Raw genomic sequence first — 72,089 nt, forward strand, 5'->3', positions numbered from 1 at the left:
TTAGCAGATGGCTGTTCCATCATGAGCCCGGGTCTGCTGAAGATTTCTGCCTGTTAAAGGAAGTTTTTTCTTGCCACGCTATGACGGATTAAGCTGGGCTCTTGTAATATAGCCATAAGTAAGGTCCTTTACCTGCTTTTGTAAAGTGTCTCGAGATAACGCCTGTTATGAATTGACGCTATATAAATAAAGATTGATTGATTGATAGATAGATAGATAGATAGATAGATAGATAGATAGATAGATAGATAGATAGATAGATAGATAGATAGATAGATAGATAGATAGATAGATAGATAGATAGATAGATAGAATTAGTGTCTGCACAAAAGCTTAATGGTATAACGAGAAAACAAACAAAAGTATTTCAGGTTCTTATTGGTTTGGGTGTCTCATGGACAGTTTTTGTGCTTTTAAGCACCATGGACAGTAAACTTGGACAGTCCCTGTTTTAGGACTCTAAGGGACATGGGGGAGAAGGGTGAACTTTTTTTTTCTAAATAAACAGTATCTTTGTGGGAGGGGCCAATGCACTTCCAATAAGAACATTGTCTTTTATTGGAGTAGAGAAACGATTTGCAATTCTTACAATGTGAGTTTAAAAATAAAGCTTTATCTTGTTCGAGTGCTTAAGTTCTATGATGACTGAATTTTAAACAAGGATTTCTAAAAGTCATTGAAGGAACAACAATATTAACTAATAAAACCAGAGCGACAGACTTTTAGTGGAAGAATTACGTGGTCAACCTGAGATATTATGATAGAAACGGTTCTAGACAGATGTGAAAAAGAAACACAACACCTGTCTTAGTTGTGCCTTAGTTGTTCATTAACAATTATTTGTGTTGTTTCTTAAAAAAATGAAGGAAAACATCAGGGAAAAAACATATTGCTAGTTCATTTATGCCATCTAAGCAATTATTAGATTTTTTAAAAGCTCCAAAAAGGACAATTTCTTCAAAATGCACAAGCATAAAATGAATCTATAACCGAATATATGATCAAGAGATTTATTATCCAAATAATTTTTTGCTTGGTATGTTCATACAATTTAGTTGTTTGAAGGATGATGGGAATGCATCTATAGGTAATATAGATGCATTCTTTATATGATTTGAGAACCCATAAAAGAGGGGGTGTGATCAGGAAGAAGGAGGTTAGACAGACCTATTTAAACAAGCCCATTCATTTCTGTATTTCATAATCATATTCAACAAAGGCATGCATAAATACAAACTGGATTCAAGTTTCTTCACAAGTATTCCTATTGGCGTTAAATTTGAGGTAAATGGGGTTAACTGCATACAGACAATGTCTATTTTATTGTTACAAAAAAGAGCCGCTATGCCAAAAATACATTTTTGTTTTAGCATCACATTTAGAAAATAACACCAAAACCCTGTTGAAATGCTTGTGCATTTTTTAAAGCACTTCTCTGATAATCCCCATGAATTCAGTATCAAGGCTAGTTTGGGAACTCCTAACTCTTATCTAAGGTCTTTCAATAAAGGGCTGTAATGAATAGATGGGAGGTTAGACGAATAAAGATGAGACAATGGTCTGAATTGGGCTTGATTGCCTTTTGAAGTGCTTTGACGATCAATCCCAGTAATGTAGCACCTTGAACATTGGACTAAGAGAAAAGGTAAACCTGCTGTATGTTATCATTTAGTACCATGGAGTATAACAGGAGTGAAATTGTATGAAATACTGACCAATAAAAGAAGAGAACTCTTTGAAACTTGTCAATATATTAAAGTTGGGAGACACATCTTTATTCCAGAAATCTGGCTCTGGCCTTCACTCTAAACAAGGTTTCGTGTGATTGGCCTGTTGGGTCATAGCAGTAAACCTGTCAAGCCTTTCAGCACCATGGACAGCGACTTGTCCATGCATGACCCTACTGGTGGTAAAATGTGAGTGAGGCCATGATGGAGGTGCATACTGTAATGAGATAGTATCTCATGCATTTTTCTTTATCTAAATAGTTTATTGTAAGAAAAAAAAACGGTCCATTTGTCCCCTATGACATTATGTTCTCAGCATGGCCAATGGAAGGCTTTCTGACCTCTAGTGAAGGACACACAACTCCTGACGGGGAGAGAAAAGCAAAGCTTGTGAATGGCTCGATTTAGATGGATCTGGGGCTAGTTTGCATGAGCATATTGTGGAAAAACTATAAATTAATGTGAAGGTTTTTAAAGTGAAAATTGATTTATAAGCTGTGGTTGAACAGGATTGGCCACATATTTGGGGTTTTCTTCTCAGTATATAATACACACGGGTTAGGATAACTGGTTTTCCAGTCGTTATGGTGTCCAAGTAAATTGTCATGAATTAAAATGTGGATAATTTTAGCATTTGGATCTCTTACAGCGGGCTGACGGCAAAAGACTGAAGTGTTAAAACTTCATACTCGCCTTGCCTAGTAACCAATCCGCTGAAAGAAATTCGCAGCGTTAGTCATCGCAACAACTATCCGCAGTGTGTGTGGTCGCTTATAGCCCCCCTTGCACCTCTCGCACTGGAGATCCTCAGTGGGTGTTGTGCAGGGCTTGGCTACAGGCGCACTCCACGCTGGGTGTCTGTACTCTGCCTGTGTTCAATCTCTTGCCCCCACCCGCAGACTGTCAACTGAAATGTTCACATGCGGGTTGGGTCTGTGGCTGTGCCGGAGGGTGCCGGGTTATTAGGGTGTTTGCGCAGGACGTGGCGATCCGACGCCAATGACCGGGCAGGTGATGTTTGCTCACGTAAGCCGCTCGCGTTTGATGAGGGGCGTAGGGGACGCGGCAGGAGGGTGCGCGCTACTGTTGCATCGCCTCACCGGACAAGCGCTGCTATCTTATCCTGTCTGTTCCAACCTCGGTTTTCTGTTCGCCTTTTTGTAAATTCGATTTTTAACTAACAGATTTGAAGTTGTGGGACCCTTTTTGACGATCGAAATGAGTGGACAAAGGACCCGACCTTGCGTGTGAGTGGAGTGCGTATTGTTTCTTGTGATTTTTCAGTACGCGCAAACTGCTTTTTTGCCTTCCAGAGAGGCAATGCGCCCACCCATGCGATGCTAGCCTATTAGCTAGAGAGAGAGAGAGAGAGAGAGAGAGAGAGAGAGAGAGAGAGAGAGAGAGAGAGAGAGAGAGAGAGAAGCAGGTAGAGAGAATGGGGGAGAGATAGCTGTTTAGAGCTTGGTTCGAGGAGAGGCTAATTTATGAGTCCTTTTTTATCCTTTCAGGAAAAGAGGATATAAGAGGGGGGTGGTTGGTTGAGGAGAATGGAGAATGCAGCAAACACATTTTTAAGCATGCAGAAACGGGCCCTTTCCGGTTCTTAGGCTGGTGTGTCCCTCCATCCGAGGCCAGCAGCCGTATGGGGAAAGCAGCGACAGACACAGATGGCATGGACACTTCCACAAGGTCTGCCGCCCTGCCCTGCCTGCTCTGCCGGAGCCCGTTCGCCGCCGTCTCTCTCTTCCAGCTCGCTCCGCCACCCAGCAGCACTGCAGCACAGCACAGACTGACGGCATGAGGCTTGATCCAGTGCATTTCTCCATGCTGGTCATCGGGGTTTCCTTTGCCTGTTACGCCCCGAGTCTTAACTCCCTCCAGGACCAGGCGTACCGATCAGCCGTGGTCATCGAAGGCGAGGTGCGCTCCTCCACGGAGAACATCTCCTCCCGGGAGCCCTACAGTGTGAATGTCAAAGTGCTGGACGTGTGGCCCGTCAACAGCGGCGGCCTTGAGAGGGAGCAGCTCGTGACCGTCGGTGACTTCGGCTCCGAGGCCCCCTGCACCACGGTGGAGAAGGACCATAGATATATTTTTTTCATGGACCCGACTGCCGAGCCATTGGTATTTAAGGCATCTTACGCCCCTGTTGACGCAAGTGAGCCGGAGCTGAAGAAGGATGTAGAGAGAGTGCTGTGCGAGGACTGCGGTAAGTTTAAGGCTTTTTCGTTATACCTGCCATACTCTCACACTCACAAGGGACACTGTAACTGCCATGGTGATGTAAGGAGACGGCCACTGTTCCCTGGTGTGGTCAATACAATGTTTTTAGCATAAAACATACATGCGCTTCCTGAAACTTCCTCCTCCGTAACCCGGTCACCTATAATGCAATAAGAAGCCTAACAGAAAATGGATGTGTGTGTGTGTGTGTGTGTGTGTGTGTGTGTGTGTGTGTGTGTGTGTGTGTGTGTGTGTGTGTGTGTGTGAGAGAGAGAGAGAGAGAGAGAGAGAGAGTGTGTGTGTGTTTGTGCGTGTATGTGTGTGTGTGTGTGTGTGTGTGTGTGAGAGAGAGAGAGAGAGAGAGAGTGCAAGTGATGGAGTGTCAGAGACAGTTTTAATATTTTAAATAAACCATTATACCTCATTCGACATTATACCTGTAAGTGGTTTATTCTGACGAATAGACAATATTGCAACTTAAGTAAGATCTGCATGAAGTAGCCTGCTTGTGCAATACAAAAGCAGAGAGAAAGGGGGTACAGCATGAAAGCGCAGGTACAGCAGTCTTTTACCTCCTTTTCTTAACTTTGTAGAATTTTCTACCAGTATAACATGATAGCAAGTAATGTTAACAATAATAATCTCTCAACCTGTTGCAAGATATCTGAAATTGAATGGTTTCCGTGAAACGACATCATCTCCTGTAGCACTTACGGTCGTTTTTTTAACTCATGTTTGAAGAGTTTGTTGAAACTGTGTGCAGCATCTGAGATCTCAACTTAACTCAATGTCATCAGAATAGTTGTCCACTTCACTATTTTAATTTTTCACATTTCCTCCCTTGATTTATCATTGATGGGGCTTAAAGGATAAAAGTTGAACCCTTTTTTCACTACAGGCTTGATGAACCAGCTTTGCATGGCATTGCTAGCAATGCATTTCTATTTTTACCTCAGCAACATCATGCTAAAATTATCAAGTCATTTATTTATGACAGTGCTGTAGCATTACAGCACCTGTCTGAAACACATTTCCAAGGCAAGATTAAGTTCAGGAGAGAAGATATTCACTGATGAGCTCATTCACCCAGTGGACAGGTACACATGCACAAGGGCGCGCACACAATGAAGATGCAACTGCTGATTTACAAGGAGAAACTCAACATAATTAGACACTGCAGAGCCTGTTTTAACATAACATCTGTTTAATTTGTATTTAACCTTTGTTTTGAGTATTGCTTTGATTTACCTGCCATAATTACTATGACAGATTCTACATATAAATGTAGAAATTTACATAGAAGTGTAGAATCTGTAAACAGGTGTCTGGCTATTGACTTTATTAATAGTGAATAGCTTTGGAATTTGTAAATTTGGAATCCGGGCTGTATTTGACCCATTGCATATCAGCCGACTTCGGTGTGTGCAGGAAAAACAGTCCTTGTGGACTGCGAAATACAGGCGAAGCGTCATTTGCACTCATGACATGCTCCTGTTGATGGTTTCCTAATAAGTATTTATATGGCCTATAAGCATCAGTATGATGGATACAGCCTCCATTCAACATCATTTTAAGAGCTGTTTTCTCCTCCTCTTGAGGTCAGAGTCATCAAATCTTTGCTGTTTACTTTTTACAAATCTGTATCATGAAGTTAATTCATTTTAAGTGTATCACGAGAAAATTTTTGTTTTTTACTGCTGACAGGAGCCAGAGTGAAGCCGGGGTAAATTTAAAGCCTCGAACTTGAACTGAAGCTTATCTCGGGTGACCAAGAAATTACTGTTTACGTTGCACTTAACAACTTTGACATGTGGCTGTGTAACACAAGTGTTATAGGGCTGTCAGCATTAACTAGTTAAGTTACTTAATAAAAGTCAGAAATCGATGCATTTCTTTTCACAATTAATCACATGCTATATTTTGTCTATTCATAAGATATATATATATATATATAGATATAGATAGATAGATAGATAGATAGATAGATAGATAGATAGATAGATAGATAGATAGATAAGCCTCCACAGCATCTCCCTATAGTCACAGTGATGGAAAAGAATACTGCATCTTTGAATGTCTTGTTTCTCAATAAAAACTCTTAAACAGCTCAACTGACAAGACAAAAGTATTATCCACCTCATGACATAAAACATATTGTTTCTTTGAGCTGTACCAGATGACCCTTTTTTATTTCAAAATAAAAGCAGTGTTGAATTTAAGCACTCAGTACCCCCAGTTTAAGAAAGTTCAAACATTCGAAATAAAAGCCAGAAGAGGTTTTTATTTTTAAATGAAATGAATGACATTTTAAACATGTGATTGACAATGCAAGTAAAGTATTGAAATTTAACGAAAAACTGCAAGTAATTTTTTTTTTATTATGTTACTAAATAAATATATTTCTGTGGCACAAATGCAGTTGAAAGTGCCTACTTCAATTTCAAACTTTTAGTGATATAAAAAAAAAAATTTGCAAATTGCCTAAAAATACGTTTGGCAAGGACACAAAGTCATCGTAGCAAACTGGCTGCAATGTCGCTCACTGTTGGGCGGATACAGGTATGTCATTGTACTAAATGTTGAGCGACAACTAAGCGCTAATGAACTTCTCCAGCTTGCAATGGGCTGGCTTGAGATGTTCATTGGGGGCCAATTTTAGACATAGGTAAGTGCCACTTATAAAGGGTGCATGCCAGCAGACAACACACCCTCAGCCTAACCAATCCCAAATCTGAAGTCTATACAAAGCTCGCCAACCTAAGGCAAAGTTTTCAAATACTCCCCCTTTTATAATATCTTGTCTTATTTCTATCCATATATTTGCATTTTTTCATACATTTTAATCAGTTTGTGTAGTTGTTGGAAGGACGCAGCTCAGCAAATATGTCAAATCTTTATTCCACTGTACTAAGTGTCTTGTTGGGCATATATATTTATCAAAACCTAAAGCAAGTATTATCAACAGACATACCAACGTATCAAACGTAAATGAACAGCACAATACAGTTACCAATTATTGTTTATTAAAAACGTCCAACTTTACTAGCATGATTCTATTCTGAAAAAGTGTTTAATATGGTATTCTTTGTTTAGCTATATTGCTTCTTGACTATCAGCCCAGGATATTTTAATCAGGAGAGACTTAAGTAAGAGTTTACCATTATTTATTTAACACTTTAGGAAAAGATAAATATTTAATGTCTTTGGTGATTAGACTCTGCCATGATGACTTCATGCACTCAGATGGACCTCGAGGCCGACAGCAGGGTAGGACACTCCCCTGAAGGAGTCTAGACACTGGTGGTGGAGGTGATAAAAGAATGCAGGATGTGATGAGTAGTGGGTTTCTGAGGCTGTGTCTGAATTCTGCACTAAAATGGAGATGACTGGAGCCGAGGAGGGTTGCAGCTATCCCACTGAAATTAAAAACTGACTGCATATGAGAAGAACAGGTTTCAACATTTGGCAAAAGGATGAGTGGATGAGAGAGGCTGTGGTAGATTCTGGCTCGATTATTACTTAAAGAGTTAACGCCCATAGTCAGCTGGTCACTAGAGCAGGGAGATGGTGAGAGGGGTAAAGAGGGAGTGGCTAAATTGATTGAAGAAAACTGGATGAAAGTGTGACAGATTATAACCAGTCTTCCTGCTTCAGCATAAGCAGAGCTCCATATGAATGTTTTTATTATAATATAAACCATAAATGAATACTTTACTAATATATGGTTGTTGGTTTTTGTCACAAGGTTTCTTTAAAACCTCGGGGAGATACACAAACTACTTATCACAACTCAGACTTCATGAGGACAATTTGCAGATCACATACTTTTATTTTGGACCAAGGCTACAAGACTGATTACAAAAACCACTAACATGTCCTCACAGAATTGAACAGACCTGAATGCTTCTCCTTCACTACCATCACCTGCTGCAGACAGTGAATAATTTGTTGTTTGAACTTCTAACACCCTCTGTTTTAAAACGTAAAAAACAAATCCTGATACATCCCAGACAGTATTTGGCATAATGTAGGTCTTCTCTGATCAATTCTGTAGGCATGCCTTTTAAGATGCATTGCCGGTTCTTCCTAAGCTTTATCTGATGCCCAAACATTCTCCTGTCACTGATGCTGTATCTGGTGTTGCATACCTCAATTTCTCTCCCCTTTCACGGTTCTAAGTTAAAAAATATGCCAACAATCTTCTTTTAAGCGCCCCAAACGACAGACTGTATCTCCTTTATCTAACTCAGATAGAAAGGTCTACAGAGAACAACACTGGTGTAAGGTTGTCCTTTAAGTCCTGTAGTCAAGTTTGATAACTTGTTCCTGAATAGAAACCAGCAACTTTTTTTGCACATGTTCTATGGTTGGAGACACTGTGCCAATCTAGGATAACCTGTATAACTTTTTATTGATCTACATATTACACAGGCACTACAGTTTCTGTCAATAAGTCAGATTAACTATCTGTTCCTTTTTGGCATTTTATCATGAACACATGACGACTTTAGCCCTGTTTTTACATGAGATTGGTGTGGCTTCAGATCTCATCCTTCAAAGCAAAGTACATAAGCACATTTTCTTCTATAGATTAAACTGTTGAGCTGATTTGAAGCAGCATGTATCAAACCATTCTTGCAATAGGAAATGTATCTATGGCCACAGCCTTCAACAAACTGTGAAATTTCATTATGGCTTTATTTTGTGCCAACACCTTTAGGTCAGGGTATGAGAGAGAAAAGTACATGGTGCTGTAAAAGAACCTGAGTCACACATTTTCTGGTCCTTAGTGCATGTGAACACATGCTCACACTGCTGTTTGTGCTCGGAACAGTACTTGGTGAATTGTCAACAGGTATCACACCTTATAACACAGTAAATATGGTGCTTAATTTAACAAACATGCATACTGTATGCACAGCCAGGGAGATGCCCTGACTGTGTGTGTGTGTGTGTGTGTGTGTGTGTGTGTGTGTGTGTGTGTGTGTGTGTGTTGCAATAGGTCTTTTGTCTGCCTCTTTCTTTTTCCTTTCTTGCATTATCTGTCTACTTCAGACAGTCTCTGTGTGGTCTCCCTCTCTTCTGTTTCAATTACTGTCCATGCATTGTCCTTGATAAACACACAAACCAACACACAATACACACTTATACACAAATCCTTAAACACAGCCCTAGAAACCAGACAAAGCTATGCTGGTTAGTTGTTGCAGTAGCAGAGATGCAGCAGATGCCCCATAGTGCTGTCATTTGCAGGAAGATCTGGGGCTGCTATAAATTATGCACACTGAATTACAGAAGGCTGAAGATTTCTCCGCTCTGATGCCTGTGTGTGAGTCCGTCATGGTATGAAAGTCACAGTTGGTTTCATGCAGTCTTAAACAAATACTTCCTAGAATATAAAGTGCAATCTCTCATAATTTTATGCACACCCAAATTCATTTCGGTATTTCTGTTAAATTTTTGCAAACTGCTATGATGCAAAAAAAAAAAAAAATAAATCACAGGAAAAAGAAAACGTAACAAAAAACAAGGAGAAGAAGAGTAAAATAGCAAGACGACATGGCAGAGCTAGAAGACCTGCATCCTTAAATAAGCGTTGTGGGAAATTTCAGGTTCTCAGTGCAGTGCAGTATGGTATTGGAAACAAGTTTAACACAAAAATTTAATATTAGATAGCATCAACCATCTGTACCAATCACCGGAGCTAGGCAATAGAAAACAGGTTTCCAACAACAACAAGCCTTCGGATGTGAAAGCACAGAGGGTCCAATAACTTACTATAAAGCTAAGCTTTTGGGGGGTTTTTTATGATATATTTTTGGGCCATTTTGCATTTATTGTTAGGACAGCTGGAGCCATACATGATGCGCTAAACATAATCGCTAGGCTATCTGGTGCCCCCTAATAACATTTGTTTAGTTTATGCAGTTGTACAGGTCTGGGGTATTTCTGACTCACATGTTAAACATAATATGTATGTGTATATATATACTGTATTACCCAAGGCATGTATTTTATTATTTATTTTACATTATTTATTTTTGAATTGTTGCTTGCTTATGCTGCAAATTTAGGACCACTTTTGTTACCCCTAATAGTCACATTAAGAGTAATGGCTGTTGGGATCCGGACCGTCTTGTTGCCCTCCACCTGTTTGTCCAAGTGCCTCTTCACTCTCTATAGATGTGGTGTCTAACCGGATGCCCCAGTTGATATCCAATTTTGGAAGGGCTTGACAGTCAGTCTAACTAATGGACAAATAGTACGCCTCATTCAGGACTCTGGATGTAGGACATTGCTGCCTTTCTGCTCTGAACCCTGCATCATGGAGAAGTATCTCATTTCAGTTAGTATGCTCATAGTACAAGCTCTTGCTCATCTCTGGTATTTCCTCTCTTTAATGCGCCAATGGCTATCATCCTTCTCTCGTTCTTGAAGTTCAGAAAGAGTTCACTGCCCAAGACCTCATCTGTCATTGCCGCAGAGTCTGGGGAGGAGCCTGGCAGATGCTTCATGTAACTCAGCCCACTACAAGAGGGTGGCCAATGCTTGGATGCTAATGGACAGAAAAAGCTTCATTGTGTAAAAGATAGGCTACTACTTAAGATCCTCGATTTGTGATGTTCACAGCAATACGTGATAAAGTCCTTAATTACCTACAAGAAGGAAACCAAGGTGTAGTGAATTCTAAGGAGCATGTTTGTCAGTCATTGTCGTGGCCTGGTCTTAACCAAAATGTGAATAAAGTGGACTTTAAATGTGGAACCTGCATGCAAGAGCAACAAAATCACAAAGAACCTCTTTTACAATCTGACCACTCTGAAACACCAGGGCAAAGCTGGAACCAGCTGGAAATAAATGTTATTGTATTAGCTAAATATGCAAAAATATAAATAACTGAGCATTGTTGAGTTGAGATCCGTTATCAACTCATGTCTTTGACTTGCCCTCTAAATAGCATTTTAGACTTCTGAGTGATCTAAGGCTAAGTCGATAGCTGCGTCCTCAAGAAAGGAACGTGCCTCCCGTGTGTCTGACTACACCTCATTTTAAATCCAACACACCCACAGGCACTCACATCGACGTAAGTTTGCTTGTTATTTTTGTCACAACGCGGGCGCTGGGCTTGAAAGTACCAACTGTATAGGGTCAAAAATAGGAAAGACACCTGCATTGCAGACCATGATGTTTTTCCAGATCTGTAGCCGATCGCCCTTATTTTTTGGCAGAAGAAAAAAACATTTTTTAAACCTGTGGTTAGGATTGAGGTTTCAAAATGTCTCAATGTGTTTTACAGAAATTGTAGGTGCTAAATATATATAGCAGTTGTCTACCACAGGGGGGAGTGTAGCTTGGTGTGGCAGGGGAAGTTTTATATTGCACAGGTGTTAGGGGCCAGGTAATGATGCATGGGTGACGGGGAGATCAGAAACCATAATGTTGTATGAGATCCGAGTTTAAGTTAAATGGGAACCTCACCCAACAGCAGACAGTGTTTGGACATTGATTCATTCAGCGCGTCAAACCCCAAGATCTGTTCCCGCACCCAGCTGAGTGGCCGATCAGCTGATCGTCACTACACAAATATTAAAACAAAAATTCTGTTTATTTGCACAGGAACATACTTAAAAATAATTAATGTACTAATTCCAGAAACTGTGGCTGATAGTTATATTTTATTCATCTTCATCTGAAGCAAAAAAAGGATACATATTAATTTTCATGCATGAAAAAGGATGGTAAAAAAAACTGCTCCTGCAGAAACATGTCTGATGTATTCTTGGACAAGACACTGATAGACACTTTACATATAAACCTCTACTGTACCATCAGTGTGTGAATGTGTAAGTGTGACACTGTGGTGTGAAAGCACTTTGCGCAGTCAGAAGACGAGAAAAGATCTGTACAAGCTCTGTACATCTATTTGTTGGCCAATGCATTTCCCTGGAAAGATTACAGTTGAATGTAATGTTGAGGATCCTGGTGATTTAAAGGCATCGTAGATCACAAGTATCCACCATCAGAGTCATCAACACATTATGTGTTGCTATCATCATTTTATAAAGGTAAAGGCTATGCATTTGAATCACATTTTAAATTAGCTGCAAATTGAAGCATGCTTAGAGCATTCATGGCTTTCTTTACTTATTTGAACACATTCGAACATTTAGACTCTGGACTTTTTACATTTTGCAGCCTTTATCACATCACCCTTATTTTTATTCCATAGATTTACAAAGCTATTACAAAGACAAATAAATCTGATTGACAAGAGCTGTGACATCGTTTACAGAAAAATGTTTTCGTAAACTGTTCAGGTTTACAAATGTCTTCTGGTGCTTGATTCATGTTATATTTTGACCAAAGCAGAGCACATATGTTTCACTTAGACCAGAGGGGACTGATTGAAAAGGTGGAAAATGGGCATAATGTGTCCTCTTTTAAAACTTAGGGTTTTGCCCTTAAGATATGCCAAGCTGGCAAATATATATCAATCTTTATTTGTGACAAATGCAAGTAAAACGCCTTACTCTTACAGTTTTGTGTTACTAAGACCCAACATTTATCTATCACAGAAGTTAGCAGCATTTAGTTGAGGCAAAAACCTTGAACAAAACCAGACTTAAGGGCTGCTCTGCCTCTTGGTCTGAAATCTTTGTTGTCACGGTTTTGGACTAATAAACTCATGTTACCCTTCCAGCGAAACAGTCTTTCATTTGAGTTGGTATCAGGCAGGCAACACTTAACACATCAGTGAAACTTTTTTAAATATAATAGTTGAACATTATGCAGTGCTTATAAAGTAAAGCTGCCTCATTTAGATCTTTTATGTTAATGATTTCGTTTTTTGATGTTACAAAAACAGATAACACTGTAGTCCTGATTGCCACTGCTGAAACAACAACAACCTTCAAACCTTGAGGATATGTTATCTTGTCTGCTTCTTTCTCAGTGTGACATGAATTCAGTGATATTTTGCAACTTTATGAGTCCACAGGCCCTTGAATCATTTATTTAATTTACAGCCAAATGTAGATAAGTGTACACCATTTGTGTACTTACTTTGGTGTTCTAGCATTAGAGTTTATGGTAAGAAAAGAAACGAGATGAATGTTTCAAAAGTTTCATCATCCCCTTTTTTGTTTAAACTAAAAATTCTTGTGCAAACCCCTCAATCATATCATCAAAGTGGAAGGTTATAGTCTGTTTCTTGATTTTAGGCTTAAGGAGAAATTTGGAAAGTGTGATACCAGTTTAAACAGAAAAATTACAGTTTATATGGCCAGTAAAAAATGGGACCAAGGAAAGATCCCTGTTGTGCAATAGGGGATTTTAATCCATCACACTCCTAGAGAATATTTAGCTTTTCCTGGAGGACAGATGTGATCAATGTTTTAATCTCCTTCTTCTATTTTTCCTTCGCAGATCATAGTCAATGATTTGTGTGCATGTTAAGGGACAAAGGTTGAAAGAAGAGATGAGTGGTAAAAAGGATATGTTATCTTGTCTGTGTGAAGGATAAGATATTATAATTGGGGAAAGGGAGGCATGGGAGCAGGTGAGAGGGGTGGGAAGACGGGTGAAAATGAGAGAGGAGAGAATGGACAGAAAGGGTCAAGGCTTGGGATGGTGTGTGTGGGGGTAGCAGGAAAAGACACATTAAACAAATGCACGCCTGATTATTCCTCAGAAGTTCCCAACACGTTTGTACATTCATGTGTCTGTAAGTAGTGCATGCAGCTGAAGTTACAGATGAACATAAGTGATTTTTAATTGCAGTGTCTCTGTTGTCAATGTATGGGGGATATTTTCCTTTCATACTGCACACTAGGGTCATCAGTACACATGCAATGTGCATGGATGGCACACGTGCAAATGCGGTTGGATTGTACTTTTCTCAAGCTTTTACATTTATCTTTTTTTTTTTTCATGCATCTGAAGGACATTTTAAAAATACTGAAACGATTTTACACACAAAATGCGATGTGTGAGCCCCTGTTTTATTTAATTCAGTGTACTTTGGCTAAGAAATCCTCCAAACCACAGACATCTTTATGGATTGTTGGTCACAGTTCCTACGTCATTGTACAATAATGACCCTCATTGTCAAATATTGTAAGTAGGCTTGTCAAGCCGTGGGATAGTGTTGGGCATAATCCAATCAAAGTAATCCTCTCCACTGTGAGAACAGCTGTCCAGACCTGGCCCCTTTGTAATTTTGTTTCCTGTAAATACATCTTTATTTGGTTTCTATAATCAAATGTTGCATTTTTAGAAGTCATTTACGGAAATGTTTGTAATCTTTTACTGCAGGTTTAGAATGAGTTATGTTCAAGTAAAAAGATAGAAATTACGACATAGCAAAGCTTATAAACAATATTTCAGCATAAGCCAAAGCTATTCTGGTGGGCCATAAATATTTCCAGAATCTATTATGTAATCTTAAGTGGTCATTTTAAAATTTGTGGACTATGCATGTATCGAGGATTACTGAACGCAAGGTAGAAGGAAACTCCACAAATTGAGATTGACCTTAGATGTTCAAATGATAATTCAATAGACTCATTCTCTCAGGCAGAATCCAGAGAAAGTACTTGAGCACATGTGGTGTATTAATGTTATTATTTGTGGCTGTTTGACCTTTCAATCTCACTATAGTTTTGATACTGTCTACTGCACATGTGTATGTGGTTGCCGAGGACCCATGTTACCTTTCATGCACGTTGTGATGTTGCTCTCCGCAAGTACGCTACATTAAGTGTTGAAACGTGTGCATCGCCTCGTTATTTAGGCTAAGTACGCCACATAATTGGCGATGAGTAAATCGTTTTTTATGAGTGAAAATTGCATACTTTTTCCAAAGACCGGACGAGTTTAAGCCGGAACAAGAACAGTGGTCAGCCTACGTGGAGCGCATGGAGTTGCTGTTTGAAGCACATGATGTTGACGATGATAAAAAGGTCCCTATCTTGTTAAGTTCAGTCGGAGCGGCTACGTATGGACTTCTGCGCAACCTGGTTCAACCGGACAAGCCAAAGGACAAAACTTTTGATGAAGTTGTGACCATTCTGACGAACTACTATGAGCCAAAGCCATTGGTCATACCCGAGCGTTTCAGGTACCGCAAGTGTGTTCAGAAGAGTAACCAGACGGCTACAGAATATGCCGCTGAGCTGCGTCACCTCGCTGCAAAGTGCGATTTCGGAGACAGGCTTGATGAAGCTCTGCGTGATAGTTTTGTCAGCGGTGTCAACTCTGACGCGTGCCAACGCAAATTGCTCTCAGAGGACAGACTGACTTTTGCGAGAGCTGTGGAGCTTGCTGTCAACATGGAGACGGAGCACCGAGATGCACAGCAGTTGAGGAAGGGTGAGGATGTCACCGCTTCTGTTCACCAGGTAACTGAGAAGCACAGACGCTCGAATTCAAAACAAGATGAATGCTATAGATGTAAAGGGACAAATCATAACGCCAATGACTGTTACTACAAAAATGCAAAGTGCCATAAATGTGCAAAAGTTGGGCATATTCAGAAAGCATGCAGGACTGGGGGACCATCACAAGGAAAGCACGTAAAAAGGGGGAAGAAAAAGAGTGAACGAAAAGAGGGGAAAGTGACTGGCTATGTGCAGGCTGATGAAATAGAAGATGAGGTTCTCATGTATTCCGTGTTCAATGCAAGTGGTGCTGGCCAACGGCCATACAATGCCATTTTTGATGTAAATGGAAAGAAGCCCTCAAAGGCTACTCAGGGGAGACGGAGAAGGTCCATCACTCTGTGGGCGGGAATGGCTGGACCAGATCAGACTAAATTGGAAGATGATCAAAAAAGTCACAGAAAGCAAAGTGCAACTGACAACAAAGCCCAAGTCAATTAAAGATGTGTTGGCTAAATATGACGATGTTTTCAAAAATGAGTTCGGAACATTAAAGGACATTAAAGCAACAATATCAGTAAAGCCTGACGCCGTCCCAAAATTCCACAAAGCACATGTCCTACCATTTGCCATGAAGGAAAAGGTAGAAAAAGAACTGGAGAGCATGGAGAAAGATGGCCTCATCAGCCCTGTGAAGCACAGCGAGTGGGCTGCTCCAGTGGTCCCAGTACTAACGGGATGGCGGGCTCCGCTTGTGTGGCGATTATAAGGTAACCGTAAACAGAGCTACAAACACTGAGACTTACCCACTGCCGCGAATTGAAGAGGTGCTGGCTGCATTATGTGGGGGGAAGATATAGTGAAGAAGTCAAAGTGTGACTTTGGGAAAACTCAGATTGAGTATCTGTACCCTTCCAAGAGCAAGGTCAGAGCCATTCATGACGCTCCGGCACCCACAAACATCAAAGAGCTCAGAGCTTTTCTAGGGCTGGTGAACTATTATGGACGTTTTGTGCCACAGCAAAGTACTGTTTTAGCACCTCTCTATAAGCTGCTGAAGGACCAAACCACATGGAGATAGAGCAAGGCGGAGCAGTGCGCTTTCAACAAATGTAAGGAACTTTTAACGAGTGATAAGGTGTTAATTCACTATGATCCGTGCCTGCCACTGTCCCTCGCATGTGATGCTTCGGCGTATGGAATTGGAGCTGTGACACACAACACCTGATGGACAGGAGCATCCAATAGCCTACGCTTCTCGAACACTCTCGCCAGCTGAGAAAAACTACTCACAGATAGAGAAGGAGGCGTTAAGCCTGGGTATGGAGTAAAGAAATTCCATCAATACCTGTGGGGGCGGAGGTTCAACATGGTCACCGACCACAAGCCTCTACTCACGCTGTTTGGAGAACACAAGGGACTTCCAACAATGGCAGCAGCGCGTATCCAGAGGTGGGCCATCATACTGTCCACGTATGATTACTGCATAACCTACCGTCAGTCGGAGGAGCACGGCAACGCAGATGGATTGTCTCGTGTCCCGTTGCCTGAAACCACAGACGCAGGAACCGGGCCAATGACAGCATGCCTGAATGCACTGATATGTGAGCCCCTGGATGAGGCACCGGTGTGTGCGAAACAGATTTCCAAAGCATCATGAAAGGATCCTGAACTCTCAAGGCTGCATGGGTATATTATGGAAGGATGGCCAAAAGAAATACCAGAAGACCTCAAAGTTTACCATAAAAAGAGGGAGGAGTTATCTGTCGAGCAGGGGTGTGTCCTTTGGGGAACTAGAGTTGTGGTGCCTTCAAAACTGAGAAGAGTACTAAATGAGATCCACAGTGGACACCCTGGCATTTTGAAAACGAAAATGATTGCACGGAAATATGTCTGGTGGCCGAATGTAGACATGGACGTCGAGATGGTCGGCAAACAATGCGAAACGTGCCAGCTGGAACAGCGCACACCACGCCAAGTCCCTTTGCACCCCTGGGAGTTCCTTGGAGAAGTGTGGAAAAGGCTTCACATGGACTTTGCAGGCCCGTTCATGGGTCACATGTTCTTGATAGTGGTCGACGCCTATTCAAAGTGGCTAGAGGTGTCTCAAATAACATCCACAGTGACCATTTCAAGGCTTAAGAGACTTTTTGCATCATATGGGATACCAGAGCAAATCGTCACAGACAATGCCACGACTTTCATGTCAGATGAGTTCCAACAGTTTGTGAAAAGAAATGGTATTCTTCACACAACTGGGGCACCCAGGCACCCAGCTACTAATGGCCTGGCTGAGAGGTACGTCGCCATGTTCAAAGCAGGCATGAAGAAGCTTGCCGGACAAGATTTGAGTGTGGAGGACATGGTTTCGCATTTGATTCAGAGATATCGCACAACTCCCAACAGTGCTACTGGTGAGTCTCCAGCAGACTTGCACCTCAAGAGACATGTGCGTACGAGATTGGACTTCCTGAAGCCAAGTATCTCAGAGAAGGTGAGGAGGAGGCAGTATCGACAGAAAGAAGAGCATGATAGTTGGGCTGCTGTGAGAGAGTTTGATGTGGATGACCCTGTGTATCTGCGCAACACTGCAGGAGGAAAACATAAATGGATTCCAGGAGTAGTGACCCAACAGACTGGCCCAGTATCGTACCGAGTACAAGGTGAGTCAACTGACCAAGTGTACAGACGCCATGGGGACCAGCTGAGACCTCGCTACACTCAGGACCTTCCTGATCCTAAACCTGAAGGAGAGTGACTTTGACCAGAATCAGCAGCACCTTTGCCACCAGGTTCCGAGCTGGACCAACCTGCGCCACCTGACACAGAGACACAGGTCAGCTAGCTTATACTGCACGAATGCCTCTCTTCTTCAGTCTACATGTGTCTCACTGCTAGTCTTTCACAATCTGGTTCTCCCCTTTCTTTTTGCCTTACATCCTGTCTTTCTGTATCTCCTGCACCCTTTCTGGTTTCCATGGAGACTGCTGTGGCTTCAGAAATCACACTGATCAGAGAGTAAGACAGAGGGTGCTTTTCTCTGTTATACATAAGCACATATGCAGGCCTGTTCTCTCTCTCTCTCTCTCTCTCTCTCTCTCTCTCTCTCTCTCTCTCGCTCTCTCTCTCTCACTCACTCACTCACACTTCAAATAAAAGGATGGCACATACAGTTGTCAGAATTCTTTTGATGGGAACTATGAACAGATCTGTTCCTCTCCTGGTGTCTTTGTTCATTTTTATGAATGTACTCTCACGTTTCTCTCTTACTGGCTCACAGACACTAGCTGACACACATCCTGCTCGTGTGTGCAGGCGTGCTGCTGATCAGGCCCTCTGAAGGAGCCATCGCTGTCTGTTAACAAAGGGGTTCTCAAACATTATCATCTTTTTCTTTTCTTCTTTTTCCTTTTCATTTTTGTCTTACCACCAATAATCTACAGCCATAGATGATAATACGAGTGAAAGTGTTCTCTCTTTCGTTATTGATTCATTACATTCAATGTCTCTCTTTTACCTGAACAGTCTGTTATTATTTCTAAACAATGACTTTTTGAATCTTATTTCATTTAATACGTCTCACTAAAATACATTCCGGTGCTGGAAAATGGGAATTACACGCAAAAAGTTGTGTGAAATACACGCAAAAAGTTTAAAGACAATAAAATTGGGTTGCACTTACGGTTAAACTCTAAATTCTTGTCAGGGAATGCTCCCAATATACTTCCACATAAAGTTAGGTAGTCACGTCCGAGGTGAGACTTTAAAATCATTAAGGACTATAATATCTTAAGGACATGGAAAAAATGTGTTACCCTAATTTGAGTTAACTTCACTGGTTTGATTTAAAGGCCCAACGGAAGGTAGACCAAGACTGTGACCTGCTCTTTACTTTTTGAGTTACCTGTAAACCACTTTGTAAAGTCTTGTTTTTAAAGATGCTTTATAAGTAAAATTATGCAGTGATTATTATTAGCGTATGGATAAACAGATCAAGCAACAACAAAGAAGTCAGTGACTAACAATACATAATACACACACATACCATATATATTGTATGCCATAATTCTAAAATTCACTCAGCAGACACTTTTATTCGAAGCAACGTACATCAGAGAGTATGAACAACACAAGCAAGGATTGAAAATGTCAGTGAGTGCATATGAACAGCTTCCAATCAGACACACAGGTGCTGACAGGCAGTGTCAACATCAAACCCCATCCTAACCATATGTCATCATAGTTATAAAACTATCCTCATCATCCTCATCATTAAGTAGATATTCATGAAAGAGCTGAGTCTTTAGGTTTTTCTTAAAGGTGCAAAGAGACTGCAGATCAAATGGGCTTTGGTCGACAAAGATGAAGAGTCTAGTTTGAGACTTAGGGCCCTGTTCCTATTTTTGTTGCTGTTTGTAAGCAAACAGAGGAGTTTTAACTTTGATGAGCAGTAACTGGGAGCCACTGGAAGGAAATGAACAGCAGAGTGACATGTCCTCTTTTGGGTAGGTTGAAGTGCATGTAGGAAGACCTGCCTAAGGGAGTTGCAATTGTCAATGCGTGATATCAGAAGAGCCTGTACCAAAAACTGTGTCGCATGATCTGACAGGTAAAGACTGATCTTCCTGATATTGTACAACATAAATTGACGTGACTGGGCAATGGAGTCCACTTAAACCTTTAATGTTAGCTTGTTATCAATCATGACACCAAGGGCACGGGCAGACCTTGAGGAAATTATTTGTACCAAGCTGGATATTGATCTATGGCTGGGATGGACGCTCTTTGAAAAACACTGTGCGAACACACCAAGTTGGTTTGGCTTGCATATCACTCTCTGTTATTGAATCAGGCTTAGCAAAAATGTGATTAATTTTGTTGATGTCTACTTAGCTAGAAAGAGAAGGGGGGTAGAGGGAGAGAGTCACAGGGAGAGAGGGAGGAGTTAAAAGAGGGAGCATCAGCTGACCTTGAAAGAAAGACCTCTTGATGTACGACTGATGGGAATGCTGGTCATGTGGGATTGGCTGTTGGAGCAGGGCCGGTCACGGGCTATTCATTAAATGCTGCTGTACATTTGTGGCTCACCTACCACTTACCAACCATCCCCATCCCCCTCCTCTGAGGTCTGACTGAGGAATTCTCCCATCTGTCAGTGATACAGAAGGCTTGGATCAGCAATTTACAGTGTGCATGCCTGCTCACGCAAACACACACACACACAACCACACTCGCACGCACACATAATAATGGATAAATGATCACATAGATATCTGTGTATACCACCTTTATGCTCACTCCCAATGCTGTGGAAACGTCTCTGTTTGAATTGCGGCTGCAGAAATAGACTATGTGTGGGGTTTGTGAATCTGCTGTAATTGTTTTCTTGCAAGCATACTTCAGTTTTTCCTGGTCTCTTGCACTAACGTTATGCATGGAGGAAGATGGTTGTGCAGGCTTTTAGTTTTTAAACGTCGTCCTCCTTCCTCATCAGACTAACTCTCACTTGGTAAACCTAATGATGTCCCTTATGTACTAGAGAATGTGCATATAATGATTTGCAGTAGCTTGCCCTGTAGTTCAGGTTCTGGTGCTTCTCAACATATACTTTTGCTCATTATTATAAAAAAAAGTTTTAGGCATTGAGTTGAGATTCAAAAAATTCTAAATTATCTTTTTTTTAATCACCTTTTATAACAGCCTTCTGTACTTTAAGTGTTTTTCTGGCATTGGAGGATTAAGTCCCAGATGTAGAACCCCAACAGTTTCTTCTTCTTCTTCTTCTTCTTCTTCTTCTTGGGTTTTAAAACATCAAGCAGAAACAGAGTGTACAGCAAGGTTAGGGCTGGGAAATGTGACCTCAAATCAATATGATTATTTGAACATTTTACTTTGAATTTTATTTTATTTTTTTGTCCTCACTGACAGTCTCTACTTTAAATATGCTCAAATATTGAAGCTGCAATAACAAGTTACTTTGTCTTTCTGAGGGTGAGTTGTGGTTCATTTGGTGCTTGTTTCGACGTTATTTTGATAAAGTGATGGAAAATACGATATTTGTATATATCTTGTTTTATTTTGAAATTCACAGGACACTCTGAGCGTTTCCTTGTCTGTCTTCCTGTCCGGCTCGATCTATTCTGTTCATCTTTGACACATTTTTGGAACAAGCTCTGTCAAAAATAGGGTGGATTCGGCTTTTCCATCCTATCCCCTTTCACTATCCACGCTACCTTACCCCCGGGGAAAATGTCACAAGGTTATGGAAAGGTGTTAATAAGGACATAGGGAAAGGCGATCACGTTGCTCTGAGAATCCGACTGCAATTCCACTAGGCAACGTAATTATGCAATGTTGTAAAACTACTTTAATCTTTCCACTGAGCATTCTTAATGGTGAAATATTCCTTATTACAACAAGGTTGGAATTAAAATAAAAGGAATAGCCTATAAGATACCAGGCTTCTTAACTTTGATCGTTCATAGTTTTCCTTTGGGTTTAAGATTGTTGAACGTTGTTCAAGGCATATTATTAAAACAGAAACTTCCATGATCAGCGTCCCTTTTTGGTCATTGATAGTTTTTTTCCCCTGTTTTTATTAATAATGTTTTATATTACAATAATCTCATATGAATCAACATCAAATAACAGCAAGGCCTCTCGACTAAACATGATACAAGAATGTCTAAAAGCAATGTTCACCTTCTTCACAAACACAAAATAGAAATAAATAAATAAAATAAATACAAAGGCAGAAACTTATTCGAAGTCAAATCAATATAGAAACCAAATGCAGATTGTCTCCACATTTCTCTTCTTACAGATCGTTAGTTATCGTGAATGGTCAGATGCACAAGTCGCTTTAAATGTTGTGGGCCGCGAGGGGATAATATGTTTGCATCTGTGGGCCGTAAGGGCCGTGATCGTTGGCCTGCAATATACTCTCCGACCACCAGAGGCAGTAATGCGCCAGTTAGAAGTAGGCCTACATCACGAGAAGGAGAAGAATATTAACTTAGCGTTTACGGAAGAAGTCTCAAATCTGCTAGGTAACTACCCTGAGGCCCAGTTTACACGGAGACGCTGTGACAGAAACGCATCGAAACGACCGCACTCCGGATTGTAAGTACACACCGTCTACACGGCAGGTATTGCCTGAGTGAAAACGATGTAGTTCTCACGCCCGGCCAGTAGTGGGCAGTGGAACTTTGCAACGCGACACGCGCGAAACTCACCAGTACAACCACTTCCTCCACAACATCCCATAGAACATCCTCTTTAGCGGCTAGTTCTCCCAAGTCTGACCTAAATGCTGCGTATGGTCGCAATGAGATTAATGCAGTCAAAAATAAATACTGCTTTACTTTTAGAAGTTGATCATGATAAAAACATTAGCAGTTGACAACTAAAAACTAACCTAGCATTAGCCCATTAATCAACACCTGTTTAATCACAAATATGTTCTTTTTGAAAAGAAGAACGTTGAGTATTTTTAGAGGCGGAGCAAAACAAGTTTCGGTGCTCTTTGGAGTATTTAGGGCACAGACAGACACGAAGACACACTCAGGTGCAGACTTCAACGGGGCGGAGTACAATGACCATGTTTATTCACAGTCTGGTTTGGATATGCGGTAAATCCAAAAAGCACGAGCAAACCAGAAAATATGTAACACAGAGAAATACACAATAAACTGGCAACATAAAGGAGAACACACGAGAAATAAGCAAATAGTCAGTCAGAGGACAATAAAACGCAGGTGAGTGTAATCAGGGCGGGGCTGACAAATGGTGGGAAACATAAGGAGTATCATAGACTCAGTGTCATCAACAGTTGGCAGAAGTGGGCACAGTTAGTCAAAAATGTAACTCTATTTACCGCTAATCCGTCGGCAAAGAAGTTAACTTCGACATCAGTTAAAAACTTCTGTTCATATTTAAAAGAAGTTAAATGTAACGTCAAATTAAACCAATGTTATTAATAAACAGATAACTTGTACTCTTTACGTGTGTGTCAAGTTGTATCTTTTATTTTCATAATTTATGAGGGTCTCTCTGTTAACATTGCTGCATTATGTTTTGAACCAACATCTGAACCCTTATTTACTGTCCAGATTTCTTCTCTACAATAATAAACAAACATTTAAAGTCTCAAAGGTATACAGAAGATGTACACACTGATAATAACATAGATCAATTAATTACTGACTTTAAATCTTTGATTTTCTTTCTCTATTTCTTCTGTTCTGTTCTTCTTCTCCTTATAGCCTCTGCCCCTAAGCTCCGGCTGATGCGAGGCCAGTCTCTGATGGAAGGGGACAAGCTGTACTTGAAGTGCGAGTCATCTGGGAACCCCAGCCCTTCATTTCGCTGGTACAAAGATGGACATGAGCTTCAAAAGGGCAGAGATCTTAAAATAAAGACCAACAAGTGAGTATGGATTTGTAAGTTTAATTCAATAGAGTGCAGGTTTGGGACAAGAACAGCGAAACACTGAAAGTTTTATGGACGATGTGTCATGTTTTGTGTATATTTAGATTGATAGCTAATTTACAACCCCAATCCTTGAAGAAATTACAATTTTAAAAACAAATTATTGTATACATGTTTACATTTATCATGAATGCATATGATTAATCAAAACATTTATAGCATGAGTTTCATCTTGCAAAGAATAACTGGTGTATTATAATTGCTATAGTATGTCCAAGCGTTATATAGAACTTTACTGTTTTTCTTTATTTTTCCAGTGCACAATTTATGAAAAAAAGACTGAAATTCCTCCACATCCAGACATATATCAGCCGAAGCTTTTACTCCTTCCAGCCAGCATACTCCTGGTATTGAACTATGAATGATTGAAAATGAGAAACTTCATCTTGATCCAAAATCTGCCTTCCCAGTGGCTGGTAGTTGCATACACTATGTCGTACTTAAAAAGTTAGATCAAACAATTGTTCTGTACTCATATACACCTGCCCATTCACTGTTAGATGACCAACTGGGGACAACCCTTTTTTTCTGGATGTACATGGACATAAGCATTTTGCCAAGAAACCACGAGATTCAGTCACAGTCTTGCTTTAAGATTATGATCAGCTGACATTGTCTTATTACTCCCCGCTGTTCCTCTCTTGTCTCTGCCTCTCTTTCTCCTTTCCTGAAGAAAAAACTCAAAGGTGCAAATTGGTCGTGTCCGTACAGAAGACTCTGGCAACTACACCTGTGTGGCTGAAAACTCATTAGGACAAGAAAACATCACGAGTATAATCAGTGTACAGATCTGTAAGCAACAACACAGTCTTTGTCTTGCTGTGTGTCAGTTTCTATCCATCTATCTTTTACCGTTTAGCATACCAATTCTAATTTAAATGTGCTTTGTTCTTCAGGCTTTCTTTTCTAATTGTATTTTTCATGAATTGCTGTTTTCCTCTGTCCTGAGAAAACCTTAAATGTTATTTACTGAAACTTCAAAAACATATCACTGTAGTTTTCTGTCCATTTCTTTAAATTAGCAGAAAGCAACTGTTCAGCTGCCAATACATTTGATCAAAAAGTACTTGAACAAAAACAGAAACAGTTATTTTTCTGTTTGCTGTCTTCAGATAATCATTTGCAAAACACATTGTAATTTACTTTTAACTCAGACCAAACAATTATGATAGAATAGACACATTTTAAAAGCCTATTTAGTCACCCTGGGGTGACTATATTGCTACAAGCACGAGTAATTATAACAAGTGCAATGTGTTGCTGAATGTTTCACAGACAAGTACATGTGCAATAGAGAAAAAACTGTAAAAACAAAGACGCAGGAAAGTGTTAAAGGAGTCACCGACTCACATTGTCGATTTTGGTTAAACTGTATTGTATTGTATGTCCAGCTTAGCGTGAATATTTTTGTTTTATTAATAGCCTCCCGTGTTGCAGCTCTGCCGTCATTACTTCTTTGTAGATTCAGATTGATTTTGCAATGGCGTATTATTTGTGATTGTGATATCACATTGTGTTAATAGCATTGTGGAAGTGTGACATGTAAACAAACAGTGGGAGCTCCATAAACACATACACACAGACATGTACACACAGCTATATTCTCCACTGTTGACTCTGCTGTTATACACATGATCCTGTAATGCCTCTGATACTACCTCTGATGCTGGCACATGCATGACAAGGTGGAATGTCATAGACACCTGGAGTAGGCAGTCTCAATAGAAATAATGTTTGCCATTGTTGTCAAACTTTGTATCAGCATTTGTCTCTTCAGATACATTTGTCAGACTGAGCTCCTTTAAATTTATTCAAGTTTTCTAAAAATTATGTGACAATGTAGTTTGATAATATATTTTATAGCTGCCACAAAATGTTATTTGTGTTTACAAAATATGTTGTACTAGTGTCTTGTCCAACTGTCCTCCTGGTAGTGACCACAACCAGCCCGTCCCCAGGTGTGAGTCATGCAAGGCGCTGCAACGATTCAGAGAAGGCTTACTGTGTGAATGGAGGAGACTGTTACTTCATACATGGTATTAACCAGCTGTCCTGCAAGTAAGTGGGTTGCTCTTTCCCTCTCTTATCACTGTGTTGTTGCTCCCACTGTCCCCCCCCCCCCCCCTCTTTCTGTTTGCCTAATTTTTTCAAGACACAATGTTGCTGGTCACTGCTTCCCCGTATCTTCTGTTCCCTGGTTGTTGCCTCTTCACATACATTCACCTGCATCCTGTAGAGCCACTCACTGTCTCTAAGGCTTGTTTATATATTTTTCTGTGATCACAGTAGTAAAACGTTCTTTATTAGAGGAAAAATGTATGGCGTTTTGATAGATGTACTAGATTGGTAGATGTCGCCCACCCCTCTTCTCCTCGCAGTCACAGTAAAGCGTTATAAATTGAAATGCATAATTAAATACCATTAAGATCAAGTGGCAGACGAAATTGTTGGGTTAGCAGGCTAATGTAAGCACGCTTTAGTTAGCCCGTACGTCACATTGCATGTAAATTGACATGAATGACTGTGATCTAAAACGCTTACTTGACGTTCACTTAAGCAATGAGTATGTTATTCTTCTTTTCTTTAGGCCATAACTAAAACAACCCCTTGTATTCAAGGGAAGGAGACATGTAAACACTATGTAAATGTAATGTAAATATGTTAATACACTCAAAACAGGTATAAAAAAACAGTTTTTATAAAACTAATTCTGTGGAGAAACACAAGTACGGTATTGTAGTGACCCAGAATTAAGTTTAAGAGACGTTCGCCAATGGACTGTACCTTTAAGGACAGAGGGGTTATCCCTCTGTCCTTAAAGGTACAGTCCCTTAGAGAGTGTCCGGTTTAACGTGGCGTGACGTTTTGACCTCTCTCCCTGGAGAGTTTTGATTGATTCAGTAAAAGTGCAGAGTAAAGTGATTTGACGCATCTCCGTCATTTGTCTCCTCGATTACTGCACTCCACAGTATTATATTTCTGGTCGAAGATGTCTCCTTTCGGAGCTGCTAAACATGTGATCTCTCTCCTTATCTTTCATTACACTTTCCTCATCAGCTGTCTTGCGACTTTTACAAAATACTGAATTTCCCTCTGTTCCATGTGCTGTGTTTGGTCTGAGATTTGTGTTAATGTAGCTGTCACACGTGGTGTTGTGATGTGTTCATATGCTCTGTCAACATCAACCTCAAACTTCCATGACTTATTTATTCTCATTCAAAAAAATAAGAAATAATCCAATTTACATCCTCCCAACAATGTCTGCCTTGTAATTACTCTACTGTTTCCAGTTTTGAAATTCTGGATCTCACAAGTACATTTACAGTACGTTCGACGCAGACTCACCCCCTTTGAACACATTTAGAGGTATGTAGTAATAATACGTAAACAGGTTGGGCCTGACAGAGGAAGTTCTTGGTCTTCTCAAAGGCAAAGCAGTGGCTCTAAATGTGTGATGCCTGAAGAGGCTCCTAGCCAACTGCATTTTCCTGTGAAAACTAAAGTTTGTCAAAGACACCAAAGAACAATGAAGAGGAATCATCTCTCTGGGAATAAAAAATTTAAAAAAAACAAGAGAAAATCAAAGCAAGACATGATCAATACTGAAGTTTCTGAAACCAAAAAAAGAGAAGGATAAAGTGCCCCCTTCAAGGTTTGATAATCTAATATTTATAAGATAAAGGTGATTTACGGAGGTTATAGGGTCTCCCTGCACATTTTTTGTGTTCTGCATGTCATTCCCCACTCTCTCTCCCTAGTTTTCTACACTATCCACTGTCTTTAAAAAAAATCATTGAAGCTTTGTGCTGTGGAAAAATGTTTGTCTTACCTTTAGTAGGTGCTGTTCTAAAAGAAATAGAGGAAATAACTAATTTCAAGTAACGTAATAATAATTCAATAGAAAAAACTGTTGCTTTTGTTTGTCACACGTGGTAGACGGTTCAAACAGTCGCATGTGAAAGCATCTTCAGTCAAGACACTGAAAACTGCTCCTGCTCCTGTGTCAGCAGTGTGCAATACTCCTGAGCTCCTGAGCTCTCTTAGGTTCTCTGGACTGTTGATGAGGATGGCCTGCCCAACCAACCAAACTGAAAAAATCCATGAACCAAAAAGTTAGGTTAATGCTTGTACATATTAAGTTTGACTCCTTAAAATACGTTGTATTCTCACTAAAACCTCTGGCTAGCTACCGGCAGATAACATCTTAGTCCTTTCAACCTAAGAGTAGAGTTGCAAATTGTTATTAATTTAAGCCTTGTTGGTACCATCCAGTCTTTAAAACGCTTAGCCCATGTTTTTTTCCGGCAATTGTTTGGAAATGCACAATTCCAATACCATATGTTAAGGTTAGCATTGATGCCTGATCATATTGTTCATGAATGTCTTTGCTTTGTCTTTTAAGTTTTAACAGCCGTTGTAAAGCTCAGAACAAATTCAATTACAAGCTCTGGGAAACAGAGACTGTTTTGTTCTCTTCTGTTTGGTCTTATGGCTGAAATAACAGTACAGATTGTAAAAAAAGGAAAGCAAAAATTGGCAGATAAAAAAGGCTGTGAAGAAGATAAGAAAAGAGAAGAGGGGCAAAAGAAGTGGTATACAGTGAATTCTCTGCTCACATAGGGTTTCTTCTGCTTTAAGGGTTTTCAACCTCTCCCTAGGTGCTCTATTTTTAAATCTATGGGAAATTGCTGAGTTGGCTTTTGGAGGATATTTGCTGTAATTGTTCAAAATGCAAGCTGTCTCTTTAGTGGTAAGAAGGAGGATACCCAGGTAGTTTTATGGACAATGTTTGTAAATTATATATGATTTGAGATTAACTAAATTCCTGTAACACAGTGGGGTTTTAAGAGCCACAGAGATTCTGTTATCATTTCGCAGGACCACACCCATGATATCCAAAAACTGTTATTCAATTATTGTGATATTTCAACAGAAGAATGTGCAGTGCAGCTGCACAAGATTATCTAAACCATGCCATAATTAGACTGCGGATTAGGCTGAAGTGACATCACTAAAAATACGAAATATATGGGTAAAAGCAATGACAGTAACACCCATCATAGCTCTGATTTCATGACATCTGAAGTACTCTCTTAAGAAAGTTTCTTTTCAATGACAAGTTGAGAATGAATAACGCAATGGACGTATCAAGTAATAACAACAAAGGCCTTCATAACTACCACATGCATAAGTATCAATTTGATAGTATTGTTAAGCAATGTTCTGTTGTTAGATTTAGAGTTGTGAATATATAATATGACGGTTTGTTTAGCCTCTTTCAGCTGAAAAGCTCAGAAATAAAACATTCTGCAGCTGTATTATTACTGCTACTTTGTCATCTTAAGTCATCATGATATTGGTCAGGAAGTAACAAGTAATGTTAATATGTGTCTGTGTCAATCTTAGTTTGTGTGTTAGATGGGTTGAAGGCTAGAATGTATCTGTTAACCTCCCCTAATTCCTGCGCTAACATCATACGAAAACACTGACGTATACGAGAACACTGACGACTCTAAGGATGTCTTAAACGAGGAGACTCCTGCGAGTTCGTTCAGGTAGTCAGTTCAAGCTGCACTGATTTCTACACTTGACATGCATCATTATCCACAATGACCTGAATACACCTACTTCCAATTAGCTGTCTATTTCTTTCTCTGCTCTTAAATTGCTAGCTCTGACCTGCACCAGTACTGGGAGATTTCAGATATTACCCCTTCACTCTTAACATTTCTGCATGTAAAATGAAACTGTGAAGGGTGTTTAGGTTGGTGCTTAGACGCCACAAACGGTTTTCTGCTGCTGCAATAGATGTTTTAAACAAATACAAATGTAAGCTGTCTGACTGAAATGTAGTAGTGATTTCAAAGTGGTAACTGAGTTCACATGCAGGTCATCTCTCTCTTTCTGTGATTTGGTTAATTGTGCTGTTTCTAATCCCTCATCTCTTTGCTCTCTTATTTCTCCCTCCTTTTCTCTTCTCTCCATTTTCTATCTGTCTTTGTGTTCTTCCCTTCTTCTCCTCTCACTGTATCTTTAACCCAACCTCCTTTTCCTCCTTTTGTGTCTTGTTTTCCCTCCATCAGGTGTCCCAATGACTATTCGGGGGACCGCTGTCAAAACTCCGTAATGGCCGGTTTCTACAGTATGTCCATTTGTTCTTGTCTGTCTCCTTCTCACTGAGATGATGCATGCGACTTTGGAGGGATTGCATTGAGGGAGTGTTCTTCGTGTGTTTGTTTATAAACCTGCTAATATGTTTCATGCTAAATTAAGTTTTGTGTGAGTTTGCATGCCTCTGTGTCCTCCCTCCCCTTTCCTCTCACTGTCTCCCCTTGTTCCTCTTTGGTGCTCATTTGGTCACACATAATTTAGCTGTTAAAAAGGCACCACAATTAAAAAGGTATGAATATACTCTTACGTTTCTAAATTCCACTTACCATACAGTGAACTGTACATACAATCTGTACAGACAATCTGAAAGAAACAGAGGAGACGGAACATAACCACAATAAACAATACAGAGGTTTAACTTATTAGCTTTTATTGGTACACTTGTCTTAGTTGATGGTCCATTGATGCATCGATTTCTGACAGTGAAGACTACTGACTACTTCAAGCTGTGACTCTCTTATAGACATGAGAAAATCGTTTTTTGATTCAGATGTTTCAGAGATTCAACAATTAAAGTTTAAGATGAACAATGAATGCCTTTTTAGGTGCCAAGCATCTGGCAGTCCAGCGCAAGTGAATTTACCGTTCCATCAAACCCAGTTGTCATTTTTTCACCAGCATGTAAAAAGAAAATATCCAAGGTGGGCCGAGTGGTTAATTTTTCCCGCCCCGTTTACAGTGTGTGGTCCAGGTTTCTTTAGAGCCTGTGGCTCCTTCCCGGCATGTCGTTCCCTACTCTCTCCTGCCCAATAATTTCAACACTGTCCTCTCCTATAAAGGTACGGAAAGAATGTTTAACAAAAGGAAGAAATAAAAGCTAAGAACTTGCGCTCCTGTTAGTGCCCATGTGTGTTGGTCTTCAAATGAGGTGTTGTCAGGCGCACAGGTGGCACGTATCTTGGGGATACGATCATATTCTCAACTCAGATGTCCTACTGCATTTACTAATACATTCAAGATTACATATTAATGTTACAAAGAAATGGTAACCCAATGTTCTCCTTGACCCTCTTCATGTTTGGGCTACATTTTTTTCCTTGAGGTTAGTCTGGTGATGTCAGCCTCTTAGATGCCTGCTACACCTCGGGGAGAATCCTGCAAGCCACACAGGGTCAGAAACTCTAGCTGACACAGACACCAAGTTGTGTTGAGCACACCGAACATTAGTTTAAATAAGATCCAGTCCAATCTAGCAGCGTGGCATGAGATTTCAATAGTAAATGAGGATACACTTTAGTTGCCTAATGCAGAAATGCTAATGTTCACTGCTTCTCTAGTAATTCTGGAAAGCACTGATCATTTCTGATGTTCAATCTGCCAGAAACATATTTCATACAGTGTCCTGTGTGTGTTCTGTGTGTTCAGAGGCACAATAAAAGGAGAGAAGTTACATGAGCTATCCAGGAAAATAGACCAAAATTCACCTTATAGCTGTCTCTTGCAACACACTAGCCTGCCTGTGCACCTGTCTCTTAAAGGGAATGACAACTGTCACTCTGATTGGTTTGATTCATGCTAAGCTCAATACACACCCATGTATAATCAAGCAACGTTATCCAACTCCTTTGCACAAGGTGCTTAATTTAAAGCCCAGATTTTGCGAACAAAATATAGTCAGACACGCCCCAATCACTTTGGGCCTCGTGTTTCAGATAAGTTGCCTTTATGATATTTCTTCTAACACAGATTCATTAATGTCAATGAAATTCAGCATTGAGTGCTGTTTTACTCTTTACATCCATGGACCATTTAATAAAATCTGTCAAAATGATGGGCCAAATGCTACTTCAACCGTTAAGTGTAGATTTCCAATATAGTCAAGGTGGTGCCATATGTTTTGCTCCTTCTCCACCACACTGGGTAATCAATTTTTCAGGTAACACTTAGCTTGGTTTAGCTGCAGGACTGAAAAAAACTGAAATAGAGAACACAATTGATCTGCCAGCAGCTAAAAATCACCTCTGATTGAAACTCCTTATCTATTTTGTTCAATTATAGATTTATTGTGAGTTAGAGCAAAACTCAGGTTCAGGGTGTCATAGTAACATAAAAACTACAGGTGCTGTTTTTCTTATTAATTACATTTTGTCACCCCCATGTCCTGTCCTAATGCTTACTAAGCTAATCAACTCCTGGCTCTGGTTTCATGTTTACTGTACAGCAAGACAGTGCTATCTATCTCCTCATCCAACACGAGGCGAAACCAAATTATACAGGTTTCCCAAAGTTTTGCACAAGGATGCTATTTATTGTCACTCTATTGTATTGCTTGGGCACTAAAACATCTAAAGCAAGTTTTTGTTGGTGCATGAAAAAACGCTGCTGTGCACATAAACTTCCTTTGAGTCCTCTCTTGCTGCTGCTGGTTTGAGCAGGCTTCTTTTACTGACCAAGCAGTCATAGGGAATTAGAGAAGGTATGAAATATAACTCCTTATATTGTTGATCACCTTCGTTCAATGCCATGTGGTCTTGCATTGCTATTTTTTTTTCTTGATCTTTCCAAACTGCATAATGACAAGGATTACCAAAAATAAATAGTGATGTCCTATACTATTTTTTTTGTTTTTGTTTAATGGCTTCACGTTGTTAAACTAAACAAAATGTATAAAAACTATTCGCCTAAATATGTCAGTGTAATGTTGTCTGTTTATTTGGCATTGTGATGCTCCTCCAATAAGTTGAAGGAACCCACGGGGCTTCTCTCTATATGGATAGTAGTGCATGCCATGCTCAGATGATGTTGTTAAAATCATATGAAAGGTTAAAAAAGTGATATAAAGCAGTTGGGGGGGGGGGGGTGCTTTATACAAGAGGTATTCTATAATCAATACAAAGGCACACAATTACCATTAGTCAAATGAGTTACAGCACTTATACCAGGGCCGTGGCCTCATTGTGTTTTTATGTTGGAGAGTAACCCACTGCTTTGTATCTTTTGTTTTATTATGCTTTTTCATGTGTCTTCTTTTTCTTCATTTTGTTTTATATTTCTGTCCAATGTTGTTACTCCAGAAATGAGGTCTAGTAAATATAGCAGTAAGTGATGTGGCTTCTTGTCTTGCTGTCTTTGTCCGTCTGTCTCTGCATGCAATTTCCTGCCTGTTGGCTTCTTGTTCTTTCTACTTTTTTTTTGTCATTGTATCCCTTTGCTTTGGATTTTTGCATGTATCCTATTTTGTCCTGTCATTTCTGGGGGTTACAGAGCTGAGGCTGTCTGAGTTGTTTGCCTGTTACTGGACAATATACATTTCAATCACCATGCCTGGAAGCACTAATTAACTCATTTCCTGGTTCTGTGTATACAGGACATGAAAATAAATATCTGCTACAAAGTGGACATTACTCCTGACCCTATCTGTCTCTTTCCTTTTACCATCTGCGCTGGCAGAGCTTCTCAGAATTGAATTTATGGGTATGGATCATTAATATTCATTTTGCTGTGCTTAAACTTGGTTTGCCAAGATCCTCTCACAGTCACACATTAATGTACCATCTTCTTTCGAAAATCAACAACTGGGTCTCCCTCAACCTGTCCCTCTTTTTTCCTGCCCACAGTTCAGCTTTTAAGACATGTTACACATCTCTGCATGCAGTCTTTCACAATCTTTTTAACTTTTTCACCGGAGACAGATAAAATGACAGCTTGACATACATATCAATGAAAGTGCAGGGATTATTTTAAAAAACACAACACAATGGACCAAACAATGTTGTGTTTATTCGGATACGAAATCAAAGATCTCATTCTCAAGTATCTGCTACTTCCTCTGGGCTTTGGCGTTGTGCAAAGCATCTTAAACAGCCAAACAGTCAAACAAAAACAAGGAAGCGCCAAACGTTTTTGCAAATTATTGTGAAAAGAAGTCAGAGACCTTGTCATGTAATCAGTCCTTATTCTTCAAATGTTCAAGATTGCTGTGAGTCCAATTCTGTCAGTGATATTGTCTTCCCATTTTCTTTACCCATTCTTTATCAGAGCCCTGTGACACACTCACAAAGCCAAGCCAGGTTTTTTGTAATCCCTCCAGAGGCCCGTATTTAGAACCCCACTGAGAACCTTCATTGGTGATCGCTCATAGATGTCATTGTTTGTATGAGACAAAACAACGGAATTAATGAACAATATTCATTAGAGGATAATTACTTACAATCCAGTTTTATTTCATAATAGTCAGGTCAATCTTTGGTGTTGGGGGACTAAGTGTCAGGGTCTCTCTCCTGGACATAGGCTTACTGCCCTCTCACCCCCGAACCCTAGCCCACCTCCCCACTCTAGTCAATGTAGTAACTCATGATACTTCTTGCTCATCACTTTGCTTTTTCCTCCTTTTGTTCCCTCCCTCCGTTCCTATGTTGTGCAACTGTTTGTTGCTCCCTCTGTCATTGTGTTGTGGCGCTCGCTGTTCTGACGCAGATTGTAACAACACAACAGGCCCAGACCTGAAGAAAGATAGTTCACCATGACCTACATTTAAATTGGCTTTCAATATTTCTATAATAAAATTTTAGCATTGTATTACTCGCAGTCTACAAATCCATGATGCTGTTGTGAGTGATTGCTTTTGTCATGATATGATTTAGTCATTTTGACAGGTCAGAATATTCAACATTTACATTTTATTCCTGATAGTGGACATTTGAACATATTTGCAGATATTAACATTTGAGGATTAATGAAATGATTTTGACAAATTATAATATCCATAACTAACAAGTCAAACACAGACCAGGCTGTGGATGGAACAGTTACAAGTGGCAAGAACTTTACTAAAGTAAGTTCATACAGATATTAGTGTGAACTGAAATATATTTCAGCTCCTTTTCAAACTAAACTAGGTCCCTATTAATCAGTTTTACCATATTACAGTGACTTGCAATTGTTTATTTACACATGAACCACTGTGAACCTTTGAGAACCTTGAGTTAAACGTAAATTCATTTCATTTGATTTATTTATTTATTTGACAATGCATATTCATCAACATGTCAGCATAAAGCAGAAATGTTAAAAATGCCGGAGTTAGCACAATAGCAAATTTTCATCCGTAGTCCAAAGGCAGGTATAGCAAACATTCAACAAGACAGATACAAAAGAGTACATAATTCACAAGACATCACCCATTACAAGTAGACCATACAAGTAACATATAGTTGTTAATATGAAGACTTTAAGATTCAAGGAAAGGAGCGGATAATCTAACTGTACGTGCATGTCTGGTTAGTTTTCAACCATTGTTTCAGTGCGGTTTTAAATGTTGAATAGGTGTCACAGTTTCGGACATGGGCTTGTAGCCTGTTCCATGTCTGTGTGCCTCTGATAGACCCCACCATTTGGCCAAATTTAGTTCTGCGCCTTTGAATGTTGCAGTCCCCTCTGGTCAATGCTCTGGTGTTTACTCGATTTCACATTATGTGCTATACTTCTTGTGGTTTGATATCTTGCATTGCTGTAGACACGTAGAAGTGTTCTTAAGGAATGGGAGGCACATCATTATGTGTGCAAGCAAATAAAAAGGCAAATAAAAGCAATCAAACTACAGTATCTCCTTCAAATGTTATTGTCTTGTTCATGAGGTGACACAGGAAAGAGACTTGACTGCATAGTTTGACAACTATTGTAATAAGTTCTTAGAAGAAAGAGCATAAGACCTGAAACAAGTGTATAGGCAGGCTCCTGCTGATCAAACCTGAATAAACAACTTCACCCATTTATATATGGGAAGGGAAATGTCTTATCCTTTCTAATTAAGGTAAAAATATACAAAAAATATATGCATACATGTTTTGGTGAGCTTCATGAATTGACTTCCCGGCCATTGTGTTGTTAACAGTTAGAACAGAAAATGCTTAATTCAATGTTTCATATTGATGACCTATTTTTTGTTGCTCACGTTCATACAGGAATGCTTTCATACTCCCTCCATCACCATCCGTAGCATCACATCCCCATCACCATTGTAAAAACATGGCGTATAAAGTCTTTGTCTGCATGTAGGTTAACACTCTGCTTTTTATCAACATATTTACAAGACTGTACAACAACTCCTGTTTCACCGTTAATTCATTTAACGCTAAGGCATGATAGGAAAAGTGTGTTTTATAGCCCAGGGTAATAAGAAATAATGTATGTTTCTATAGTAACCATCAATGGAGTAGTGCTTGTTTGTGTGTTTGTGTGTATATCTATTCTTGTCTGATGTGTTATTTTCTGTGTAATAAATGAATGTGTGCCTGCATGCGACCGTGTGTGTGTGTGTGTGTGTGTGTGTGTGCGCTTGCATGTGGATGTTTCTTTCAACAGAGGCTGAGGAGCTCTACCAAAAACGTGTGCTGACGATTACTGGCATTTGTGTGGCGTTACTGGTGGTCGGCATTGTTTGTGTGGTGGCATACTGCAAAACCAAGTAAGAGTCTTTGAAGGAAGGTTTACTGACTCATCGTTTATTAAATGCTTCCAACTTCAAATTAAGCTAATGCATGCAGGGTTAGGTTAGGTGGCGGGCGCAGCTTCCTCTGGGGGACGCTACGAGGGGAACGGGCACTCGGGGGACTGTTGGTGTTAATAAATAGTTAAAAACCTCCTTAAAGACACAGAAACACAAGGTGTTTCATAAATTAGTGTTACTAAGGGTAACAATTAAACCGTTTTGAAATTGTTGTGTTTGTGTAGGTCATTCCAGATGTGTTTGTTCACCACCTTATTTGCCTCTATGAAGGTTTATTCTCTGATGGGCCCACTGCCCAACAGAAATGTAGTTTTGCTTATGTAAATTATGTAATCTGAATTACAGCAATAGTTTGACAAAAATTGAATGAAAAAATATATATTTTACTAATTGTTGCTTTTGGGGGAAATTGATTTGAATTCAAGTGTATCCTTTCACAAATTTATCATCTGGGGAATTTAGATAACTGCTTAACAAGGAGCTTTGATGAGTTGCTGGAAACCATCAACTTGCAGTCAAGGAGAGAGTCATGTGACCAATTATTTGATCAGTTTCTCCTGATTGCAAAGAAAGACTGACCGCAGCTAGAGTGTCCGGTTGAAATTTTAAAGATTACACAGCTTTGTAGGGCCGCATGAAAAGGAAAAGAAAATGTTGTTTACAGTGGGTTAACAGTGGGCCTGATTTACTAAGATCCCAATTAAAGAGTAAAAAATTGCGTGTTCACTCCAAAAGATTGCACGTGTGGTTTGTGGGCGTTTTGCGGGTGATCTACTTAGAAAATGTGCGTGATTGATAACAGGTGCAAAGTTTGTGGAGGCGGTAGTATTTCAGTCAGGCTTTTGCGTGTTCTACTGGTTTACATCACAGAGTTTGGACGGAAAGCAGATAGATAGATAGATACAGTGCCTTGCAAAAGTATTCGGCCCCCTTGAACTTTTCGACCTTTTGCCACATTTCAGGCTTCAAACATAAAGATATAAAACTGTAATTTTTTGTGAAGAATCAACAACAAGTGGGACACAATCATGAAGTGAAACGAAATTTATTGGATATTTCAAAAAATTTTAACAAATAAAAAACTGAAAAATTGGGCGTGCAAAATTATTCAGCCCCCTTAAGTTAATACTTTGTCGCGCCACCTTTTGCTGCGATTACTGCTGTAAGTTGCTTGGGTATGTCTCTATCAGTTTTGCACATTGAGAGACTGGAATATTTGCCCATTCCTCCTTGCAAAACAGCTCGAGCTCAGTGACGTTGGATGGACAGCGTTTGTGAACAGCAGTTTTCAGTTTTTTAACACAGATTCTCGATAGGATTCAGGTCTGGACTTTGACTTGGCCATTCTAACACCTGGATATGTTTATTTGTGAACCACTCCATTGTAGATTTTGCTTTATGTTTTGGATCATTGTCTTGTTGGAAGACAAATCTCCGTCCCAGTCTCAGGTCTTTTGCAGACTCCATCAGGTTTTCTTCCAGAATGGTCCTGTATTTGGCTCCATCCATCTTCCCATCAATTTTAACCAGCTTCCCTGACCCTGCTGAAGAAAAGCAGGCCCAAACCATGATGCTGCCACCACCATGTTTGACAGTGGGGATGGTGTGTTCATGGTGATGAGCTGTGTTGCGTTTACGCCAAACGTTTTGCATTGTTGCCAAAAAGTTAAATTTTGGTTTCGTCTGACCAGAGCACCTTCTTCCACATGTTTGGTGTGTGTCCCAGGTGGCCTGGGGCAAACTTTAAACGACACTTTTTATGGGTGTCTTTAAAAAATGGCTTTCTTCTTGCCACTCTTCCATAAAGGCCAGAGTTGTGCAGTATACGACTGATTGTTGTCCTGGGGACAGAGTCTCCCACCGCAGCTGTACATTTCTGCAGTTCATCCAGAGTGATCATGGGCCTCTTGGCAGCATCTCTGATCAGTTTTCTCCTTGTATGAGCTGAAAGTTTAGAGGGACGGCCGGGTCTTTGTAGATTTGCAGTGGTGTGATGCTCCTTCCATTTCAATATTATCACTTGCACAGTGCTCCTTGGGATGTTTAAAGCTTGGGAAATCTTTTTGTATCCAAATCCGGCTTTAAACTTCTCCACAACAGTATCTCAGACCTGCCTGGTGTGTTTCTTGTTCTTCATGATGCTCTCTGCGCTTTAAACTGACCTCTGAGACTATCACAGAGCAGGTGCATTTATACGGAGACTTGATTACACACAGGTGGATTCTATTTATCATCATTAGTCATTTAGGTCAACATTGGATCGTTCAGAGATCCTCACTGAACTTTTGGAGAGTTTGCTGCACTGAAAGTAAAGGGGCTGAATAATTTTCAGTTCTTTATTTGTTAATACAGTTTGAAATATCCAATAAATTTTGTTCCACTTCATGATTGTGTCCAACTTGTTGTTGATTCTTCACAAAAAATTAAAGTTTTATATCTTTATGTTTGATGCCTGAAATGTGGCAAAAGGTCGAAAAGTTCAAGGGGGCCGAATACTTTCGCAAGGCACTGTAGATAGATAGATAGATAGATAGATAGATAGATAGATAGATAGATAGATAGATAGATAGATAGATAGATTTATTGAATGTATTGCCATACATTGCGCAAGAGGTAAAAGCTGTGGCACTGCGCTCAGGCGCACCAATAGGAACATTGCACACCAGCGCTGTGTGTGATCTGACATAAATGCCTTTGCAAAAGGAGCGCACCGGGCAAAAGGAAATGCTCAGTTTAAAATGTAATGTTGGCGAAAAGAAGGAAATAGTACAACAAATGTCAATGTTTCAATTCTTGCAACATTGCAGATGTTTTATTGTTCCTTCACCACTGTGTCTCTAGGAAAAAGAGGAAGAAGATGCACAGCCACCCACACCAGAATCAGTGTGTGGAGCAACCCAACCGCATGCTGGCAAATGGACCTAACCACCCTGGACCTGGTCCTGAGGAGATTCCAATGGTCGACGTGAGTCCAAAGTGACAAAAAACACACTATTAAAGATGATTTCAAGACCAATTCCTGAAACCATTCACTTAAACCTGGGTTCAAATAATTTTACATATTTAGATTTTGTTTTAAAGACTCATGTGGCTGAATCTGGAGAAGGGGTTATTGCCAAAAGTTACCAAAGATATTTTAACTTTTTTTGGGCTTTCACATTTGCAGGAAATTCCTGAAAAACTCCTGATATTTTCAGAAAGAGCTGTACATGTAAACGCAAACATGCACATTTTCCACTCAGACTTTTCTCCGACTAGACCCACCCATTTTTCTGCAGCAAGTCCAAGTGAGCTGATGTGAGAACATAGCAGGATATTATCAGGAGAAGGGGAGGGGCTGGTGACATTTAAAGTATCCTGTGACGAGAGACAGTGTCTAAACAGCATTTAAGCTGTTGCTACGATTTCTGTGCATGTAATTAAACGGCTGCAAAATATTTTTAGTTTGTCAGTTTGTTGTTCTTCGTTCTTTTGTTAATAATTTGGTTGTGCTGAACCACCACGTAGCATTGACATAAAGGTACCGGTAGATATTGTCATTATGGCATCGTATAGCTTCCTCCTGAAATTATCTACATTTTTTCAGGAGTGCATGTGTGAAGAGGCTTTTTTAATTTGGTTTACTGATATTACAAGGATTTTTTGTTGCAAAACTGACAAAAGGGGAAAAACTACACGGTGTCTGGGAAGTGCAAGTCAAAATTTCAGTGTGAAATGCTTTTTTACTTTTGGAAAAAGCTGATAACGTGGCAAAAACCACTTTTACAGACACCAAAATGTACACTTTAAAAAACACTTCATCAAAGACCAAATGATGTTCTGTCTGTTTGCTGAAGACATTTAATGCATTTTTTTTTAAGAACAAGGAGGACCAAGGGTAACTTTCTGACCTTCTGTCTGGTCGATGTCCTTCACAAATTCTACAGACCATTAACACGAAAAGCTAAATCCTATGAAGTGTCTCAGGTGCGTTCCAAAAAAGGGACAAAACATCATTTGGTCAACATTAAAATCATTGAGTGTCACTTGATGTCTTTTGTTAATTTGTTGCGATCTTCAAAGTGTTTCGCATCTTGTAATTTTTTTTTAACCAAACTGTGAATTTGTTTTGTGCTTGGTAAAATAGTTTTGCTTGTTTATTTTTTTTAGAAAATGTAAACACATTTTCCAAACTGTGAATTTGTAAGTGTACAGGTGGTTTTATGTGTTTTACACATTGTGATTTTGTTTTGCACCGTCCAGCCACCTTAGAGACTCTTTCTATTCTCCTGTTGATAATTGTTAAATTATCATGAGTTAGCATTTGAGTGATGATTAAATGTGCAAAGAGAAAAATGATGACGAGTTAGAAAAGATCTGTGGAAGAATCTTATCACTAGACATCCTTTGAACATTGTGTTATACATGTATATATAATAATGCTTCTGTATTGACTGAATAGTATGTGTGATGTGAAAATAACACATGGCATGTATTAGCATTTGTTTTAATATGTATATGTGTATTTATTCTAGTACATTTCCAAGAGCATCCCAACAACAGAGTGTGTGATCAGCCATGGAGCTGAAGGTGCAGGCAACTACGCAGGGAGCCGAATGTCAACACGCTCCCATCACTCCAGCACTGCCTCACATGCCTCAAGGTAGACCACACGCACACACACACACACACACACACACACAAACAAACACACACACACACACACACACACACACACACACAGGCAGAGGGGCGTATTCAAAAGTTTAAAGTTTGAAAATAAAATCTACAGTAAGCTTTTTTTATCGGGACTTACTTTGTTTTTGCTTTAGGGCAACATAAACATTGCTTTCATTATTTTAGGGTTGCGACAAAAGTCATAGAGAGGTCGCAATCCTAAAATTAAAAAAAATTGTTGGGAACAATGATATCTGCATGCACAGATCTTACACACTGTCATTGCAGGTGACTTAGGTCTTTGTATTTCTTATCTAGTTAGCAAACTAACTTAAACGTGTTACAGTACTGTAGTTCTTTTAGGCACAACTGGAGGTGGGTACTTGGTTTTACAGATGAAATATTCATGATAAAGCATTACTTTATGAAAACTGTATATTTGGAATGGATTTCCTTATGGTTTACAGTACATTTAATCAAAGGGAAAACCTCACCGTGAAATACAGTAGAAAGTTCACCCTTGCATCTCAGGAAAAAATATTGCTGAACAAATTATTTGAAATGTTGAGCTCATTTTGAAGTAAAGTCTCTTATTTGGAGATTTCATAATCCCTAAATGTGCTTTCTTTATACTTTTTCCCTGATTTATTTACACAGACATGAGGAGCAGACGTGGAGCATAGAGCGAACAGAAAGTATGAACTCAGACTGCCAGTCAGGTGGGCTGTCAAGCTCAATTGGAACCAGTAAATGCAGCAGCCCAGCATGCATGGCAAGGAGAGCTGCCCACTGGGGCTGTGCGGACATATCCGGACCAGGGATGCAGTACGGGGATTCCTACGATTCTCTAAGAGACTCGCCTCACAGTGACAGGTGGGGGCAGTCGAAGTGTGTGTGTGTGTGTGTGTGTGTGTGTGTGTGTGTGTGTGTGTGTGTGTGTGTGTGTGTGTGTGTGTGTGTGTGTGTGTGTGTGTGTGTGTGTGTGTGTGTGTGTGTGTGTGTGTGTGTGTGTGTGTGTGTGTGTGTACTACTTCATTAAAACCCAATGCTACTATATCATGAGCACTAAGCAAAATTTAGCAAAGTTACAGTGGCAGAAATCTTGGGCAAAAACTGACTCATGGTGTCAGGTGTATGCCAAAAATGTGCCCGTTTGAAAAATGGGATTCATAGAGAGATGCAAGACCAATAGAGGCAAAAGGGGGAGGGGTCCATAGAAGCCGGCCATCCCATTAGGCCGTCCTAATGTTAGGAGTATGATTTGGTACCAAGTAGCACAGTTTAAAAAAGCTGATCATAAATATATACTGAGGTCATGTGTTTCTTATAAGCTTGATGCTACTGAAGCTTTGAGTACAGCAATGAAAAGATTGTCATTGTCACAAGCTATAATTGTCCATTATATTTATGGCTAATTGTCGTGGACTTTGTTGTGTCAGTATTTGCATGTGAAGATTCAAATCTCAAGGTGAGATTCAAACGCTGGTATGAACTGCCGATGTTTCCTTCTCCAGGTATGTGTCAGCGCTGACTACGCCAGCTCGTCTGTCTCCTGTGGAGTTCCATTACCCCGCGTTGCCACCCCAGGTTCCCACCTTCCAGATCACCTCGCACAACACAAACTACGCCCTCTCCTTGCCTCCTGCTGCTGCCGCCTACAGCAGAGATGACGACCAGCCACTACTACGTTGCCCTGATGTATGGAAAAATAGGACACAAAATAATGTCTTTGATATAATTCGAGCAGCATGGTAATGGTGTAAAAGGTGTTTTTTTGTAAAAGTATAGAAGAGAACCAGGCTTATTATTTAACTGCACAGTTCACCAGTTTTTGTTTGAAGTTTCAAGTCCCCCATTCTTTCTCATACTCTTATATTTTAGGACAGCAGTCTATACAGGCAGCCACGGCGTCCACGCCGACCTTACCGAGCAGAGAGCACAGGAAGTCTACCATCCAGCCCTTACCGTCTCCCTGACGATGAGGCCTATGAGACCACGCAAGAGTATGCCTCTTCACGGGAACCTATACGGAGCCGGCGTCGCCCGCGACGCAACCGACTCAATGGACACATCTCCCAGCGTTCAGCAGGTTTAAGGGACTGTAGTTCACAGAGCATTAGCCAGTCGGAGGAGGAGGAGGAGGAAGAGGAGGAGGAGGAGGAAGAGGATGCTCATGGAGAGAGCACACCTTTCTTAAGTATGCAGAACATGAACATTGATCAGCCCCTAACAGTCCAGAGTTACCGTTCATCATCAGGTACAGACACACGGACTCACCGCGGGCCGAGTCGGGCAGGAACACGCACCAACGGGCAAAGCCGAGGCTACCAGTCGCAGCGCTCCAAGGCTGACAACGTTCCCCTTTAAGACTTAGCCTGTCCCTCACAGTCACCCATTCTCTCACACACTCCCCTTGCTCCTACACCAACCAGTGACTTGGGATCTGCACCTAGGAGAAATATTTTTATTTTGTATAACAGACAGATATTCTAAACAAATGAAATATTTATTTTCATTTCAGCAAAAATTGTCTACTGGCTAACAGCAAAGAGTTTTTTTTATAATGGGGGGAGGGGTATTTATATGTAAAGTTTTTTGATTTACAGCATTGTAAGAGATGAAAATACAAGAGGATTATGTGCCAATTTTTTCACAAGTTAGATAAATAGAATAATATTGTGGTGCCTTTTGCTGTATGCTGAAGTCGGAGGTCCCATTGAGTTTTGTAGCCTTTCTTATAAAGACTTCTTTTTTTATGGAGACAAACCCTGTTCCTTCCTTTTGCTTTGTTTTCTTTTACTTATTTGGGATCTTCCTCTTTTTTGAACTGTGATCTGATTATGTCATCATGCAATATTAATTTCTGTGTAAATGTGTCCGTTTACATGAGCGTTATCCATGCAATACCCTCCTTTTACTTGGACATCGGTCACTGATGTAACCAGATGTGTAGGGTAGTTTTGCTGATTTTTGAATGACTCAAATTGGTTATTTATTTCCTCCTTGCTGCCTCAGTCATCTGTTGTAATTCCAGAAAAAAAGAGTGTTACTGTTGTCAAGGGAAAGTAACTCCAATTACCTGTGTTGGTGTTCAGGGTGCTGCCATGACATTGGTAATGGTTACTGTGTGTGTGTGTGTGTGTGTGTGTGTGTGTGTGTGTGTGTGTGTGTGTGTGTGTGTGTGTGTGTGTGTGTGTGTGTGTGTGTGTGTGTGTGTGTGTGTGTGTGTGTGTGTGTGTGTGTGTGTGTGTGTGTGTGTGTGTGTGTGTGTGTGTGTGTGTGTGTGTGTGTACCTGTGCGTACGTATGTTTGTATGCACACACAAACCTCATTAAGACTCATTTGGTTTTCTCGTCTGTTTACCTGGAGGTTATGGTCTCTTGTTTTATTGACATGCTCCTAACACTAATCCTCACTCTGCCAGAAGCTCCATTGCACTGTTAGAACCTCCCTCCATGAGCAGTCATTGGCCAGGGAGCTGCTGATCCAAACAGAACATAATACCGTTGTAATCCAGCCTGACTCTGGCCTCCTGTGGGCTGCCCAGCCCACTCGTTTCCTATGCCAGCAGCTTAGAGCCGCACTGTCTCAGGACTTCCCCATCACATCACAGCCAAAAGACTTAAAGCAGTGAGCGCACAGTTCAGTCACAGTCGTGTCCACAGTCAGATCCAAAACCCGTAAGTCTCTTCTATTTATTATTTTGGGTTTATTATATTTCCCTTGTGGCCACAATTTAGAGAGCATGGGCAAAAACTCTTGGAATTATAGAGGAGATTTTGTTTTTTTTCTTCTCCACTTTAAATAATTATGTCTGTTTTATTGTTGTGTTGCTGTATATGAGTCACAATGATGATGACCCTGATAACAATTATGATGGTGATGAAGTGATGAAGACCACATCTATTCATTATTATCTGTTATTTATCATTGTTATCCTACTGAGGCCCTGGAATCCCTGGAATCACAAACACCTCTGGGTAAAAAAAAAAAATCACTATGTGCAGCTTCACGCTGATACATGATACCAGTATGATAATACTGATTACTGCATCCTTGATTTGCATTCCTATGCATTTATTGATTGAGTTCATGTTGCCAGTTCATATTGACTGTTACATGTGTTTCTGTTTGCCCCTTCCACTTCACATTACCACCCACCTCCATGCCTTTCTCACCTCTTTAGAAGCAACAAGTAGATGATTTTAGGCCCCATTTCCTGATAAAGATATGAGTGAACTGCATATTGACAGTGAGCTGATCATGTTAGAAACTCTTCCACCTCAAATATACATCAGGTTTAGAAACCTCTCAAGCTTAATGAGAAACGGAAACTAGATCAGATACAATATGTATCTCTATTAGAGTTAATTTTAAAATGAGCTGAGTTTGTTGTTTTTCACACAGAATTTGCATGGGTCACTGATATAAAGTATCGTAACAATGGCAAATCAACTACATTTATTTAAAAGAAAATGTGTTTTTGGGCCAAATGGTCTGGCTAGTTTTGTCTTAATATCACTGTAATCAATCTGGGGTTTGCAATGTGGAAATCCTGCAAGTGAGGGTAGTGTGCTTTTAGTGCTAGTTGACTTAATAATACCTTGCCCTCTTTCTCCTAACTCACACACCTATATATACACATACAGTAAACATGGAACACCTAAAAAAGCACACCAAATGAAACATACAAACAGTAACACAGACACACAGACCATATTAGTGTTTCTCACAGTTTGCCTTTGTCCTTTTCGCCAACCAACTTTCTTAATTTCCCCTCCTTCTTTGTCCCCCTTTCTTCTCCTTCCCTCCCTCTTACCCCCTCCCTTTGCATGTCCTAGTGGTACTGGTAGTTGGGTGCATGGATAAAGCAGCAAGCAAATCGTTTTTCCAATCAGTAAAAAAAAAAGTGTCTTCATTTTAACATCCAGCAATAAATCCCCTTTTCTTCATGCCCATCATTTTTGGAATATGCTAGAGGATTTTTGCAAGTTTTATCAGACATACTACTTGTTAAAGAAGAAAAATCCAAATCCACTTCTTCATATGAAAAATAAAACTTTATTCCTACCATTTGGTTTCAATACTCTCATATCTGTAACTAAACAAAACTATGTTCGTACATGTAATGTACATATTGGAAACAATTACTTTTAGTCTATACTTTTTAATACAAAGAAGCATTCAACTGTAACATATTGCAGAGGAGCTGAAGAGATGGGTCCACGAGAGGGCAATTATTCAGTAAAAGTGACTTCTGTATGAGACTGCCCATGTTGCAGTGTTGCCTCACAGCAAGAAGGTTCTTGGCTCAAAGCCCGTCTGACAGAAGCCTCTGTGTGTGGGGTGAGCTTGTTCACCCCGTGCATGCGCTGATTTTTCTCCAGGTACATGTCACACAGCCCAAAAACATGCTCGTTAGGTGACTTTAAAATTGACTCTATCTCATCCCTGTGATTGACTGATGAACAGTCCACGGTGAACACCACTTCTCGCCCAATGGCAGCTGTGATCAGCTCCAGCCACGATGACCCACGAACAACAAAAAAACAGCATCAAATGATGAAATGCCGTATAGATATTGGATGGATGAACTTCTGTATGTTAGTATCTTAACAAAAGTTGTAAGTTTAATACATTGGAGTTGTATACGTAATATTAATGAGAACTAATTATTAGTTTTAAATATTGGTGAAATTTCAATGTTATAAAATATTGTATACACCTCTTGTAAAAAATGATCATTCACACTGGCCTTTTCACAACATTAAATTTAGACAAACATACCAGAAAATCAACAGGTAAGTGTAAAATATAACTGCAATGTTGTAAAATTCACTCTGACCAGATGCATGTCTGTGTTGCCTCATTTATGATGTCAAAGAAATCCAAGACAGATTGTTAGGGAGTGAAGGGCTTATTCTTAAAAAAAATCCAACCTATGTCTTCCAAATGAACAAGTATAAAAAGACAACTCTGTATTAAGCTCAAATTTTTTTCCCAAGTGTTTACTTCAACAGATTTACACTTAGTTAATACATTAAGAGAGTTCAGATGATGGTGAAATAAAAAAAAAAAAACATAATTTCAAGGTCTTGGTGCACTTACTGAATTTTATTCAGAGTTATACACAAAAATGTCAAGTTCAGCCTTGGCTTAACATGACACAGCTAAATATTTTACAACTAACAGCAGATATACTGTACAAACCTGTTTTATAACACCACAGACAATAAACTTCCTTTGACCTTTACTGCCATGCAAGCTGAACGTTAAGTGTTCTAGAGCAAAAAGCATCACATTTGCTAACTTTTGATTCTTTCAGTGAGTGGAACTATCAGTAGGTTTGATTGTTGCTGTGTTGGTTGCTTAACAAAATTGTGAGTGCTGCAAGGACCTCCTCTTTACATTTCTTTTGGATGACAAGGCTGTGAATATATGCCTCATACACATACTCACCTGCAGAGGCAGTGCTTATTTTGTTTTTAAAAGACAGGGGTGTCAAACCTGTTCCAAGCTGCCAAACCTGTTCCATAAGAGTTTCACTCAGCTGTTGTTTTCAGGCTGACAGATGGGTCTATTGGCTGACAACGTTTTTAAAGTTTGTTCTTTTTCATAACAGCATTATATGTCAGGCTCTCACTTGTTCTGTTAATCAAAATCTATATAGATTATATATACAGTTCACCCAGGTCTTTTGCTCGATTCCACATCCCCTTGTCAATAGTAAAGAAAAAAAACATGTCTTTCAAGTTTGCTGTGGGTGTAGGCTTACCTGGCTCCTCTTTTAAGAATCTGCTCCGGAAAAATCTGTATCATTGTTGCCCAAATCGCCACGGAATACAGCAGTCTTTTCCGTGAACAGGTGAGCAAGATTTTATGTTACAGACAAATATAATGAGTCATTGTGGGAGGTGTAACTTCAAAATGGTGAGCTAAAACCACAGGACACTTTTTATGTATATTTCAGCAGGGCTTCATCTCATTAAATTTATTTTTACAAAAACTCTAATGATTTTAGTGTTTTATAAATGTTAGAAAATTATTGTTTCAAAGTCTAATTATTATTATTATTTTTAATTTGTATGTTTGGCTATTCGTTGTTTTTTTTGGAAACTGTAAATATGATGCTGCTCATTTTGGGCAGGACATGCTTGAAAAACAGATTTTTGATCTCGACAAGTTTCTTTCCTGGTTAGAGAAATGTTAAATAAATACATTACAATTATAAGGTTTTCTACTTTCTGATGTCACAATAGTATTACACTTACAAGGGCCCTACTCGACTCTTAATGACCATTTTTTCATCTTTTCAAACATGTTTGAGCCTGAAAGTTTTTCACTAGGTCTATGTAGCAGATAGAATTAGCCATGTTGCAATTGATGCGAAGTCCTTTTACAAATGTTGAGATTTTAATGCTTATACCATTCAAGTCAAACTTGGCAACAAAAAAAAAAAGGAAAATATGTTCCAATTAAAATATTGTAAGGAGAACAGTTCAGTTATCATTACACCAGGTCTTGTCTGTAAGTATTTCATGTATTTTTCCTCAATAGCACCTTTTAACACAGAAAAAACAACTTTTATAATCAAACATTATTTTTTCCTTATTTCACAGCCGGATGGCGCGACGCCGCTATTGCCTGCGTAAACTGATAATCTGTGTGTGCACACCATGCATCTTCCTGGGGCTGCTATTCAACTACATAACTTTCATGGTCTGTTTGACCATGAATCGCTTAGCAACCCCAGGGATTATGAGTAAAGGACTAAACAGAGAAAGTGTTCACTTCATAGCCTCAGGAACTTATAGTAACAAAAGCTTTGCCCCACTCCCTAAAACTTTCTGGGAGCTCCACTGGCAGGGGGATGCCTACTGGAACCAGCTTCAGCTGGCAATAGACCATTTCAACCCCATCTTGCGCCCTAACAACGATATTAAGAGGAGATTGAAAAACAGTACGTTTCACGAGTCCCTACTGTGGCAAAGTTTCTCTGAAGTTACCAAGTTGGACAGCACAAGTGGAGAGTTTAAAAATTTACCGCAGCAAATAAAGGACTTTGTGAGCCACATGCAAAGGAGGAACTATCCAACCCTCAACCAGCCAGATGGAGAGTGTGGAGCTGGGGCAAAGGGTGAGAAGGAACCACCTCTACTTCTACTGGCCATCAAGACAACAGCATTCAATTTTAAAAACCGGCAGGCCATTAGACAAACCTGGGGTCAGGTTGGATGGATAGCAAGAGAGAAGAGAAACAATAGTAAGGGAGAAGAAAGTGGAGGGTACGTTCGTAGGGTGTTTCTGATAGGCAAAGAAGACCCTGAAGAGCTGGGCGTGGCTTCATCAGAGTTGCTACAGATGGAGAGTAAAAAGTATGGAGACATTCTACAGTGGGACTTCAAAGACACCTTTTTTAACCTCACCTTGAAAGATGTGCTCTTCTGGAGCTGGTTCACAAAATTCTGTAACAAGACCCGATTTGTCTTCAAGGGTGATGATGATGTCTTTGTCAACACGCTGAATATGATAAGCTTCCTCCAGGACCAGCTCAATATGCCACAAGCACACAATACCTTAGAAGACTTCATGGTTGGAGATGTTATAAGGGCAGCCATACCCAGTCGAGTCAACAAGTCCAAGTACTTTATTCCTGACAGCTTCTACAAGGGCCTCTATCCTATGTATGCAGGCGGTGGAGGAGTGGTTTACTCAGGACTGTTGGTCAAACGCCTACACAACATTTCTAAGAGGGTTCAACTGTTCCCCATCGACGATGTTTATGTAGGGATGTGTATGTATCGGCTTAACGCTCAACCTGTTCACCACCCAGCTTTCCTCACATTTGACTTCCCTGCAAATGAAGAGGAGGAGACATGTTCTTACCACAGAATCATATTAGTTCACAAACGAAGCCCCAACCAGGTCGTCAGGCTTTGGGCTGATGTGAAACAGACACAGACACAGACACAGTGTTGGGACGTTCCCCTCAGAGACGCGAACGAGAAGAAAATCAAACAAACCCCGAGTGCAACTACATCGTGATCTGTTTTTGTAAGCCATGTGTTCTTAAGAAATTCAGCCATATCTGATCAAAAGGGGAAAAAACTTTTGTAAGCAGCTGCAGTATTATGAAATGGCATCCCTATTCATACAATGTCGTTATTGTTGTTCAGGATTTTTAAACTTTTTTGTTGCACATTTCAGTCAGTATCATTTTAAATGATACATTTATGACTTATTTTGTTTCCAGTTTGTATTTAACAATAAAAAATGACTTAATAGTTATAATCAGGAACATAATTTCTCCTCTTACATGTCAGCCTCATCACTGCTTTTTTGTTCATTTCAAATATTGAGCAAAGTTCAAGCAGGTCACGCAGTCAGGCCTTACTATCATGCCAGAGTTTTTAGCTGATCTCACACAAGCACTTTGCAAGCCAAATTTGGACCCTCCTCCATTTATGCTGATCTGGCCTAATTAGTGTCATGCTGTTGTTATGGTGGCCTGCATGGGTTTCGCTGCCTCTCGCCCTGGATCAGGCTTTCTTTGTATACACTGGAGGGGCAAGACCGGTACTGGTCCTGCTTATAACGCTTTTTAAGTAATACGTTAAAGGGGAAGGGAGATCACAGAAGAGAGCCATGCAGGCCAATGTCAAGAATTGCAATAAAGTATTTTTTCTTGGGAAAAAAAATAAGGTTCCGACTGAACTCCAGTTAACTTCATACATGAAGTGTAATGTCACTTTAATGTCCTTTTTTTTTAACTGTTTTTATACATGTTATTTTAGATGATGTACTTCCTGCTGTGTATTATTTGTATACCTGCCCAGGGACAACAGGTGCATATTATTATTACTATTACTATATTATACTATTACTATTATTACATACTATTAACTAACTCTGGCGCAAATACATTTAATAGTGTGCTCCCCCTGTAGTAAAACAGCCTTCTGTATATGAACATAACCTGTGTGATGCTTCTGTGTCAACATAGTCAGGGCTAGTTGTTTTTTAGATTAAAGTTGTTCAACTGGTTGTGGTGATGAAACTGAGGTCTACATCATAGAAAAGCTGCTGCTGTTTCAAATCAGCATCCATGCATGACATTCTAGCTGTATAAATCCAGACTCCACTGTCGACTTACTATAAAAAGTCAAGCTAGTCAATGTAATTATAGACCCTTACATGTTAAAAAATTCCATCTATGTTCTGAATAACTAGCTCTCAGAAGATTTGTTTTACTGAGGTCAGATCAGATGAGATGTGATTGTTAATTGTACAGGTTTTTTAGATTTTTATATCAAATTTTTTGCCAACAATAACAATAAAACTGTTCTTGTTTGATGTACTCGACTTTTATCAGAGTGAAATTTGATGTTCTATTAAACCGTGTACGGACAGATTGTAAAACATTACAGAGCAGTAGCAGCACTCACAAGGGTTCATTCAAATGAAAAATTAAGGGCCTCCAAAAACACGTACAAATGCTCCAACATTAAGAGTTAACATGTCAGCACTGTCCTGCATTTAAAGCAGGCTTGTGTCCCCCCCCACCACACACACCGTAAAGGTAAATTGTGAGTTTAAATCCACATTCCTATAGAACTGGTTGTACTGACAGTAGCTTTGTATGGCTGTTGGCTTTATGCGAAATAATGTGCTCATGTTTGAAAAATGTTTTTACTTCTAAACCATGCTCATTGTTTCCAAGAGGAAAAAACTCAGTGAAACAGAAAGACATTCTTTAAACGACAGAAACATTTTCTGCTTGATGTTGAAAACATGGGCAGCAGGACTTCAAGTACAAGTGACGATGGTGAAAACAGCTAAAGAATGTATTTTGAAAAATGTCCTATATGAAATTAACCTGAATTTTAAGGAATATCATGGTAAGTTTGGTTTCAATTGAGCACAGAGCCATCATAAAACCATACTATTCAGTACCTCAAAATCAGGATCCCAACAAGGGTGCTCATCCAGCTTCTTACAACAAAATGTAAGGTTTGAAAGAACCGGTTAAACCAGAAAGTGATTGAAATTCTCACCACGCCCGTACTCCTTCTTTCATCAACTATGATGAAAGAGATTTTTTATTCTAGTGGATTCACCACAGCTTACCAAAGGGTTTATTTTGTCCCATGGAGATGGATGAATGGATAAACATTCAATTCAACTTTGCCTCTAAATGCGGTTCACCCTGTAATGTGCTTGTAATACAATGGGGTATACAAACATGCTTGTGTTTTGGTTAATCTGCAATTAAACTAACAATAGAAAAAACGTTAATCTTAAACACTTTACATGGAAAGACACTAGACCTCTTACTCAATTTGAGTTAAACTCCAACATATCTATTTTTTTTTTGTAAACAAAACTAGACTTCAGCTGTTTTTGAGCCTAAAGAATACAATCTACAACATGAGCAGGAACAACATGACCGGCAGAGGGAGCTGTTGTATAAGGACCATCAGTGAGATGGTCATCAAATCCGTCAGTGACAACAGTAGGGCAGCTGAGCACAGTTACCAAACCTTGAACTCTCAATTATCCATGTTGTCAGTGCTGCCACTATGAACCATTTTCCGTCCTTTCCTCTTTGTCATCATCTTCTTCCTGACTCTCCTCTTCTTCCTCCTCGCTTTCAACGTACTGGTAATTACATCGGTTGGTGTTTACAAACAGATCACTATCATCATCTTCTTCAGAGTTGCTAACTTCTTCTTCCTGTCCTTTTTCATCGTCTTTTTCCAGTGGTTTGTTTGTCACATCTCGCTCCAAAAGCTCCTCCTTAAACCCCTCTGGCCTGCAGAAAATCAAACATTATACACTTAAGTACAGGAATGATTTGGGGGTGGGGGGTGAGGGCCTGATTGTTGTGTGATGTGTTTCTACATGTATGAGTGAGCATGTTCCTACTTACCAAAGCTTCTGTTGTTGCAGGTAATGAATGTGATCTTTGTATAGAATGAAACTGATCTCTGCTTTCACTTTCTCTCCTTCCTCAATGGGATCAACAATCACATAGTCCCCTTTGTGACCAGAAAGAAGACAATATTGGGAGTTTAACAAAAAAAAAAAAAAAATATATATATATATATATATATATATATATATTCAATATCAATGCTAGTAGTAAAAGATCTTTCATAAACACATTAAGAAGTTATCACATCAGTGACTTATTTTGGCCATTCAGTTGAAACCATTGTGACATCTATTCCTTTTTAAAGAGGCTACACATCCAACTTGCCGAACAGTTGCAGATTAGTTCAACATTGACTGAAACTAAGGCTTTGTTCAGTCTGTCCTCGGGCTTGTTTTACAATGTTTGTTTTTTTTTAATTTTGCTGTTTTCTTATACTGACCAAAGAGAAATTCCGACCTGCCGAACCTACGTCATTGTTATTTTTCGATGTGTCGCGTTGACAATGATGCAGAAGACACACTGAAACGACCAAGACATTCAGATTAAGTCGGATCTAAAGGAATCTGATTTGAAACCACCTCCGTATGTGGTTTGAATCAGATTTGGAAAAATCAGATCTCATGTGGCTTTTTGTTTTCAGCGAGATAAATACAATCTGGATGATTTGGCGGTTCAAGGCCCAATTGTCTTTTGCCCAACTAGTGTTTTTTCTGAGCACTAGCATCTCTTTTCAAATGTTTGGTGTTCACTGTAGTTTTATTGGCAACTGATTGTGTCTTGTACCCACATCCTCTTTGCTCCATGTCTGATCGTGAACTTAACAATCTCAAATACAAAAAAATACAGTAAAAGGTATCAGAGTAGTGTCGGTCATATAGCAGCCGTCATCAACAGACTGTTGTCTCTATTGCCTGTCTCTATAGACAGGATAGACGTGCCCTTGCAGCACTTTACTTCTCAGTACACTAATGTTTCATGCAATTACTCCCAAGTACATAGCCAGCGCTTTTCTGCACACAAAAAACGCTAGGTTAACACAGGGCTTTGTATAGCCACTGTGGAAGCACAAAGGCCAGTAGGAACAATTATGGAAAAATATATGACAGAAGATCAATTAAAGATACTAACAGCACAACCAACAGAAAAGGCCAGTGTCTCATAAAGCTACATCTTTAGAGTTAAAAGCTGATAAACACTTATAATTAAAGCTGAAAGATTCAGCAAAGAGAGAAAAAAGCGATTCCATTTTCCATCCTCATCCTTTCATCACTTGAAATTGAGGACGCACCACCGTCTTTTAAATCATCAATGTGGAAGCATTTTGACTTCCCAAAGACAGAAAATGAAAGTTAGACAATAACAGACAACACAAAAACTGAGTGCAAATACTGCAAGACGACAGGGAATTACACAAACAGCACAACCAACACAATGCAACATTTAACAGGCACAAAAATCACCTTCCCCTGGTAGAGAGGAAAAAAAACGTTCAAATGGCAAAACCACACTTAAACCCCTACTGGAATCTATTTCAGTAATCATATGTCTACAAACTCATTTTGTAAATAACAGTATCATAACTCGCATTGAGTGAGTGAGTTTAGTGAATTGTTACATCCCTGCGTCCCACTATCACGTACCCCTCTTGATCCAGAGGTTCTTGCGAAACTTGGTGGGCATGCTGACCAAGAAGATCTCACCATGGGCCGTGACAGTTTCATGGAGGTTGTTCCCACGGCTACTGATAATCTACAAAGAGAGGGGTTCTGTTATATTCGTGCTTGTTTGCTGTAAATAAATAAAATAATTTAAGTGTCATAATTTAATACATTTAATGCTAACCTTTACAATTGTCTGGGTTTCTGTGGGGGTGACGAAGTCTCCAAGAACTTCCTTGACGACGTGTTTACGTTTTGTGGCCTGTGACATTTTGATTCGTGAGCTTCAGGTCTTTTTTCCAGCTGTGCAAAGAAAAGAGACTGATGTCATCGTGGGGATAAACATCAGTTAACTCAACAGGTAAGTAAGTTGTGATTAAACACTTTGAAGAGAAAACAAAATGGAGATCCGAACAAAATTGTAAAACAAGCTTCGTAATCATATGTAAGATAAATACAAACGCCGACTATCTCGGTGATTCCTATGATGGCTGAAGGGATCGAAACACTTCATATCCCATCCATTCACAATAAAAGCTAGGCAGAAACACGACCACATATATTTTCTTCAAAAATAACTTGTAGTAGTTTGACACAATTTGCCAAAGCTCACATTTCAAACATTAACCCCACCCATAAAGACCTTGAAATTTGGTTGTTGTTTTTTTTCTCCGATGCTGGATGTGATCTGGTAGCTTTACAGTAGAGGTAAATCACTTAAGAAAAAACAAAAAATCAGAATATCCTTCCAGTGCCTTATCCCACGCTTCCCTGTTCTCTGACAGAGCCGAACGATACACTTCCGGTATGTCTTCTTCGTTAAGGTTCTATGGCGGTTAGCAAACTACGAATGAGTGCATTTCCGCCACCTATAGGTATGGAGTATCTAAAAGTGTTCTTCTTTATGTAAATGATAATATGAGAAAATAAAACGTATATCCTCTCAATCAGCGTAGTTCATCTAATAAAATCCAACAAAACCCTGTATCCTTAATTTTCTTACTTTTTGTTTGTTATGGGTTTATATCCCACCTCAGGCCTGTTCAACAGAGGCGTTCATGCACCTGACTGACCAGATTGCAGATGTGGAGAAAAAATATCCTGACTCTCTGCACATCATTCTTGGGGATTTTAAAAGAGCAAATCTAACTTCCTAAATACAGACAGCATATATTAAGTGCCCCATGGGGAGCAAAAACACTGGACCACTGCTGCACAGAAAGGACTTTAATCGCTCTGTCCCCCGTGCAGCTTTGGGACTCTCTGATCTCTGAATCTAACATTCAGGCAGAAGTTTAAAAAATTGCTACTCCTGTAGTAATGACTGCAAGGAAATGGACAGATGAGTCAAAGCATACATTACAAGCCTGATTTGAGTGCACAGATTGGAGTGTTTTTGAAGCTGCATCAGAAAATCTCAATTAACTCACTGACACTGTGACATCTTACATCAGCTTCTGTGAGGATGTGTGTGCAGATCAGGACCTCTGCACATACAACAACAACAAGCCCTGGTTTACACCTCAAATTAAGGAAGCTGTGTCAGGCCATGGAGGAAGCCTAAAGGAGTGGGGACTAGGACCTGCTCAGACTTGTCAAGAACAAGATGACAAAGGTGAGCAGGGTAGCTATGATGAAGAAATATCCGCTGACACTGACTTGCTTGTAATGTAAAACATTTATTTACAAAGACAAGAAACAGCATCAGTCCAGGTTAGCCATGGTACCTGGGAGAGTCACCAGCCAATTGTGATCCCTCTCGAACAAAGAAAGACACTAGTATTTATACAGCATTGGTCAAAGAAAACAGAAAACCATCCAAGTCCTTATTTGGACTTAAGACAACAACTGTTACCCTCCTTAAACTTACTCTGAACTTATGGCCTTAAGATTTACAATTCCATGCAGGGTTGACTTTTATTATCTCTTTCTCAGGATCAACACCTGTTTACTCCTGTTTCGACCCAAATGTCATCCTACTCAGTCTTAAAGAAACGACCCCTAATAAACCACTTCATGCTCTTAGGTGTTAAACCAAGCTCTTCTTGAGACCACTAATTACTTTAACATAAGATCACACTTACAAGTCACACAACTGTTCATATCACATTGTGTTGTATGTAAAATACACTTCACAGGTTTTCAAACCCATCACCCTGCAGCCCATCATCATCAGCCCGTCATTCAGACTCTGCCCAAACTACTCCCCCCACAACCCCCTTACCCTCTGAACCCCCACCTGCACTGACGGTCTGTGAAAAGGATGTGTGCCAGCTCTTCAAGAAATAAAAGATCAGAAAGGCTCCAGAACCAGACAATGTGTCCCCCTCCTGCCTGAGAGCCTGTGCTGAGCAGCTGGCCCCCATCTTCACGAAGATCTTCAACTCATCACTGGAGCTGTGCAAAGTGCCCTCCTGCTTCAACAGCTCCCCTTTCATCCCAGTCCCAAAGAAACCTGTCATCACAGGACTCAATGACTATAGACCCGCCCTGACATCTGTGGTCATGAAGTCCTTTGAGAGACTGGTGTTGAGCCACCTGAAGGACATCACAGGCCCCATGCTGCGTATCGGGTAAGCTGGTTGGTGGAGAATGCAGTCAATGTGGGACTGCATCACCTCGACTCCCCAGAGACCTCTGCTCTGTGTTTATAACGCCATCATCTCAGATATCCTTCGACAGAAACTCACCCAGCTCACAGTACTGGCCTCCATCTGTCAGTGGATAATCAACTTCCTGACTGAAAGGAGGCAGCTGGGGAGCATCACATCCAGCACCCGGACTATCAGCGCTGGCGTTCCCCAGGGGTGTGTTCTCTCCCCACTGCTCTTCTCCCTCTACACCAAACTGCACCTCAGGGGACCATTCTTCTTCTTACAAATTACAAACAAGTGTTTATTTGTTTTAACATTTGTGGAATTTCTTTTGATGTAGTCATGAAATTACTAAAAAAAATCTTTAAATTTTGTTTTTAAAACATTAAAAATAGCTTTTTGGGAATGTATTCTGAAAAGTTTAAAATAATTAAAAACAAAAAGTAGATTGATAGAGGCTGGGGTCCTTCAACATCTGCAAAAATCTGATGCAGATGTTATACCAGTCTGTGGTGTCCAGCGTACTCTTCTATGCCGTGGTGTGCTGGTGAGGAAGCTGCAAGAAGAGGGATGCAGCACGCCTAGACAGACTGGTGAAGAGGGCTGGCTCTGTGGAAGGTACAGAGCTGGACGCACTGGTGACAGTGGCAGAGAGGAGGACTCTGGACAAACTACTCTCCATCATGGACAACACCCACCGCCCTCTGCACAGCACCTTCACTGGGCAGAGGAGCATGTTCAGTGGCAGACTGCTGTCACAGTTGTGCTCCAGGGACAGACTTAAAGAGCATATTGCAGGTTAAAAAAAGTGTAAATAAACACTTCATGTTGTCTGATAAGGGCTGTAGAATAAGTACATCAATTTTCTGTATGTTCTTCAACACATAAGTGCTCTAATTTAGAGGAGAAAGTGGCTGTTTTTAGCGTAGCTGTTTAGAACTCGCTTTTTTTCAACAATGCGTCATATGACGTAACATAAGGGAGTCGCGTTCTGTCACTCTGCTTTGATCGGCTTTATGCATGCGTGTATGAATGAATGAATGAAGCCTTTATTGCCCCTGGGGGAACTTGTCTTGCACCGAGAGCATGAAACACATTACAAACAAACAAAGGCAGCACAAAAGAATTAAAGCACAAAAAACAGGCTAAAACATGACATGATTAAAGAGGTGTAATGATACGCGGTAGTGAGTGAGAACAGACAGGATGCCTCCCTGCAATAGTTTGTAATTAGCGCGACGCACATTCGGTGCATAGTGTAAGTAGCTTGACTATTCATAGTGTTTTTTGGTGAATTATTCCCACAACCTCAGAATCGATCGAACAGATACGTTGAATATTTCGGCATCAGACACAAAAGCGTTTCCTTATTAATGATTTAAATCTCTGGGTGTTTAACATAAAATATTATATACGCAGACAAGCATTTAATGATTTGATCTGCTGGAATCCTCTGTTATATTCTCTAGTTTGTGCGTAATAGACACCGGACAGTCTGTATTCATATATGTAGTCATACGATTTATTATAAATCCAACTCTGTTACAAGAGAGCGTGTGTGTGTGTGTGTGTGTGTGTGTGTGCGCAGTGGGGAAAGACGGAACGCGCAGTTTGGAAACAAACCGAAACACAAGCTTTACGTCTATCCCATTAAAATTTTAAACTTTTTGTCGAAGCCTAATATATGTGCAAAAGCACACATTAAAGTGTGGAGTGTGTGCGCTGTTGTGCATGTTTGTGTGGATTACGTGCGCTGTGAACTCACGTCAGGAGAATCCTGCACCATACACTGTATATTCTATAACAACGTGAGCAATGGGCTGCATCAGGAATAAAAAATAAAGACATAGTGCTGCATTTGCACAGGCCGTGTAATCGGGTTCTCTCTCTCACGCACAGCGCGGCACCGTAATACGTTGTACAGATTTGTTTTTACGAGCAACTCCCATACAATGTAAAGGTGAATGATCGGCACTTGCACCTTCTAAATAGTTTTTTAATTGATTGAATGTGATTACAAACTTTATATATGCTGATGTGAACACAGCACTAGCCCATATATCACGAGCTGACACCTGTCACTCAGCAGGACGCCTGCTCAGGGTCTCTCCTCAACAACAACTTCACTTCTCTCCTGAGGCCGTTATTCCTCTAATCCTGCCTGTTTCTGCTCTCTATCACATCTAACAGGTTCATAATAATAAGCCATCGGACGATTACATGTAAAGAAATACATATTTTCTTCCTCTTTATTGACGGGAGTGACACTCAGATCCATGATTTTCTATGTTAAACAGACGGGGATTCAGCGGGACTCCCTTATGTTACGTCACAGCCGAATGCGGAAGTAAAGAGCAAAGACGTGCGAAAACGTACTAAAATGTCTCCAGGAGACCCTGTGGGTTATTAATTTCTGAATTTCTTTAAAAACAGTATTGTTAACGTATTTTCCTATGATTAGTTAAGTTTTGTCTTTAACCTGCAATATGCTCTTTAAGAACTATTTTGTCCTCCTGGCCATAAGACTGTGCAACACCTCACTGTCACTGCAGAGACACAGTAACTCCGGACAAATTGTTTTACCTTTATTTTCTTCTCACTTCTCATCTGCACTGCTGACCTAAGAGTCAGCCTACAGTTGGACACTTTAATGCAGGGTTTCTTAACCATGGGCCGCGAGCGCCACCTGCAGGGCCGCGAGGGGATAATATGTTTGCATCTGTGGGCCGTAAGGGCCGTGATCGTTGGCCTGCAGTATACTCTCCGACCACCAGAGGCAGTATCATCAGTTAGAAGTAGTGGAACTTTACAACGCGACACTCAGCAGTAAAACCACTTCCTCCACAACATCCTGTTTAGCGGCTAGTTCTCACAAGTCTTACCTAAACGCTGCGTATGGTCGCCCTGTGCTTGGGAAAAGGTTGAACTATTTGCCGCAAGTATTCGTTGCTCTTTCGGCGGCGACACACGATGTCTCATATCAAGGTTCTGTTTTAATAGACGATACAACGCCAATAGCTGCTGAAGCACATAGCCGCCGCCATTGTTGTTTGTTCTCGACTACTGCGCATGTCCAAATGTTTCGTCTTACTGTCACAGCGTCTCCGTGTAAACGGGGCCTGAATCTGAATGGAAACGTAATGGAGAGGTTCTTAAAACGAAAAAATAATGACAGCAACGGGGGGGGGGGCAGCGCTACACAAAACAGAATGCTCTTTTTAATTTCACCAAATCTACCGAACTTCATTGAGCACCTCATTTTATTGCTTTTGTTGCTAAGTTTTTGTATTGGGTTACTTATTTGACAAACATGCACTTAAACATGGTTTTATATGAGCAAAATTAATTAAATGATCTTAACTTGTGCAAGGTTTTATGCATAATTAGCCCATGTATAGGTTGATATATTGATTAAAAAACATACAAATTTAGAACAGTATTCATTATTACAACATAGTGACACAAATAGCTATTAAATAAAAATGACCGCAAAAGTTAAATCAGAACCATTCACTCGATTGGGCCCCAGACGACCTTGCCCTGAAAATGTTGGGCCCCAAGGTCAAAAAGGTTAAGAAACCCTGCTTTAATGCATATTTATTTAATTTTTTTATTTAATTTTTATTTTTACAGGGACAGTGCATATTAATAAACATTTCTGTAAATATGCCAGAGTTAGTCAAAAGGCTAATTTTCATCTGTTGTCCCTGGCCAGATTTTATAAAGGGCTCCCTAAAAAAACCACAATAAAATTCAAACATTGAAAACAGCCACAAATGGAACAACATGGAAGTAATTAAGTAGACAGTCAAGACTTAGACTTAGACTAAACTTTATTGATCCTTTGGGATGACTCCCTCAGGAAATTTAGGTTCCAGCAGCATATACAATAATAGTACAAAATAAAGATCAAAAATGTAACACAAAATACAAAAAAATGTATTGTAAGTAACAATATACAGAATAATATAGCATCAATAATAGAACACTCTTCCATTGGAAGGAATATACCAGAAATATGCATGGAGGAAGCAAAATATTATATATAAAAAGGCAGTGATTATTGTTGCAATTATTGCACTTGGTTGAGATTATTATTGCACATACGAGTGAAAGTGTCCATGTGTTATTGCACAGTGAGGGTAGAAGGAAAGAAAGAAAGAAAGACGCTCCAACTCCTACCCCTCTGTCCCGTGTGCTCTGGTCCCCCCCCCCCCCCCAAGTGAGGAGTTGTAGAGCGTGATCACATGATGGACAAAGGAGTTTTTGAGTCTGTTGGTTCTGCACTTGGGAAGGAGCAGTCTCTCACTGAAACGGCTCCTCTGGTTGCTGATGACAGTGTGCAGAGGGTGGCTGGCATTGTCCATAATATCCAGCAGTTTGTTCAGTGTCCTCTTCTCTGCCACCGTCACCAGAGAGTCCAGCTTCATGCCGACCACAGAGCCGGCCCGCCTGATCAGTTTGTCCAGTCTGGATGTGTGCTGTTTGGATATGCTGCCCCCCCAGCATACCACGGTGTAAAAAAGCACGCTGGAAACCACGGACTGGTAAAACATCCCCAGCAGCTTGCTGCAGATGTTAAAGGACCGCAGTCTCCTTAGGAAGTACATCCTGCTTTGTGTCTTCCGTACAGGTGGTTGGAGTGTGTTGTCTAGTCCAGTTTATTGTCTAGCCACAGCCCGAGGTATTTGTAGGAGTCCACAGCCTCCACTTCAGCTCCCTCTAACAGAAGAGGTTGCATCCTCTGTCTGGACCTCCCAAAGTCAATGACCAGCTCCTTGGTCTTAGAGGTGTTGAGCTGTAGCTGGTTCGTGTGGCACCATGCAGCAAAGTCCCCCACCAGTATCCGGTACTCCTCCTCCCTGCCGTCCCTGATACACCCGACAATGGCTGTGTCGTCAGCGTACTTCTGTATGTGACACAGCTCGGAGTTGTAGCAGAAGTCCGAGGTGTACAGGGTGAAGAGAACAGGGGCCAGCACTGTGCCCTGGGGGGCTCCCGTGCTGCTGACCACAGTGTCAGACGTGATGTCCATCAGCCTGACGTACTGAGGCCTGCCCGTGAGGTAGTCGGAGATCCAGTTCACTAGGTGGGGGTCCACTCCCATCCCGCTCAGTTTGTCCCGGAGCAGGGGGGGCTGGATAGTGTTGAAAGCACTGGAGAAGTCCAAGAAGAGGATCCTCACAGTGCCGCTTCCCTTATCCAGATGGGAGTGGGCTCGATGTAGCAGGTACAGGATGGCATCCTCCACACCGACACCTGGCTGGTACGCGAACTGCACGCAGTCCTGGGCGTGTTGTACCTGGGGTCTGAGTAGGCTGAGGAGGAGTCGCTCCAGCGTCTTCATTAGGTGTGAAGTGAGTGCCACCGGTCGGAAGTCATTCAGCTCGCTGGGCCGGTTCTTCTTTGGAACCGGAACGATGCATGATGTCTTCCATAGGGTGGGCACCCTCCCTAGCTGCAGGCTAAGGTTGAAGAGCCGTTGTAGTGGTTCCCCCAGTTCATCAGCGCAGGTCTTCAATAGCCTTGGACACACTTTGTCCGGACCTGCTGCTTTCCTGGGTTGGAGTTTCCTCAGCTGTCCTTTGACCTGGTCTGTGGTAAGATGGGGCGGAGATTGTGTTGAGGAGGGGGGTGTTGTGGTTCCCGGGGGGAGGTGTGCAGAGGGAAGGAGGAGAGATGGCTGTGGTGAGGGTGGGAGAGGGGGGGGGGGGGGGGTCAGGGGCTGGTTGAACCGGTTGAAGAAGTCGTTCAGTTCGTTTGCCCTCTCCATTGTTCCCCCTGCGGCCCAATGGTCTTTGTGTTGTGACCTGTAATGGTCCTCACACCTTCCCAGACCTCCCTCATGTTGTTTTCCCTCAGCTTTTGTTCCACCTTTCTCCTGTAGGTGTCCTTTGCTTCCCTCACACAGCGCTTGACCTCCTGCTGTGCTGCCTTCATGGCCTCCCTGTCTCTGCTCCTGAAGGCAGCCTTCTTTTTGTTAAGGACAGCCTTAACGTCCCGCGTTACCCATGGCTTGTTATTAGGGAAACAGCGTACAGTCTTAACAGGGGCGACCACGTCGACGCAGAAGTTCAAGTAATCCGTCACACAGTGTGTCATCCCCTCTATATCCTCACCATGCGGATCCATCAGCACCTCCCAGTCTGTGGTGTTATAACAGTCTCTGAGGGCACTTTCCATCTCTGGGGACCACCTCCTGATGGATCGAGTTTTAACAGGCAGCTTTTGGACCAGGGGGGTGTAAGATGGCTGTAGGTGAACCAAGTTGTGATCCGACTTCCCTAATGGGGGGAGGGGAGTTGCTCTGTATGCATCCTTTACATTAACATACATGAGATCTATTGTCCTGTTGTTTCGCGTAGTCACAGGTGAAAATGCAGTCACAGGTGAAAATACATAAACCATACAGGACAAACAAGAAGCAGCATTTGGTTAAAAAATGTCTAACATGCAGGACAGACGAGGAGCAGCATTGAGCAGACATAATGTACAAAATGTAACAGGTATTAGTAAAAGCATGTTTCCAATAACCTCCTAAAGTCAATGTGACGTGCACACAGGACAACATGAAACACAATTATACAATAAACACAGATGACACCAGGCCACATATAAAACATTGAGTGAGCTATGCCTGAAGCTCACAACAATACAAACTAAAACATGCAGGCCACATTCATTAAAAACACAGGACACGTTCACCAACAAGCAGACACAAGATGGCAGCAGCGGGCGGAACTGATTCAGTGCTGACAGATGTGGTTATTAATTAGCCAGTGTTTCAGGTGAGAACTAAATGAGTGGTCAGTGTTGCGCTCTCTAATCAATGTTGGGATATTGTTCCATTCACGAGAGGCTGTAACAGAAAAGGCTGACTAAAAGCACACTTCCTCAGAGGAATAACGCAGTCGCCTCTTGAGACACCCCTCGTGAAGTGATGTGTATTTTTTCGCATGACTACAAAATCTCTGAGTGGGGGAGGAGCCAAACCATGTATGATCTTATAAAGGAGGCATGCATTTTTGTATTTAACCATGTTCTCCCTGCTCAGAAGGTTGTATTTTGTGAGGATTGAACAGTGGTGGAATTGCTTTGTTTTTTTGTCTAAAACTTTTATTGTCTGTTTATACAAAGACTGTAGTGGTTGTAATGTGGTGTGACTCGCCTGAGACCAGCTTGTCAAACAGTAGGTCATGTGTGAGAAAATCATTGAATGCATGTACATTATGGCTGCTTCAGTGGACATGGAGTTTCTGATAAATCTGAAGTTGTCAAGGTTAAATTTAATTTGTTTACAGACTTTTTTTTACATGTGTTTTAAAGTTGAGGTTGGAGTCAAGTATAATGCCAAGGTATTTGAATTCTTTTACAATCTGTAGTTTATCACCAGACACAAGTATGTCTGGATCTTTTTCTTTAGAGTTATACACTCAACAAAAATATAAACGCAACACTTTTGTTTTTGCTCCCATTTGTCATGAGATGGACTCAAAGATCTAAAATTCATTCCAGATACACAATATTACCATTTCTCTCAAACATTGTTCATAAATCTGTCTAAATGTGTGATAGTGAGCACTTTTGCTTTGCTGAGACAATCCATCCCACCTCACAGGTGTGCCACATCAAGATGCTCATCAGACACCATGATTAGTGCACAGGTGTACCTTATACTGCCCACAATAAAAGGCCACTCTGAAATGTGCAGTTTTGTCTCACAGCAAAATGCCACAGATGGCGCAAGCATTGAGGGAGCGTGCAATTGGCATGCTGACAGCAGGAATGTCAACCAGATCTGTTGCTCGGGCATTGAATGTTCATTTCTCCACCATAAGCCGTCTCCAAAGGCGTTTCAGAGAATATGGCAGTACATCCAACCGGCCTCACAACCGCAGACCACGTGTAACCACACCAGCCCAGGACCTCCACATCCAGCAGGTTCACCTCCAAGATCGTCTGAGACCAGCTACTCAGACAGCTGCTGAAACAATTGGTTTGCATAACCAAAGAATTTCTGCACAAACTGTCAGAAACCGTCTCAGGGAAGCTCAACTGCATGCTCGTCGTCCTCATCGGGGTCTTAACCTGACTCCAGATCGTCGCCGTAACAGACTTGAGTGGGCAAATGCTCACATTCGATGGCGTCTGGCACGTTGGAGAGGTGTTCTCTTCACGGATGAATCTCGGTTTACATTGTTCAGGGCAGATGGCAGACAGCGTGTGTGGCGTCGTGTGGGTGAGCGCTTTGCTGATGTCAATGTTGTGGATCGAGTGGCCCATGGTGGTGGTGGGGTTATGGTATGGGCAGGCATCTGTTATGGACGAAGAACACAGGTGCATTTTATTGATGGCATTTTGAATGCACAGAGATACCGTGATGAGATCCTGAGGCCCATTGTTGTGCCATACATCCATGAACATCACCTCATGTTTCAGCAAGATAATGCACGGCCCCATGTTGCAAGGATCTGTACACAATTCTTGGAAGCTGAAAATGTCCCAGTTCTTGCATGGCCAGCATACTCACCGGACATGTCACCCATTGAGCATGTTTGGGATGTGCTTGACCGGCGTATACGACAGCGCGTACCAGTTCCCACTAATATCCAGCAACTTCGCACAGCCATTGAAGAGGAGTGGACCAACATTCCACAGGCCACAATTGACAATCTGATAAACTCTATGCGAAGAAGATGTGTTGCACTGCATGAGGCAAATGGTGGTCACACCAGATACTGACTGGTTCTGAGTCCCCAGACCCTCAATAAAGCAAAAACTGCACATTTCAGGGTGGCCTTTTATTGTGGACAGTCTAAGGTACACCTATGCACTAATCATGGTGTCTGATGAGCATCTTGATGTGGCACACCTGTGAGGTGGGATGGATTGTCTCAGCAAAGCAAAAGTGCTCACTATCACACATTTAGACAGATTTATGAACAATGTTTGAGAGAAATGGTAATATTGTGTATCTGGAATGAATTTTAGATCTTTGAGTCCATCTCATGACAAATGGGAGCAAAAACAAAAGTGTTGCGTTTATATTTTTGTTGAGTGTATGTTTTTGTGAAAAACATACCAACAGTTTTAGACATGTTTAGTTGGAGACAGCACTGATTAAGCCATGCTGTAATTTTGACCATTGCGGTTGTTAGTTTAGAAGCAACTTCTGCTTTTGTTAAACCATGCACATACAAAACAGTATCGTCCGCATACATTTGAATGTTAACCTCAGGACATACAGTTGGCAGGTCATTTACATACAGGCAGAATAAAAGTGGGCCCAGTATAGATCCCTGCGGTACGCCAGTGGACAAACAGAGGGCGTCAGATTGATAATTAAGTATTCGCACACTTTGAGAGCGGTTGGAAAGATAGGATTCTACCCATTTCAGAGCATCGGCCGAGAAATTAAAGGTGGATAACTTAGATAGAAGAACCCTGTGATTTACAGTGTCAAATGCTTTTCTGAGATCCAGAAAGACCGCACCAACAAAGCCACAGTTATTTAGCAGTGATTTGATTTTTTCAATAAAGAAGCAATTAGCTGTCTCTGTTGAATGGTTGGATCTGAATCTATACTGCAATGAATGCAGGTGGAAAGAGCTGTTATTCAGGTCATGTATAATTTGCTCAGCAGCGCATTTCTCTGCAACTTTAGACATAATAGGAAGAATACTGATGGGCCTATAATTGCAGGGGGAATGGGGATCACCAGCTTTGTAAATTGGTGTGATAACTGCGGATTTCCACACCCTTGGAAATTCACTCTGAGATATTGAGAGGTTAATGATTTTGGTGATAGGTTTGGCTAATGCTGGACCGAGATCCTTTACCATTGTTGTGTCCATCCCAAAATCATCTTTTGCTCTTGATGACTTGAGGGATCTAATAATTTCTGTGATCTTTAATTCATGAACATTACTAAAATTGAAAGCTGGCTCTGTTGTGTTTGCCAAACTCAGATTAACCTGCCTAGCAGAAAAGCTCTGTGCAATAGTTGCTACAGAATCAACAAAGTATCGATTAAGAGCTCCAGTTACTTGAGCTGGGTCCTTAGTCAGGTTTCCATTCAGGCTTAGTTCAATTTGTTTTCCTGCTTTTGTTAGTTGACCCAGGAGCTTTTTTAACTGACTCCAAATTAATTTAGGATTTCCCCTCGCCTCACTAATTATTGTCATAAAAAAATCAGCTCTAGCTTTCCTCAACCCTGTTATCACCTTATTTCTTAACATGGTAAAATGAAATTTGTCGTGAAACAATACGGTTTTTATGACCATTTTCAGTGCAAGATCTCGTTCTTTCATCAGTTTCAGAATATCAGCATTCATCCAAGGAAGGATGTTCTTTTAGTTCCTATACTTAAACTTCCGGGAGAATTCTGTGATGACACTCTGTACTTTACTTGATAATATTTGACTGCCCTCCTGCAAGTCTTTTCCTAAAAGCAAACAATTCCAATTCAAGCTATTTATAGTGTTTTTAAGACATTCCTGTTTGTTCTTAGGGATTCTACACTGTAAAACATGAGAGCCCCATTAAGTTATGTGAACTTGTTTTGTTTTTTTTACTCAAATTGTCATGGTAAGTTTTGAATATTGAACTCATGTTTATAAGTTTTAGAAAAATAAACTTAAAGTAATTAATTGTCTTGACTATTTGTAAGTTTTGTCATGACTGTCAGTGTTGATTCAACTTATTTCTGTAAGTTATACCTTGAAAAAAAGAAACGGGGGAGGAGGGGTGCTGCTGAAGAAATACCACCTGTTTTGGGGTTAGTCAAAAATAAAACTGTAAAGCTATGATACTTAAGAAGTATAGTGCTCACCAGTTCGCTAAACTGGATAAACCATAGTATTTCAACCACAACTTAATTATTGACGCAACAATAGAGAAAACAGCAGTGGACTACTTTCAGCTGCGGAGGGACGCACTTTTCAAGCTAGCTGCAATTAAACGTAGGTTTAGTGCAACTGCACAGTGGACCAGGGCGGAGGTCCACGACGACATTCTGCTGGGAGAAAAGACGCGGCAAGGAGGTAAGTTATCTTTTAAAAGTGCTTTTGAGTTTGTGTCGATAAAATTAAATAACACTGTCAGTTTCTTCTGTGATAAAAGGGAAAAAATTCAGCACATTGGCAGAGTTTTGCGAATATGACTACATTACCGTGTTTTTCTCTTTGCTAGTCCATCGTGTTAATCGAATTTTCAAATGGCGAATAAGTTTTATTACACCACTATTGTCCATAGGGGACATTTTAGTAGGCGTTCGTTTAGGTTATAAATGCTTCAGATGTGACGGGAGCAAAAAAAATAACTTTTCAACTAAACATTTGCCTGCAAGCACGTGCTGGCTAGCTAGCTAGTTGGCGACACGGTCAAGTCTAAGTAATTGCCGATGTGTTTTGGCATGCCGAGCCCCGGAGGATCGCTAAGTTCAGAAAACGGTCACTTTCACTGTTGCCGTGATCCAATGACGTTTTTATTATATAAACATGATTGACTGGTACTGACATTTAAAATACGATCCGCTCATAGAAAACTTTGCTAATAGAAAACAGCGCAGGTCGATAAAAATCACTCGGTTTCAACCTGATAATTCTGTGTAGAACGCCTGCTGCAGCCAGCATGTGAGGCGTTTTGGGAGCATTGGTAAGATATAGTACAGTCGTGGCCAAAAGTTTAGAGAATTTGTGGTCAATCCTCAAGCAGCGGGTGGACAAACAAAAACCCACACATTATTAATTAAACTGATTATTCATATTGCTCGGTCAGGATGTGGCCCAGAAGTTGATTGACAGCATGCCAGGGTGGATTGTATCCCTGAAAGTCATTGCACCACAACTAGGTTATGCAAAAACAGCGATTCATCAGCAGGCATAGAGGATTAATAGCTGTGGCCATACTGCAGTGCAACCAATATAAGGAGGTGAAGGTGGGGCAACCAAATCATTTGCTGGTGCACTTAGAAATGTGGTGCTACTGGTGGAAAAGTTAGTCTGGAGCCCTGTTATAATATATATTATAAGATAAGACAATATTTATGCTATAACATAACATTTGCACACAGCAATGTGCCTACATATATTTTACTTTTATGTATTCCATGTATACATTGAGCGCAGAGGCGATTATTTAACAATATGTTAAGGAGTAGTTACATTTATACAGTCTCACAATTACAACCGGCCCTTTGAGGGCAACCATAATGCTTATGTGGCCCGGGATGGACATGAGTTTGACGCCCCTTGCTTAGCTCATAGTTAGTTCCTCTTTAACCCAGCTATGGTATGTATGCTAGCGACAGTGGGAATTTAATAATGTGGCCGCTCGATACCTGATATATTTTTCAGAGTAATCATCACCACATTAGTGCAAATAAAGGTGATTTGTTCAAAAGATTGCTTGATTGATCTTTTTTTATATTTTTAAAAATGTTATATAAAACTAAAAAAGAAGTACAGATAGAATACCGTTAAAGTATGATTGACAAGAAGTATCGGTAAAAGTAGTAGTACCGATAAAATCAATCCCCATCCTTAGTCACCACCCAGAGTCAGGGCTTACTTTTTAACTGTCTGCACGGTAAGTTTTTAACTTATGAAATAACATGTTAATGGAGTCTAAAATAATTAGTTGTTGTTTTTCTCTACAGATTTCTTCAAGCATGTCCCTCTCATGAAGTGGAAATGTAAGTTTTGTGCATTTTCAACGAATTGCCAAGGGAAAATACTACAGCACTACAAAGAGCGACATGGGCATCATCGAAGGAGTTCAGGCCTCATCTGTATTCACAAAGACTGTTTAAAAACTTTTCAAACACAGGCTGAACTTAAAATTCATTTGAAAGATCATACAAAAGCTTCTACTATTGGAACCAAATTATCTTGTGATTTGTGTACATTCTCAGATCCTAGTGACATTAACAAGTACTTTGCACACTTGAAGACTCATTTGAGAAAGAGAGAAACTGTTAAATGTCCCTTTGTGGGGTGCTTTTTCAAGTCTTGTGTGTTGTCAACTTTTACAGCTCATAGGAGTCGCAATCATAAGTCTTCCACCTTAGAAGATTTCAGGCCAGAGCTTTTTGCACTGACTACACTTTCATTGCCTGTAATAGAGGAGGATTTTGTTTCAGACACTGAAGATATACTTGTATCTGAAGCTGAATCTGGACTTGATAATGAAACGTCCATTCAACATCAATTGGGATCTCTGTTTCTCCGCATGCAAACACTTTTGCATGTGTCAATTTCAGCAGTACAGGAAATAATTGATGAGTTATTTGACATTGGAGAATTAGCTCATCAAAATATAAAGACAGTCATTGATAAAGTTTTGAAAGACAATAATTGCATCGCTGATGCCTCTGTGGTTGCTTCATTGACTGAACAATTGCAAGCTTTGAACCCACTCAAATTTCTCTCAAGGGACGGGCCTCTTGGCACTGATCGCAAAAGACAGTCATTTTATAGAAAGAACTTTACAGTTATTGAACCAGTTGAATATTTGTTTAATACACAAGAAAAAAAGTGCTCATTTGTTTATGTTCCTATTTTACAAGTGCTCAGTAAGCTGTTGGAAAGAAATGAAATCCTTCAGACACTAAAGACCTCCTGTCAACAAGATGGTCATTACAGTTCTTTTCAAGACGGAGAATACTTTAAAGAGAACAAAATTTTATCTGAAGGATTAGGAATAGCTCTTGGACTATATATTGATGATTTCGAAATTTGTAATCCATTAGGCACTTCAAAAAAGAAGCACAAAGTTTGTGGGATCTATTGGGTGATTGCCAACTTACCTATAAGACTACGATCATCATTATCATCAATCTATTTGGCTGTGTTATGCAAAACCGTCCATGTAAAAGAACATGGTTACAGCAAGGTTCTAGGGCCTCTAATTAGAGATCTTGAGTTCCTTGAGAGAGAAGGTGTGTTTGTTCAACGTCTTGGCTCAAATATTAAAGGAACAGTTTTATATGTATCTGCAGACAACTTGGGTGCACATTCACTTGCTGGATTCCAAGAGTCTTTTAATGTTCAAAAGTTTTGCAGATTTTGCTTGGCAAATCGTCAAGATATCCAGAAATTTGATGTTAGAAGTGGGGTTTTTACTTTAAGAACACCAGCATTGTTTGATGAGGCTGTTAATGTGCTTAAACAGAGTGATGAGTCTTGTGTTGATGGTGTGAAGAAAGACTGTCCTTTAAACAGACTGACCCATTTTCATGCTGCAAAAGGATTTCCACCAGATTTTCTACACGACGCCTTAGAAGGAATTGTACCTGTGGAACTCTGCATATGCATTTCAGATCTCATTGCAAAGAAGTATTTCACATTGACTGAACTTAATTGTAAAATATTGACATTCCCCTTTCAATTCTATGACAAAACTAACAGGCCTCAGACAATACAGACAAACCTTCGAAAAAATGGAACCATTAATGGCAATGGACATGAGAACTGGACGCTTCTGAGATTTCTTCCGCTGTTTATTGGCCATCAGATCCCAGAGGATGAAAAAACTTGGCATATAATTCTTGAATTAAAAGACATTGTTGAGTTGTTAGCCAGCCCCTCATTCACAACAGAAACCCTGTGCTACCTACAAGCTAAAATCTCTGACCACCGACAGTTGCTTTTAGAAGTTTTTCCTTGTACAAAATTGCGCCCTAAACATCACTATCTGGAACATTATCCGACATTAATCAAAAAATTTGGTCCTGTAATTGACTTTTGGACAATAAGATTTGAGGCTAAACATTCCTTTTTCAAAAAGGTGGTTCGTGATGCTGGCAACT

General features: G+C 40.3%; 4 protein-coding genes across 6 annotated transcripts in view; 3 read left to right on the forward strand and 1 right to left on the reverse strand.

Annotated features, from left to right (window-relative positions):
- The first annotated feature begins 3,310 nt into the window (after positions 1-3,310).
- On the forward strand, positions 3,311-44,226 carry nrg2b (neuregulin 2b). Its single transcript, XM_079351963.1, has 11 exons — positions 3,311-3,936; positions 23,593-23,755; positions 24,492-24,610; positions 25,753-25,876; positions 29,902-29,960; positions 36,293-36,395; positions 39,279-39,402; positions 40,952-41,079; positions 41,751-41,966; positions 42,608-42,791; positions 42,975-44,226. Exons 1-11 carry the CDS (start codon positions 3,525-3,527, stop codon positions 43,458-43,460), a joined length of 2,118 nt encoding a protein of 705 aa, XP_079208089.1. The 5' UTR covers positions 3,311-3,524; the 3' UTR covers positions 43,461-44,226.
- A 2,023-nt stretch (positions 44,227-46,249) lies between these two features.
- Positions 46,250-50,297, forward strand: LOC306829747 (N-acetyllactosaminide beta-1,3-N-acetylglucosaminyltransferase 2-like). Its single transcript, XM_079352894.1, has one exon. The coding sequence runs from the start codon at positions 48,717-48,719 to the stop codon at positions 50,136-50,138; it is 1,422 nt and encodes a 473-aa protein (XP_079209020.1). The 5' UTR covers positions 46,250-48,716; the 3' UTR covers positions 50,139-50,297.
- A 1,471-nt stretch (positions 50,298-51,768) lies between these two features.
- On the reverse strand, positions 51,769-55,500 carry eif1ad (eukaryotic translation initiation factor 1A domain containing). The gene is made up of 5 exons (XM_079351936.1): positions 55,330-55,500; positions 54,871-54,989; positions 54,669-54,777; positions 53,023-53,131; positions 51,769-52,905 (listed from the first exon to the last, which is right to left on the reverse strand). The coding sequence occupies exons 2-5, from the start codon at positions 54,955-54,957 to the stop codon at positions 52,671-52,673; spliced, it is 540 nt and encodes a 179-aa protein (XP_079208062.1). The 5' UTR covers positions 54,958-54,989; positions 55,330-55,500; the 3' UTR covers positions 51,769-52,670.
- A 12,359-nt stretch (positions 55,501-67,859) lies between these two features.
- The window catches only part of LOC306829359 (uncharacterized protein), a 9,032-nt gene continuing 4,802 nt past the window's right edge, over positions 67,860-72,089 (forward strand). For 2 of the 3 annotated variants that reach the window (XM_079352394.1, XM_079352395.1), the window contains exons 1-2: positions 67,862-68,322; positions 69,939-69,974. The gene's annotated coding sequence lies outside the window, so the exon portion shown is untranslated. Of the gene's footprint in view, positions 68,323-69,938; positions 69,975-72,089 lie in introns of all 3 variants that reach the window. The other variant, XM_079352396.1, reaches the window with a different exon arrangement.

The sequence above is a fragment of the Symphodus melops genome, assembly GCF_947650265.1.
Source record: "Symphodus melops genome assembly, chromosome: 9".
Classification (NCBI taxonomy): Eukaryota; Metazoa; Chordata; class Actinopteri; order Labriformes; family Labridae; genus Symphodus; species Symphodus melops.

What these genes read in the sequence shown, in the direction of transcription:
- nrg2b (XM_079351963.1), top strand. Translation starts at nt 3,525, where the DNA reads ATGAGGCTTGATCCAGTGCATTTCTCCATGCTGGTCATCGGGGTTTCC. An exon ending in TATAATCAGTGTACAGATCT is followed by an intron (nt 24,611 to 25,752) that starts GTAAGCAACAAC and finishes TCCTCCTGGTAG; the next exon opens with TGACCACAACCAGCCCGTCC. An exon ending in GACTCGCCTCACAGTGACAG is followed by an intron (nt 41,967 to 42,607) that starts GTGGGGGCAGTC and finishes TTCCTTCTCCAG; the next exon opens with GTATGTGTCAGCGCTGACTA.
- LOC306829747 (XM_079352894.1), top strand. Translation starts at nt 48,717, where the DNA reads ATGGCGCGACGCCGCTATTGCCTGCGTAAACTGATAATCTGTGTGTGC.
- eif1ad (XM_079351936.1), bottom strand. Translation starts at nt 54,957, where the DNA reads ATGTCACAGGCCACAAAACGTAAACACGTCGTCAAGGAAGTTCTTGGA. An exon ending in AAACCCAGACAATTGTAAAG is followed by an intron (nt 54,778 to 54,870) that starts GTTAGCATTAAA and finishes CTCTCTTTGTAG; the next exon opens with ATTATCAGTAGCCGTGGGAA. An exon ending in GAACCTCTGGATCAAGAGGG is followed by an intron (nt 53,132 to 54,668) that starts GTACGTGATAGT and finishes CTGGTCACAAAG; the next exon opens with GGGACTATGTGATTGTTGAT.